The 72,089-nt window shown below is 47.6% G+C and overlaps 1 protein-coding gene across 1 annotated transcript; it reads left to right on the top strand.

The window, feature by feature from the left end:
• Window positions 1-39,174: 39,174 nt before the first annotated feature.
• Window positions 39,175-57,077, top strand: LOC119378072 (uncharacterized; the record flags this gene model as incomplete). The annotated part of the gene is made up of 3 exons (XM_037647316.2): window positions 39,175-39,371; window positions 52,017-52,142; window positions 56,966-57,077. Coding segments are annotated over exons 1-3 (354 nt in total), but the record flags the coding sequence as incomplete, so codon positions are not given.
• Between the last annotated feature and the right edge of the window lie 15,012 nt (window positions 57,078-72,089).

Here is a 72,089-nt window from a genome sequence, read left to right as displayed (position 1 = left end):
AAGATTACCTCGAGTTGCACGTCCGTACACACACAGGTCAGAGGCCGTACATATGCCACTTGTGTCCTGCTACATTCCCGCTTGGGTACACTCAAAACGCACGTTTTAGCTCACACTGGCAAGCGACCCCATGTGTGCGACACATGCGGTATGAGTTTCACCAGAAGATACGACCTTTTGCAGCATAAGTTTGTTCACTCAGGCGAGAGGAATTTCGAGTGTCAGTTGTGTAGCCGGAAATTCCGTCATAAAGATACACTAAGGAAGCACATCCGAATCCATAGAGGCTAAAAGCCATATCGCTGCCACCCTGCTGCATTCGCGTAAAAGGGCACGAGAAAACTGCATGTTTTCACATTGGTGAAAACATGCCGTCTGTGCAACATATGCGAGAGGGCTTTTACTGAAAGGGGGGAACCTTTTGCGCGATAATCGTATTCATGCAATTGTAAGTCAGCTTGACTGCCAGTTCCGTAGTAGGACCTTTCATTGTAGGGGAGAATTCGAAGCCCACATTTGCACGAGCACTGTTAAGTCATACTAAAGTCACTGAAGCCGCGTGCAGTCAGTTCTAAGGGAACCAGAGGCTGACCCCGTTTACCTGCTATGCCAATTAAACATCATCACCCCAAATATGCCTGTTAGCAGTGTTAAAGTGCGGACTGTCAAGTCGTATTGCTTGGTCCCCAGTTGATCACCGAACATATGGTAGAATATTTGCAAATAGCATGTCACCAGACACCAGATTTCGACCTTGACAACTGTAAAACCAGGCCAATACTTTTACACCCCGTGCATTTTTGCGAAGTTCACCACTTCACCCACACTGGTGAAAACCGCAAGGGTGCAGCGTATGCGGATGCCTTTCCACCACAAGTACACTTCAAGACAAGATGCTGGCTCACTTAGGGGAGAAGCGTTTTAGCATCCTGCGTGAAGCTGTGAACTGCTATAGGTCCGCATTCTTAAGTCTAACACTTCGAGCCGCTGCACCACCACTTTTGACCAAGTAAACTTGCACACAAGAAAACATTAGGAAAACCCTGTTGATTTCAGCTTACTGCCGACCGCGGACGTGGTATCTGCTTTGCACATGAATTTCGCAAAAAAATGTTCCGGTGGCTTCAAGCTCGGCTTCAGCTAAAGAAAAACTGTCTCCTATCCAATTATGTCTAACATTTTTAATAGACAGAGCCGTGTTTATATTTACATAAGTAAATACTGGAAAAACTGCAGCATGGGTTTAATGAAGGCCAGGTAGAGCTTTGCGCAGCACCCTTTTCATAGAACACACACTAATGTCGTACTCACCGAAAGATCCAGCATGCGCCAGCCGTGCATGCATGACGTTCATTACATAGTTTCGGCCGTTATATCACATGTTAAGTAAATGGACATGTGGGCCAGCTAAGTAGGCATGTGCCTTGGCATCTCAATATCTTTTCACTTTAGACTGTACAAACATTCTCCTCCTGACGATGATTTCCTGACTGTGTCTCTAGTTTCAGATGAACTGTTTAGGTCTTTGGAGGACATAACAGTCTGTGTTGCAGCGCGTGACCATTTTTTTACATGTCGCCCTTCGTGTTCTGTAGAGAATAAAACATATTTGAATAAAACATCCTTCATTTCGGATGTATTTCTTCGCACGCGGTGCCAGTATTTGTCGACTTCTAGGCGCACGTAATGCTAAGAGAAATTAAGTGAGAAATTAACTTTATTTTTGACCAGGCTCCTCGTACTTAATTCAGCCCTAAAGTCAGTGGGCTACTCAATCCAGGTAGCCATGTGCGCTGCCGCCGCCTGAACCCAGTACACCAACCGTAGCTGGCTTTCAGGGTCCTGCATCATAATAAGGGCAAGGGATTAGCCAGAAAATATTTTTCGAAATACGCAAATTATCTGCCCAGCACATCCACGAGACTATTTGCTCCACGACACAATGCGACAAGATCTAGGACGCAATCCCATTTTAGGTGACCCAAAGTAGCTGAGGCCTTCGTTTGAAAAGGTTATATGTTGTGTGCGACATACTTATGCGAATATACATATTCTGAACACTGCCAACTATTTTTACCGCTCAACGTGCTATACTTTGTATCTTCACCGTATTACAGAGAACCAAGGTCCCGGCACTGAGCTCGTAGTCGCCGGCTATATACGTTTTTTTTTTTTTTTTTGTGAATGACACAGCACAACCTTATCAGGAAAAAAATTCCCGAAATACATGTCGGTAACGCAGCGGGCATCACAAAATTATGACCTGCATTTACTATCGTACAAAAGTGCACAGTTCTTGAATATGCTAATCATACAATATAGAAAGCATGACTTCAATATTCATTAGAAAAGCTAAGGACCGCGCAACAGAGCGAAAACAATGTAGGTACAAATGTAAAGGGCTCTGAAGAGGCACTGACGAAATATGCAAACCGTGTGAGGTTGTAGCGGCAGCTTTCTTGTATTTAAATACAACTAGCTTGTGATTTAAACGTATTCGAAGCCGTTTCGATGTTCGTGCATTAGTGTTACAGAAAGAAGGCCGAAGGCAGCTTCTACGGCAGATGTAGCTGGAGCGCTAGTCGCAGTGATTCCACTCCCGCGCCAACTGCGCCAAAGTGCGCTAAACTAGATTTACTGCGCCATCCCGATAATATCGACGGAAATTGCGCCAAACTACGCCAGAGTCTCGGGTTTGGGGGCGTCTATCACCGGCAATCGCACCGCCGGCTCGTCAAAACATGTGCAGCTTCGTCTTGGGGCCGCCAAAGCCACAACAAAGGACCAGGAATTATTCCGCTGAATAAACAGCGCTCGCGCGTGCGTCTCGAATAAGCCGCCATGCAATGCACGGTGCTGACGCAGCTTCTAGCTGTTGCGCAAGTCGTCTTGACGGCAAAACGCGCTCTCTGCAGAGGCTCGTGACGTCGTGGCCAATCGGTACCGACCATGGTACCGACAGTGTAGCGGAGGTTTATCGGCAGACGTCGTCTGTTCCAGAAACCCGGCTGCTTGCTCGTTTCAAGCGTGGCATGGCACGTAATTAAAGGAGTACTGACACGATTTTGAGATCGCAAAAGGGACATTTTCCGTTTCCTTGATATGCAGTGTCAACGATGTCCACACACTGGTGTCGGAGAACACGTACAAATTATTTTAATTTGACTTTGAAGTTTTCGTCGCTGAGCATCTGCAAGCCAGCCCCACTGCAATGGACATTATCCCGACGAGTCAAGACAGTTCCCCCGAGTTTGCGAGTTCTGCATCCTGCATGCAGCCTAAATCGTAGAAATCACTGTCGGGTTCACTGGACGACAGTTCACTCATCGTTTATGTGCACCACGAGCAGATGACGGATTTGCCGCTAGTACGTCGCGAGTTTCTGTATCCCCGTGACGTCATACTGACATGAAACGTCACTGAGAAGCCGCGCCGCCCCCTCGATATGGAAACTGAAAGTGTCTTTTTAAGGTAGCGCTAGTTAAAATATATACGATGCATTCCCAGGCACCACATTTACTCGTTTTAGGTTTCTCGACAGCAGTATTTTTTTTAGAGCGACAATTCGAAAATTTTTAAAATTCGTGTCAGTACTCCTTCAAAGCAAATGTTCACAAATAAATACACGCGTGCCGCTAAAATGTCTGTCACTACTATTTTGGAAATTGCGGAATGAAATCTGGGAACGCTAGCAACAGATATAAGTAGAGTGTACCGGGAACGCTTCTAGTGCACTCTAATGTAAGGAACAATATGGAATTGTCCGTGCTTCGCGTCCATAGAAGAGCACGTGAACGCTGACACTTTTTCTCAAATATGCCTTATCCATGGATCTTCATCCAGAAGAGCTTTTTCGTAATTCATTCCACCAGCACATCCGGGTTTGTAATCGCTCTTGCGGTAAGTACCCCCTAAAAGGCCCTGCCCTTTCGAGCTCGTGAGTGTTAGGGTGCCAATTCGAATGTTTTGCTTGCTTTTAAAAAAAAATGTCATCTCATTCATAAAGGAACTCCTCCTGGTCGGATCAGCCGCAGTTCGGTTTTAATATGCGTAACTGTCAGAAGCGGTCCCGCGGCTGACGGCCCTAGCGTCGGAAGGCCCACTGTGAAGCGGCTGCGCCATGTTACGCGTCCGCAGCTCGCCTTGCAGGGTCAATAGCTGATGCTTAAAAAGAAGTCACAATTTCGCTTAAGGGCGAAGCAATGAATGTGATACCAACAAATTCTGTTGTTATAGATAAGGCTAGCAGTTAACTCTTTTGGATCCGTTCTCGCGTAACTCAACCAAACGCTGGTTTAAGGAAATATGGCCGCTCCAGGGACTGAAGCAGTTTTCGTGTTAGATCTCTAAATGCGAAGTAAGCGTTGAGAGTATAGCAAGTTAACGAGCCGTCTCCTGATGCCTCGAGATACGACTGCGCCCTTCGAGTGACGCAACCCCCTCCTCTCCCCTGGCATCCCTTCATGCGCTCCTTACGAAAGACGGGCGGGGCCTTTCCTCTCTGATGAGCAATCATCGGCAGGCCTCGCACGCGGGGATGTCATCGCATGCGTCCTCCGTGCGACGGAGACGGCCGGCTCGTTTCATCTCCGCTTCAGCCGCGCGTTCGTCACCTGCGCTCGCGAGCTTTTACTCACTGGTAGAACAAGGGACGCGCGGGGATGTTATCAATTTGGACTTTATATGGCAAATGACGGAAACTGCTACGGCGACGCCAACGGTTATGGCAAAAACTCGTCGACTGTGTCCATATAATTGCTATCTCAATAAAAGAAAAAGAATGGTGTAGCCATTCTACTCTGTGAGGTGCATGGTCAGCGAAGATGTTTAGCGCACGGCGCATAGGTGACATGGTGGAAGGCAGTTTGGTATGTAAGGCCAGGTTGTTAACGGTCAGACTGTTAACGTTCAATACGCAATAATAATGCGAAAGCCTTGATGCCTCATCAACCGCGAAAATTGACCGTCGGCGGAGTCAACACAAGTGATGCAAAAAATTATCACGTGATGAAGTCATCATATATCTTGTTCCAAAGAGTGTTCCACACTCGCCGCCATGGCTGCGATTGGCGCTGACTAACACTCCAAGGTTTAAATGCACATATATACCCTATAAAGTGGACGGGAGGATGACCGCCGCCGTAGCTCAGTGGTAGAGCATCGGACGCGTTATTCGAAGGTCGCAGGTTCGGTCGCTGCCGCCGGCAAGTTATCTTTTCGTCCACTTTACTTTCTTCACATTTATATTCTAAATACTACAGATAACACCCCTATACTTTCCTTGGCGTTATTGTCTGTTAGTTCTCATTAATATTTTGTCTAACAAAGAAAAACGAGCCCGTAAGAGTCATCTTCTTTCCTTCATTCATAGCAAGGGTCTCGTTCTGGCAGACTTGATGCCTTCAGGTAGTATGCGAGGATTATTGGTCAGCTGCCAGCTCGTAAAAAGATCACGTGCTACGTGACGCCAGAAAGGCAGAAAAGAGTGTTCCACACTCGCCGCCATGGCTGCGATTGGCGCTGACTAACACTCCAAGGTTTAAATGCACATATATACCCTACAAAGTGGACGGGAGGATGACCGCCGCCGTAGCTCAGTGGTAGAGCATCGGACGCGTTATTCGAAGGTCGCAGGTTCGGTCCCTGCCGGCGGCAAGTTATCTTTTCGTCCACTTTACTTAAATACTACAGATAACACCCCTATACTTTCCTTGACGTTATTGTCTGTTAGTTCTCATTAATATTCATGTGTTATAATTTTGTGTAGCGGCTGTTGTATGCGGGCAGCATGTGTGTACGCCATTTGCAATTATTATTAAATGAAATGCGTCAGTAATTAAGAAAGGCCGTAGCGTCTCTCCCTTCCCGGCCCCAGCACTAGTCCCTGTGTGTAGAAAGTGGTCGAGACGAGTAGCCAATAAAGAACCAGGGAAATGGATTGAGTGGCCTTCCCTCACTTTGGCAGCAGCCGAGTAGCGGAGGGACGTCTCAAATCTACGCAGCAGCTCACTTTCTTCATGTTTTTGCTGCTGATGATGACTAAATACGTCTGAGCGCTTTGTAATGGGTGGGACTTTCAAAACACCCACTCGTTGCGCGATTCCCGTGCTTTGACGCCTGGCGCGATTCTACGCTTCTGCCACGCAATATCACTTTCGTTAAGGAGACTCCTCCCGCTGCATGACATTGATATAGTTTTTTTTTTCCGAGGCAGTTTCTAGCAATGGCGTGGCTCTGTGATAGAACACCTGCTTGCCGCGCAGAAGGCCTGGGTTCAATTCTCATTCGAACCGAAGGTTTCAAATTCGAAGCATTTCTTAGCGAACCTCGGGCACTTTGAGCGTTTCTATCTATCTATCTATCTATCTATCTATCTATCTATCTATCTATCTATCTATCTATCTATCTATCTATCTATCTATCTATCTATCTATCTATCTATCTATCTATCTATCTATCTATCTATCTAGCCGCCTAAGTCTGGGCGCTCTCCCGGTCGTCTACATAGGTTGTAATATACCAACATTTGCATAGCATAGGATAGTGTATGACGAACACGATTCACTGGTCATGACAAGAATAACGCAAAATAGCTGTCGCGTACGTCATGAAACCCTTTCTCTCAGTCACGTGTGGCACATACCCGCATATCAGAGTTCATGTTATGGGTATGTGCCACAGGTGATAACAGAGTCTCAATCAACGCAGTAACCGCGAACATACACGTTGACAGGGAAGTAAAATGATAATAATAGTAATTGTTGGGGTTTTACGTCCCAAACCACGATATGATTATGAGAGACGCCGTAGTGAAGGGCTCCGGAAATTTTGACCTTCTGGTATTCTTTAACGTACGTACGTGCACTGACTTCGTACAGTACACGGGCCTCTAGCATTTCGCCTCCATCAAAATGCGACTGCCGGGATCGAACCCGCGACTTCGGGTCAGCAGCCGAGCACTGTAACCACTACGCCACAGCGGCCGACGCAAGGAAAGTTATGGAGCTGAAGACAGAGCACCCCTGGAAGACGCTGAGCTACCATCCACTCGTACACGTGGTCCGCAACGTCGATCACGTGAATTACGCAAAAACCTGGGTGAATGCTTCCTACAATAACTCTGCCGAGAGGACCATGTCCCGTATGATTACCGTGACTTCAGCATTGATTTATCAAACACAACAACGCCTGGTTCTTAGACGGCATGAAAGACGGCTTGGATGTGTACAGGGCATCACAAGACCTTGGTGCCACGTGTAGGACAGGAGGCGTCGTAGATCATTTCTTTGTAAAAGCCATCTGCGGTTTCCACCAGCTCGACTATACCTCGCATTCACTACACTTAGACCGTTCGTAGCCGCGATCACGAACGGATCCGATAACAAGTCATGTCCAGCTGCTGGTGCTTACTGATCACGGTGATGATTCAAGAACTTCCAAGAACGCCTTCCACACATTCACACGGGTTCGTAAAACGTGCGTACGTTATCCGTCATAACGGATAATTATAAGCATAACAACTGTAATGCAACTCTAACAACTGCAACTGTGACTGTTACGTACGTGCAGTGCGGCTGCGCGTGCCACTCGGCTGTGTATATATTGTCACGTGGTCGTGACGTCGACGAAGACAACAGTCAGCACGTCCGATATGAAACTGTTTCTTTGGCCGAACTTGTCGCCGAGAAACTGAATAGCAATACACTGATAACGGCGAATAGAGCGCCGACCGTCGATCAACTGACTAGCGGTGAAGCGCGTCGGCATTTAAACATGTGCCGTCGAATATTCCAGCGTTATCGCTGGCTGTCGTGCAAATTCTAGAATAAGCTCGAGTGTGCGCGTCTTGCGCGCAATCTTAACAAAACGATCTACAATGATCGCGAAGGTTCTCGAACATAATAATATATAATAATAATATGTGGGGTTTAACGTCCCAAAACCACGATATGATTATGAGAGACGCCGTAGTGGAGGGCTCCGGAAATTTTGACCACCTGGGGTTCTTTAACGTGCACCTAAATCTAAGTACACGGGCCTCAAACATTTTCGCCTCCATCGAAAATGCAGCCGCCGCGGCCGGGATTTGATCCCGCGACCTTCGGTCAGCAGTCGAGTGCCATAACCACTAGACCACCGTGGCGGGGCGGTTCTCGAACAATGAGGCGGTTCGCGCTGAGCGTTGCTGACAGTCTTTGTGGTCGAAAACCGAATACACCAAAAGTGATAAAGAAACGCACGTGGCAATGCCCCCCTCTGAGAAAAGCATCGTCCCGATGCTTAAAACAGAACAGGCCAATGAATGCAACAATAAATAACAATAATAAAGCAACAAAGTACATAAACAATAAGCACAGAAAGAAAGGACAATAATAAAGCAAAATGACAGTCCTCAGATTCGCTAACGCGCGTAATATGGTTTGAGGCGCACGACATGGACGACTTCAGGTCGTGCACGGCGCTGCTGAGAGTTCGTAATGCCGCCAGGGACAACCTCGTAGTCGAGTGCGCCGAGGCGTCGAAGTACCCTGTACGGTCCGAAGTATCGTCGAAGAAGCTTCTCACTGAGTCCCCGTCGGCGTATTGGCGTCCATACCCATACACGGTCACCGGGTTGGTATTCCATGTGGCGTCGTCGAAGGTTGTAGCGGCGGCTGTCAGTCGTCTGCTGGTTCTTGATCCGTAGGCGGGCGAGCTGTCGTGCTTCTTCGGCGCGCTGTAAGCGGCGGCGTCGAGATTTTCTCGTCGGTGACTTTGGGTAGCATGGCGTCGAGCATCGTCGCCGGGCTTCTTCCGTAGAACAACTTGTACGGCGTCATCTGCGTCGTTTCTTGGACGGCCGTGTTGTAAGCGAAGGTCACGTACGGAAGGACGGCGTCCCACGTCTTGTGCTCAACGTCGACGTACATGGCCAGCATGTCGGCGATGGTCTTATTTAGACGCTCGGTGAGGCCATTGGTCTGTCGGTGGTAGGCTGGTGCGGCGGGGCTCGTCTCGCTGTATTTGAAGATCGCCTGAGTTAGGTCCGCAGTAAAGGCGGTACCTCTGTCTGTTATGAGAACCTCTGGGGCGCCATGACGCAAGACGATGTGCTCCACGAAGAACTTGGCTACCTCGGCGGCACTGCCTTTGGGCAAGGCCTTTGTCTCGGCGTAACGGGTGAGGTAGTCAGTTGCTACGACGATCCACTTGTTGCCGGAAGTCGACGTCGGGAACGGCGCCCCAGTAGGTCCATCCCGATTTGCTGGAACGGCCGGTGAGGTAGTTCGATTGGCTGCAGAAGTCCCGCTGACCTAGTCGGCGGTGTCTTCCGTCGCTGGCAATCTCGGCAAGTCTTTACGTAGTGGGCGACGTCGGCAGGAAGGCGTGGCCAGTAGTATTTTTCCTGTATCCTCGCGAGCGTGCGGGAAAAGCCGAGGTGGCCAGCCGTCGGGTCGTCGTGCAGGGCCTGCAGAACCTCTGGTCGCAGTGCCGAAGGTACAACGATGAGGTAGTCGGCCCGGGCCGGAGAGAAGTTCTTCTTTACGAGGACGTCGTTTTTCAAGAGAAATGACGCCAATCCCCGCCTGAATACTTTTGGAACAACGGCGGTCCTGCCCTTGAGGTATTCCACAAGGCCCCTGAGTTCCGGGTCGGCTTGCTGTCGTTCAGCGAAGTCGTCGGCACTTATGGTTCCCAAGAAGCAGTCATCATCGTGGTCGTCCTGCGGCGGTGCGTCGACGGGGCACGAGACAAGCAGTCGGCATCGGAGTGTTTTCTTCCGGACTTGTAAAGACGGTAATGTCGAATTCTTGAAGTCTTAGGCTCCACCGTGCGAGGCGACCTGAAGGGTCCTTCAAGTTGGCTAGGCAACACAGGGCGTGGTGGTCGCTCACAACTTTGAAGGGCCGGCCGTAGATGTAGGGCGAAACTTCGATGTAGCCCAGATGATGGCCTGACACTCCTTTTCTGTTGTGGAATAGTTGATTTCTGCCTTTGATAGCGACCGGATAGCATAACTGATGACCCTTTCCAATCCGTCGGTCTTCTGCACAAGGACGGCGCCGAGTCCTAGGCTGCTTGCGTCGGTGTGGATTTCCGTATCGGCGTGCTCGTCGAAATGCGCAACTATCGGAGGCGTCTGCAGGCGTCGTTTTAATTCTTGAAGTGCCTGAACTTGCGACGTTTGCCACCTGAATTCGACGTCGGCCTTGTTGAGTTGCGTCAGTGGCTCGGCGATCCGTGAAAATTCCTTGACGAAACGTCTGTAATAGGCGCCAAGCCGAGAAAACGGCGTACGGCCTTCTTGTCGGTGGGCGTCGGGAAGTCAGCGATGGCAGCTGTTTTCCGCGGGTCCGGGCGAACACCATTCTTGCTGATCACATGACCCAAGAACAAGAGCTCCTCGTACGCGAACCGGCACTTTTCAGGCTTCAAAGTGAGTCCGGAGGTCTTGATTGCTTGAAGTACAGCTTCAAGGCGCCGAAGGTGTTCGTCAAAGTTTGAGGAAAACACAACGACGTCGTCCAAGTACACGAGGCACGTCTGCCACTTCAAGCCGGCCAGTACTGTATCCATAACCCGTTGAAAAGTCGCAGGTGCCGAGCAAAGACCAAAAGGCATGACCTTGAACTCAAACAGGCCGTCTGGTGTTATAAGGCAGTCTTTTCTCGGTCTCTCTCGTCGACTTCTATTTGCCAGTAACCGGTCTTGAGGTCCATCGACGAAAAGTTCTTTGCGTTGTGTAATCGATCCAGGGTGTCGTCTATCCGTGGGAAAGGGTACACGTCCTTCTCTGTGATTTGTTCAGGCGACGATAATCGACGCAGAAACGTAGGGTCCCATCCTTCTTCTTCACTCACCACGGGAGACGCCCACGGGCTGTTGGACGGCTGGATGATGTCGTCGCGTAGCATTTCGTCGGCTTGTTTCTTTACGGCCTCCCGTTCCCGCGTCGAAACCCGGTAGGGACTCTGACGGAGTGGTCGAGCATTTCTTCTGTTATAATGCGATGCTTAGCAAGGGGCGTTTGTCGGACCCGCGATGACGACGAGAAACAGTCCTTGTTTTCTGCAGAAGGCATCGAAGCTGTTGCTGTTGGCGAGCGGGAAGACTTGGGTTTACGTCGAAGGGTGGTTCAGGTATTGGGGTAGTCGTCGTAGCTTCGTCAGAATCTGAAAAGGCAAACGCATCGCTGACGGCCAAGATTTCTTCGATGTATGCAATCGTCGTGCCCCTGCTCAGGTGTCTGTATTCTTGGCTGAAGTTCGTTAGCATCACGCTTCCTTTTCCTTCATGCAACCGAGCAATGCCCCTTGCAACGCAAATGCCACGGTCTAGTAGCAAACGCTGATCGCTCTCGATGACACCTTCGATGTCTTCAGCTTTTTCGGTGCCGACGGGAATTATGACGCTGGAGCGAGGCGGGATGGTAACCTGATCCTCGAGCACGTTCAGGGCATGGTGACATGGATTCGTATCCGGCGGTGTCGTTTTGTCCGACGATAGGGTTATCGACTTGGTTCTTAAGTCGATGACGGCGCCATGATGGTTTAAGAAATCCATGCCAAGTATGACGTCCCTGGAGCAGTGTTGCAAGATTACGAAACCCGCAGGATACGTGCGATTATTGATTGTTACTCTTGCTGTGCAGACTCCAGACGGCGTTATTAGATGGCCTCCAGCGGTACGGAATTCGGGGCCTTCCCAAGCAGTCTTAACTTTCTTCAACTTCGTGGCGAAAGGCCCACTGATGACGCAATAGTCGGCTCCAGTGTCGACGAGAGCGGTGACGTTGTGGCCGTCAATGAGAACGTCGAGGTCGCTAGTTCGTCGTCTTGCGTTGCGGTTGGGTCGCGGCGTCGGGTCACGGCTGCGTCGGTTTGTTCCGCGGCTTCGACGTCGCGTCGTCAGTTCTTCCTCAGGCCGTGAGGTTTCGATGTCAGGGCTTCGTTCGGCTTGCGGCGTGTTCTTTAGATTTCGTTGCGGCGTTGTCGTCGGCGGCGGAGGATCTTCGGTAGTTCGTCGTACAGCAACCGCACCTCCATCGGTTGCTGCCCTTAGTTTTCCGGATAAGGGTGACCGGCCCCGGTTTGGGCCAGTGTACTGCCGGCGATGCGGTGACATGTAGCGGCCGGGCGAAGGCGAGCGGGAAGGTCGTCGTTCTTGCCAGTGTGTTCCGGTGAGGTAGTCGTCGATGTCGCGAGGCCGTTCGCCTGGCTACGGGCGCGGCGCGTTAACGGCGAATCCGCGTGGCCCCATCTGTCGGTACTGGCATCGGCGGTACGTGTGGCCGGCCTCCCCGCAGTGGTAGCAGAGCGGGCGGTTGTCAGGGGCGCGCCAAACGTCGGTCTTCCTCGGCGTGTATCGCTGGCCGGCTGGCGGGCGGTATGACGTCGGTGGTGGCGGCGGTGGTGCCTCGCGGTGGAACTGCTGGGACGGCGGGGCGTCTTGACGTGGTCGAAGAGGGGGGGGGGGCGTTGCGTCGGGCTGCAGCTGCATAGCTCATTGCTTGCAGCTGCGGCTGCGCTGACTCAGGGACGCCCAGAGACAGCTGGATTTCCTGTCGGACGATGTGTGCGATCGAGGCATCTTGAGCCTGGCACGACGGGAACATTCGACGAAGTTCTTCGCGCACTACGGCCCTTATGGTCTTCGCGCAGATCGTCGGAGCCGTTAGCTTGAACCGCTGCGCTGTCTTGGATCACGCGGCGGTTGTATTGCCGGGTGCGCATTTCCAACGTGCTCTCGATTGTTGTGGCCTCGGAGACAAATTCCTGGACTGTCTTGGGTGGGTTCCGCATGAGCCCAGCGAAGAGCTCTTGCCTTATCCTCGCATGAGGAAACGGACCTTCTTCTCCTCGGTCATGTTAGGGTCGGTGTGGCGGAAGAGTCTGGCCATTTCTTCCGCGAAGATTGTCACTTTTTCATTCGGGAGCTGGACCCGTGTCTCCAGTAAAGCGGCGGCCCTTTCTTTTCGCTCGACGTTTGTGAATGCTGCGAGGAAGCTGGTCCGGAAGATGTCCCACGTTGTCAGCATAGACTCCCTGTTCTCGAAACACGTCCTTGCGCTGTCTTCCCAAGCGAAGTACACGTAGCGTAACTTGTCGCTGAGGTCCTAGTTGTTGAAGGCCGCAGACCTCTCGTACGTGTCGAGCCACGTTTCTGGGTCCTCACATGATGATCCCCGAAAGATCGGCGGCTCCCTTGGCTGCTGCATCACGATCGCGGGCGGTGGCGCAGTGTCTGTCATCGTTGCCGCGGTCGTGGTCCTGGCCTTCGTGTTCCGAGTCTTGTCGGGTAGAGGCCCATACTCCGGTGCTTGCTGCCTACGGCTAGCTTGCTGGTCGTGGTTGGCGTCGATGTCTTCTCCGCGCTGTGGGCTGGGTTCACGGCTTGACGGGGGCGTCCGGAACATGAACGAACAGCACCTCCACCAGATGTCACGTGGTCGTGACGTCGACGAAGACAACAGTCAGCACGTCCGAGATGAAACTGTTTATTTGGCCGAACTTGTGGCCGAGAAACTGAATAGCAATACACTGATAGCGGCGAATAGAGCGCCGACCGTCGATCAACTGACTAGCGGTGAAGCGCGTCGGCATTTAAACATGTGCCATCGAATATTCCAGCGTTATCGCTGGCTGTCGTGCAAATTCTAGAATAAGCTCGAGTGTGCGCGTCTTGCGCGCAATCTTAACAAAACGATCTACAATGATCGCGAAGGTTCTCGAACAATGAGGCGCGGTTCGCGCTGAGCGTTGCTGACAGTCTTTGTGGCCGAAAACCGAATACACCAAAAGTGATAAAGAAACGCACGTGGCAATATCTAGGGAAACGTTACTGAATAAAACTTAGTTGCGAGTAGCGCCTGTCCTGTGCATCTGTGTTCCTTCATTGTCCTATTCGAATTCGCGCTGTCCAGTATCGAAGAATATAAGCACTACATATCAGCTTACTGCGCCTGGTGTTAGTAACACCTGTGTTGCTGTTGGCATCGTTAAGCAACTGTAAACAACTGGTTATATAATAGATGTGCGACTCTTCAAAATATGTGTGTGCGTATACCATTTGCACATTTCTCTGGCGTCATTCCGTAACGTTTCGCTCAATGTGAAAAATTGCGACCCAGTCGCCTTCCTCCGCATGCTTCGCATAACATCGATTCCCACGGTGCGTTAGATCTGTCGAATATTTTATTATTTACTTTATTTGCATCTTTCTCGATTTTTTGTTCACGGGCAACGCAGATTTTTTTGCCCTCAACCAACGACACCGACAGCGGAATATCTGCAAAGCGATCTACTAAACGCTAGCGTGAACACTGATGGGTGATAGAACGAGCACAGAGAGAAGAAAGAAAGAGGAAGAGAGAAATTCTTGGCGAATAAAAAATGTTCACGTGGCGGGATTCGAACCCGCGTACCCGAGATGCGAGGGCGAGCGTCCTAACCACACAGATATCCAGGCATGCCATGAGAGCATAGCATAAAACTGCATAATATAGAACAGCAAGGAGGTGGAAAAGGGAAGTGATCGTGAGTAGGAGAGATGTGATGGTGCGGAGGAGGGGAGAGTGACGCATAGCCTAGAAAGAATGACAAAGAGAGAAATAGAGAGAAAAAAATGCAGAAAGATAGACAGAGATGGAGAGAGAATGAATGAAAGAGGGAGAAAAGTAGAGATAAAGAAAGAGAGAGAAATAAATAAATGGAAATGAACAGAAAAAAGACGGAAAAAAAAAACAGAAACGGAGAAAGAAAGAATAGAGGAGAAAGAAAAGAGACAAAATTTGCAAAACAAAGCAATAAATTGGGGGATGCATAAACTGCGCCTTGAAGAGTTGAACGCCACAGCGATATCCGGCCTCATCCTCATGGCGTTGTGTTTCGCTTGTCGTTGTGTTCAAGGTTCAGTCGCGCAGCCAGCCACACACACACTCGCACACGACATACCTATAGTAGAGGTAACGATTTCCACCCTCTTTAATAGTACTTTTATGACAACAGTGTACCCTCTACGTGTGTTTAACAGAATGCCGTACGAATGTGCGTATCCTTTGTAATTAATTGGTGGCGTGCTTTAAATCAGCAGCTGTGGCGATGCACGAAGTTGCAATGCACGCACTACGTGTTCGTAAGGGAATACGCAGAGTGGTGGTGTGTGTGCCTTTTGTAATGGGTGCCCGGCTTAAAACCGCCAACTCGTTATGCAATTCTGATGGTATGACGCCCCGATGGCAATGTACGCTTGTACCACATTTTACCGCGATATTATCACATACTGTGACGCCTGTACAGCGGACGCGTATGTTTGTGAAGCATGAAAGTTTCTTCAGTGCACTTCTAAGCATTGTCGTGGCTCTGTGGTAAAACACTTGCTAGCCCCAGGGGCGTAGCCAAAGGGGGGGTTGGGAGGGTTCAAACCCCCCGAAATTTTTCAGTTTTGCTTGCGTATAATACACACGCACACATACAAACGCACGCACGAACATACATAAAGTATTGTTGAACCCCCCCCCCCCCTGAAAAAAATTTCTGGCTACGCCCCTGCTAGCCACGCCGAAGGAACTGGTTCGTTTCCTTCTCGGGAACATCATTTTCTATTATTTGCATCCATGGCGCTTTTTCGGTCACGCGCAATGCTAATGCTGATTTTTCGCTCACAACCAACGACGCCGACACCGGAATTTTTGCGACACGGGCACTTTAACGCTATCGCGTAAAAACGGCAAAAGCCGGGACTACATAGGTGCCATCAGCACCGCTGTCTCTTCAGCATTGCGCCTCCAGTGCAACGTATGCTAGCTTTTTTTTTTCTCTCTTTTAGATGCGGAACATCTTCTGGCGGAGTTCAAACCGATGGTGTGCGGCGTGACCACCCTTACTGCGCATGCGCAAACCCTCTCCACATACCTCCTCTCCACTCTGCCTCTGAAACGCGGGATCGACATGCCGAAACGCTGCTTCGCATCTCCTCATGGTCCCCTTTAGCGGGAGATGGTGTGAATTTTAATACTACGACAACTGACCACTGTAACCTTCATGTCATTTATTTGCTGCGATCTCATCTATGAGCACACGGTGATGGCCATTATCCTGCCTTTATTACTGTATCATTCTTACTGTCATAAACAAAGACTTCATTCCCATAATTAGCTTATTGAAGTTCGCTCTCAATGAACCATCACGGTTGCGTGAAAACCCAGCCAACTTTTTGCGATCAGTTCTAACATTTCTTGAATAATATCGGCTAACAGAGAAATCAGTTTCTTTCAGCTTTGGAGCAGCCGCAAGTACTCGTTGTTTATCCTTGAACGACAAGAATTGACAATCGGTGGCTGTGCTGTTGTTGCTGTGTACCGACCGATTCGCTGCGCTCTTTGAATACATGTTGCACTATGCGAAATGCTTAGTTTATGAGAAATAAATGCAAGAATTTTCTCTTCAGATTCCGCCCTTGTTCATAGGAGTATCCGGTAGTCATAGATCGTCAAGTTGTTCCTTCGTGACCGGTTACCTAGGTCATATTGGCAATCGTGCTGAGCCTCAAGTGACAAAATTACTATTTCCACACTTCTAGAAACTCTTTCTACTGCGTTCCTTAAGGGCGGCACAGACGACGCACAGCCTTCTTTACGTTACTCCGGTGCGCCAGGCCAGTCACCCTTAAGTCAATCGCCCGCTGGTCAGACCGGAGCGAGCGAATTTCGTTCCGGATGTCTTCCTGCGTTTGAAACAACGATTGTATTTGCCTGATAGCCTCAAATATCCTCTGTTCGTGCTCAGCTGAAAGAGGTCCGAAGAGGTCACATTGAGGTATTCCTCGACATCACCACAGCGAATTAAACACATTTTGACAATACCAGCAGTCCCTTCGAAATAATACCAAAAGAACTGATCAAGTCAAGAGCGAATGCATACATTCGCAGAGCGAGATCTTGCGCCAGTTTAACATGTAGAGCCAATCTGCAAAAATGCAGTGTGTAAGCGTCTGGCGTCCACTGCGGCACCAGATCGCCTTGTGTGTTGATATTCAATAGAATTTGTGTACAGATTTCCCTAACCCCCTTCCCTCCTCCCGCAATGCCTGCAAAGGTTACGCACGTACCCATAAATTACAGCGGATGCTACGTATACATTCTTGCCTCAGCCCTTTGTTAATATCAACGCTCTCTTTGCTACTCCTTCCCATTCTACACATACTGTATTATATCGGTATATCTCCCTCAAAAGCTGTGTACAGTCGTCGCCTGTGCCCACTTCGTTAAATATGTCTCATAAGATTTCCTGATTAACCTTATCGTACGCCCAGTGATGTCTAGAAAAGCTACGTATATGGGTGTATTTTCTATTTTATATATTTCTATATATGGAAAGGAAAATGATAGGTGTAACCTTAAGAGACAGGGAAGAGAGCAGAGTGGGTCAGGGAACAAACATCATAGTTGAAATCAAGAAGAAGAAATGGTTATGGGCCGGGCACGTAGCACGTCGGCAGGATAACCGGTGGTCTTGAAGGGTAACTGACCGGATTCCAAGAGATGGCAAACGCGTGAGGGGGAGACAGAAAATTAGGTGGATAGATGAGATTAAGAAGTTTGCAGGTATAACGCGGCAGCAGAAAGCACAGGACCGGGTTGATTGGCGGAACATGGGAGAGGCCTTTGCCCTGCAGTGGGCGTAAACAGGCTGATGATGATGATGATTTTCTATACACCGCGTAAGAACAAATAGGTCACGGTCTATTAGCCCCGAGAACGAACACTGGCGGCGCGGCAGTCGCGGCGATGTGACGTCACGGCAAGGACTCGCTTGCTCCGCGGTCGAGCATCGCCTTTTTCTGCGCCCGCCGCGTACCTGCTCTTTCGCGATACGGTGGTGATTACTGCTCATTCTTGCTATGCAAATCTCCCCAAGGTAGAAAGGTAGAACTTCACACTACTAGCGAAAGTTTAGTAAGGTGTGTAGAAAGTTTGGATAATATAGCTTATATGGGCCAATTCCCGCCCGAACGGAAGCTTCACCGTGAAAATGGTGATGCACGAGAGCAAGACATTCGTTGTTTTCCCCGCGTACTCCAAGACATCGGTGCTAAAAAATTCACGCTAGTGGTTCTAACTTCATTAGAACTTGGCGTAGACTCCACGGTTAGAACACGCGTCCCGAAGATTACAAATTAAATTAGGACGTTTTCAATTCACTAACTACATTGCGGCTTATCGTACAAGTTATGTCTGCCTTTGCAGATTATAGGTGATTTGACAGAATTGCGCTTTCTGCTACAGAAGACTTTAGATGAATCTGTCTATCGTAAAGAATCACTTAATACATCCGGGAAATTAAACAAAACAATACTGCCACGCACACAATGGTTTCGGAAATTCTGAGGTGTTAGTATACTTGGATTATGTAAACATTTCTTCTCAACACTCGTCTGGGATTATGTGGCCGTGTACCCTGATTTGCATGAATTGCTGGTCCGATCAACCGCCGGGTCACAAGCGGCAATGTCGAATTCTCGTGGGAGCACTGCTCATAAGAATCGTCTGCAAACAAACACCTGAAAGTCGAAATGAGCGTTTTGAACTGTTTCGATGGCAAACTCAGTGACGTGGCCCACGTATTAATTGAACGTCCTTCGCCTTAATAAGTCAATTAATGGTCTCGCACGTCATGTCCACATAAAGGTTCATGATGCTCAGGGGTATATAAAATGCAAAAAAAAATTATCAGCTGGCTATCTACTAGTACTTATACAAGTGTAACAGCGCCGTTGCTGCGATGCTGCATGAAGACACAATCTGACAGCAATGAGAAATTTCCGCAATTAACCTCAGCTTGTTTCTGTAGTAAATGAAGCCCCGAAATTATTGCGAGGAAAACGCCGAAATAAACAACATGATGACTGAGCGAGTACACAAGAAAACAAACACAACAACTGCGGCAGTATATTCTCGGGCGAGCGCTTTCGAGATATTTGCGAAGCTCAATACTGCATGCGCTTTCGTAATCGTGCGCGGGGCTTGGCCATGGGCGTCCGGAGGGGGGTGCAAGGGGGGGCAGCTGCCCCCCCTTGGAATTGCGGATAATATTTGTCGATGCAGTTGCGATAAGCTACACAGCTTGATTAGCACGCTCAGGTCCTGGCCTTCAGGTTTTCCATTCAATTTCGCGCGTTACAAACTACTGACTAATCTTGCCTACATGTCATGTTACGGGAGTGAAAGAAAGGCTGCCAGTGCTGAATGCACCCCCCCCCTTGCGTATGCACCCCCCTGCAAAAAGTTCTGCGGACGCCCTTGGGCTTGGCACACCGACAAGAACGCTTTCCGCCGATCGCGGATGCGTCCGATGCAAAAATACTTGTGGAGGCGAAGCCATCATATTTTTAAAGGAATCGCCCGTGAGCAACGAACCTAATAATGTGCATAAGGTGTCTTGCGTCTCAAGGCCACGACTGATGTGAGACACGCTGCAGATTAATTTTGACCGCATCGAATTCTTTAACATGCTCCTGTATCTAAGCAGAGGAATGTTGCTTTTCACACCCGTGGGAATGCGGCGGTTGTGGTCGGGAATCAGACCCATCTCCGAAGTTAGCAGCGCGACACAACAACAAAATCTGATCACCCCTTTCAAGTGTGCACGACGGCGCGCGGGCACCGTTGGGGACTGTGAAGAAAAAATGCATATAACTTTCTGTCGTTTACTAGGAAAATTATCGATGCTGTTTTCTTCATTCATCTGAAGCTTGAGACAGGCAAAAAGCGAACGTAAACAGCGGAACAGCGCACGAAGCAAGCGCGTGATATGCCGACGCATCACGGCGAGCGTCGAAGAGTCCTTGCCGTGACGTCATCCACGCCTCCCGGCGGCGCCACCCCAACTTCTGGGGCTAATAGCCTCCAACCGATTCGAAATTCATTCCAGAGTTCTCCCCGAATTGTCGTTATGTTCTGGCCATGTCTCTCTTTAAGCGAAGATCTTATATAACGCTTAGATTTAGGGGTGGCGTCGTACGCGAAAACCACGGCGCCGGAGAGCGTACAGAAATGGGGCCCTCGAACATGCGCCGGTCACGCGCGTATGCGCATGCGCCGTTTCTTCAATAATTGATGGTCTCTAGTTCGTGGGCTTTTCGGCAATCAGCCGTTTCCGACACGGCAATCTGATCTTTCGTCGAGGATATCGACGTGACTTGCGATTTCACGTTGTCACGTCTTATTGTTGCCTGGGCGTGAACACACGACCGTAGCTGTTGCCTGTACAGACTGAAGTGTTACCCTACTAAGCACGTGGATGGCGGTCCCATTCCCGGCATGGAGGAAGGAAACAGTTAGGAGGGAGCATTGCGCGATCCGATAGAAAGAGAGAAAAGGAGTTCGTCAGGCAACTCGCCACGCTTCGCTTGCGCCCATTTTCCTGTGGTGGAATGGCTCCGGCTTTGTGTGTGTGTGTCGATCCCGCAGAGCAAGCGATACATGTGGCTGCGCGTGCGCGGCGAGCAAACATCGTCTCCAGGGGGTGAGTGAAAGAGTTGATAGAGTGCAGTCGAGTGCGAGAGCGAGATCAGTGACCGGTTTTAGCAGGAGAGGCGGCCGAACCCGCGCGCCGCCCGGCCGAGCTTGGGAGGCCGTGCAGCGTCAGGTCCTTGTTTTGTTAACAGCCAGTGTGCAGCGCGCAGCGCACGTCTCGCCACGAAACTCGTTTCCGCCGCGTCCCATTCTCCCCTCGCGGCAGGAGCGAACCAGTTCGTTTCAACTTAACGAAGTTGGGCACTCGGGGAAGCCTTCCGCAAATCTGCTATGATAATATCTTTATTTCCTATATCTGTGTGCGGCATGGGCCCAGTTAAAAAAAAAAAAATTAGTGAGCCATGCCACGCTGTGAATGTGGGGGACCAGGAAGCTGTGTACCACAGGGGGACAGAGGTGACACGGAATTTTGACGAAAGGTGCAGCACAAGAGAGTCCATTTCAAACCTTGCGTTTGCTCTTTTGCGACATGCGTCGTATTGGCTTACCGCGTCTGCTTGGCGTTTCCTGCAGGAGCTTGAGGAGCCATTTGGGCAGCATGCTTCTTTGTGTCCCCGTTTCGCGACAATTAAGGGGGCCAACGGTGACTAGTGGGGTTTGCGCAATTTCAGTGGCACACGTTTTGCGCGCAGTCGACTTCTTTATTCTTAGTGGACAAGTGCTGGGTACTGGGGCTTGTTCAATTTCTATGACACATGCCTGGGCTAGGAGTTTGCCGCGTACGGACGGATATTTCGTCTAGGTATATGCATGTTCGCAGTAATATTAGATACGCCGTTGGATGGCCGGGGACACTGCTACTTCTGTTGCCACAAATCTGTTCTACATTCCTTTGGTGCGTGAGTGTTGCATACCTCCCGAATTGCCCGGGAGTCTCCCGATTCTGACCAGTCCTCCCGATTGTACGGGCGTGGCCATAAATATTCCTATAAACAGCCACAAATAACAAATAACGACAAATGACGACGGTCCTAAATACTTTGTGGCCTTGAGGAGCCAGGAGACATGCGTTTCGACGGAGTCTCGGCTCTCTCGCGAAAATAGATGACGTCACTGCTACGTCACTCACGTGTGACGTCACTTGAAGACTTTTTCCCCTAAGTTAGTTTTGACTTTTCCCGTGTCGCCACGGAGTGCCTAGAATGTCACGTGCTTGATGGAGTTCCTCCCTAGTGTCATCTTCACCTCCGCCGGCGTAGTATGTACCTGTCTAGGGCAGGGAGTACCCCCTAAGTGCACGTCATATCCGGTTTCGAGCCAAAGCGGGGAGAGCCAGACTCCGGCGATACGCTTTCGCCAGAAGAACCTGCCGCGGTACCCCCCTGAAACAGCCACACTGCAGCTGAAACATGCAGTGTGGCGGAGGTGAGGAATCCCGAGAAAGATAACAGAGAGACGAGGAGGAATTAAATAAGACGCTCGATCTCGTAAGCACGGCATCTTTTCTCGATTTGTCGGTTAGATATTGTGGAAGCCCTACATAATACTATAATTGCGGACTGACGCGATCTTTTCTTTGAGGTCACCCGTGCAGAGATTAGACAGAAACATACTGGCCTCAAACAGACCATCGATACAGGCAACTGCGGGAAATAGAGTGACATGAGTTTCTGCCTCCGGCTAGAATAAATAGCAGCAGCGCCAGTATACTCCGCAGGTTTCATCTGATCGTTGCCTTAACACGGCCCCACTCGCACCTTTTCACTGGTGCGTACAGCCTGAACTGTGAGCGCTATCTAGTGATCAGACATTACAACATAAATTTCGCGACTGCCTTCTTTCTTGTCGCTGCAGAGAGGGGGCCTCTAGCTGAGAGCTGTATTTTCCCTAAATATGCGACCATACAGTAATACTAAATGCTGCAAGGTCACTTCTTCCACAGTAATGCACTCGATGCTAGACGTTCGGTAAGCCGACGCGTTAAATTGCGGATTACAGCAGCGCTTGTTTCTGAGCTGTTTCTGAGACATACACGGGCTGGTGCCCGTGTATGTCTGTTCGTGTCTTCGTTTCCCCGTCTTCTTTGCGTCATTACATTTTTTCCTCATGCGGATTACACAAAGGGTCTATAAGGCCCTTTTCACATTCGCGAGTGCGCATTCCTGCGCTACATTTTCTCTCAACTAATGGCAGCAAATTTCGTGCTTCAAGTGGAGACGAGGTCGTAGTTGCACGTGCTGTCTGTTATACGTGTTCGTGTCAAGAGAACCGAGTCTATATTTTCCGCGCCCCAGCGCAAGCAAACCGCGCTTGAACACTCTGTTTGAAGAAGTGACTAGCTGTCATTAATTGGGCTAACTGCATCTCAGGAAAGCTAGGTGAACAATTATGAAAATGGTATATACCCAATAAGACGGACAGTTGGGCTAGTTGGTATACAGCAATAAAAGATGGTTGCTAGCGTCCTTGTTTTTACGCTAGCAAACATGTCTTAATATGTATATACGGATTACCTAATTCTCCCCATCATCGTGCTTCATCACTCTTTTTCCCCCGTTGCGTTTAACCCGGTGCAGAGCAGCAGGCGGGGGCGTGCTAGCTCAGATCACCCTCTCTGCCTTATAATATTTTCTCTCTCTCTTTCATTGGTAAAGGCTATTTTATTTGCTAAAGAGTAAAACGGAACGACACTAAGAGCCAGTCAGGAAATAAGCAGCGCATATTACAATGCCGCACTTACAGAAGAAACGAGTAAAATCTGAGGGTTGAATAAAATACAAAGAAAGTTGCGATTGACACTACAGGCGACGAAAACTACTGTTTATCAAATGTAAGGAGAGAGCGTTTATGCGGCAACACGATGAAACAGCGCGGAAAAACACGAACACGAACAAAATAAGCAACAAGACGATGCGCTGGCACGTCTCAGGCAGTAGCAGCAGTAGACTGTGAGACGGAAAGAAGTGGGCAAGTTCATTTCTGCCTCGATGGGGTGGAGCCGCCTCCTGCCCGGGCTTGAAGCATTGGGGAGTGCTTGGAGTTGGACGCCGTACGCGACGGAGATAGGGCGAGTTCATATCTTTCTCTATGGGGTATGGCCGCCGCCAGATCCGGGCTCGTTCTGCTAGCGCAGAAATATGCGCTGTAGTGAAGCAGTCAAAGAAAGGCGATGTACACGGCATCTGCGCCCCAGGATAACGCGGCTCGCAGTCATGCGCTCAGGCCAAGGGCGAGGTTGGTAGCGGGAGTGGGGGGAGCCGTAATCGATAAATCGGATAGTTTTAATCGATTAATCGATATAATCGAAAGCCGAAAGTAGATGACGATTAATCGATTAATTGTGGACCTTAGTCGATTAATTGATAAATCGTTCATCGATTTTACCATCCCTAATCAGAGTTGACGCATCCCTAATTCAGAGTTGAAATAAAACCGTGTACGTTTTCTTTCTTTTTTTTTACCTTCGAGGTCCCTAGGCTAACAGGTATCGTGTTGCTCACTCGTCTCGATGTAGCTCAAATGCATGGACATCATCAAGCAGCAGTCCTTTCCAAGGTGTCCTGACCACCCCCCATGCTTAATGACAAAACACACATTGCGAAAAACACGCGCTGCCATGCACGTATCCAAGATTTTTTGTTTTGTTTTGGAGGGGGTGGGTGGAGGGGTGTCCCCTTACTAGTACAAACGACAACAGTGCTCAACATTCGCCGTGACGGCGCCTGTAGCATCTCCTTTACTTGGAAAACCAGGAACGCCACTAAACGTACTCGCGCAGCAAGGACACTGCCAAGAACTCGTAAACAGCAAGCGAAAGTGTAAATAAGGTTTTTGATAGCGTCTGTTTGAATTAGCTTTGGAAGACTTATAGGAAGATATATTTTAGCAGGAATCAATTTTTTTCCGATGCCCCGTTTACTTTTCAGCCGAATTATGTGCCAGAACTGACTCGTATTATTATTTGAGAAGTTGCGTAACGATGCGAGGCCGCCAGTTCCGTTCAACAGCGTAGAGTGCAGAACGCTGCGTTCCTAGACGTGCACTCTCCGCGGAAGGCTAAAAAAAAAAAGAAGTGTATTCGCAGTGCCTGAGTAATGTAGTTAGTTGACTTCTGCTGCGCATGAGTGTTCTGTTCACTGTTTATGTGTCGTAACACTGTTGTTCAAGTGCTCTATAAGTTGTCTGATTAAGTGCTGTGACATTGTACAACTTCTTATTTTTTGTTGCCCCTCCTGCTTGGGCCTAAGTATAGGCCTGCAGAACCTGTTAATAAATAAATAAATAAATAAATAAATAATAAATAAATAAATAAATAAATAAATAAATAAATAAATAAGTAATAAATAAATAAATAAATAAATAAAAAGACAAACGCCTACGTACGGGCGGTAAAGAAGTGCCTTCGTGTGGTCACTGACTGGACTATCAGCTGTAGAAGCGTCATTCAAAGCACACGGAACCATTATCCACCTCCGTTTTCTCTACTTCCTTTCTAAATAGAAAGATTTTGGTGCTCCACGAGTGAGTCAGATCACGGCATTTTAAGAACCGAGATGACATGCAATATATGTAAATAAATAAAAGAATGAAATATGACCAGTGTCGGCGCTTACTTTTTTGCTGCATGATCGAGTAGCTTGCTATTTGCAGAGAGACAGCTTGTTTCCTAGCCGTTCTTGGCCTCATCCTTGTCCAGACTGTTTATAAAGCTAATAGAATTAACACTACCTTAGAATTCAATCGACCCAAAGCAGGATTTCCGTACAGGCTACTCGACAATAGACCATATTCAAACTATCAGTTAGGTGATAGAGAAATGCGCGGAACATAACCAACCCCTATATACAGGTTTTGGCGAGGCATAGGGTACAGAAAACTCGCGAAGGTTTTGAAGTTGACAAATAATCTGGGTGAAAAGTGTGTTAGCGCACCCTCTATTGCGCTTACAAACCGAGAATTCAATCACCTAGCTGGGCTTTAGGGCCTAAGTGGTTGTACGCACGAAACATGTCAGGTGATGTGGCAATGATGTGAGCACGTTTTGTTTCCTTTTCTTGTCTCGTGCCCTCTCCATCGCCGTGTATATATGCACTTTTTTTATGGAGATAAAACTAGTTGTAAGCCAGCGCTCTTTGTCTCTCTTTGTCCCGTCCCATTCCAAACGTTCTATGCGCTGTTAACATTTTGCAATGGGATCTGTAGACGTAGCGGGCATCGTTTGCGAGATAATTTGCGTCTTCACAAGTACATACAATGAAGACACGTCTACAATACGAACTGGCATATTTTAAACAAAAATCGTTGCGAAGCGAACGACGAAGCAGCGACGAGGCGACTGACGAAACTCGGGCACGGCTGCTGGGACGCACGTGCATGGCGCGTAAACAGAGACGATCCGGCAAGGTCAGAGATGCGCCGGCTGTAGCTCGGGTTCATCGGCCGCGTTCGGCGCCCGCACAGGAAACACTTCACTGCGTCAACGTAGAAGTTGAACTTTGACTACGTTCCCTCTGCGCTACGTCCTCCCCCCCTTGCTAGTGAAGAAGCCAGGGCTTAAAGTCTCTCTTCATCGAAGGGGGAGCCCTCATAGGGCAGCGACCTATATATATATATATATATATATATATATATATATATATATATATATATATATATATATATATATATATATATATATATATATATATATATATATATATATATATATATATGTGGGTAATTCCATGCCAATTGTCCCAAACGTGGCGCTCTCACATCCCAAATTTTGCTCATAAAATTTATACCTTTTTCCTATACCCAATGGAGTATTGTGGCAAAACACGAGGGAAAAAGATTTTCAAGACCGTAGCGCCCCCTCAAAGTTCGCTTGCTTTTGTTACTGTGCGTAATAAAAAAATGTATATAAAATCTATTTTTGTGCGTTCAACTTCGAAGCAGCGCTTTCGCTACTACAGATGTTCTGTTTAGCTGTGCTATTAACAATTCCGAAATTTTTGTGTTTACCGGCCAGCTACGTGTCCTCAAAAACAATGACAAGCTTCAAAGTCCGCGAGTTTTTCTTAAGCTGACTCAAACTCTCTCCCGAAGCAATCTTAATATTGGTGCGGTTTGCAGGAAAGTTTGTTTTCGTACAAAAAAGTTTAGCGGTGAAATAGACTTCAAATCTTCGGAAAAAAAAATCACAGCATATCCACGGATGAATTATGATGAGTGGGCGAAGCTGCGGAGGTTCATCGGTAAACCGTGAATCTTCCGTGAATTCTGCCCAGTACATCATCACCGACGTGAGATCGTGCGCGTTTATCCCTTTCAGCCCTGGATTTTTCATTTTGGCCGGATACATTTTTTGTGCGTGTTTTCCTAATAGTTAGGACCTCAGAAGACCAAAAACGAAAAATTGAGCCAGTGGTGCAAGTATTTATGGATTAATTAGCATGGAATCAAATTAGGTCATCAGGGTTCAGTGGTTGTGAAATTAGGAAAATGGCTTCTTTATTTCTGCTACTCGCTAGAGTACAGAAAATGTGAACCACCTCTGATTTTTCAGTGTGATACTCCTTGAAACAGCTTCTCTATGACGTCACCAAAAGAGCGCTTAGCCGCCTCACCTGACCCGCCTCGGCGTCACCCATGACTTCGGTCAAGCTTTTTGTTCTTTGTGGCTCCCAGCTCCGCGCTAATGCCGCAACTTTGGTGTTAATCACAGTGAGGATCATTGAAGAAGTATTTCCCCAAGAATAAGCAGTTTTGGTTTCATTTCCGAGGTGCTAGGGGAACTTTTGTGCGGTGTCGTCAATTGACGACGCCAGGGCCGAAAGGGTTATACTAAAGGTTCGATGAGTTATGACGACTTGCAGCTCACTTTAATTTTACATGTACGCTGTAAATTTTCATTGTTTAGAAAACCAAATTGCTTTAGAGAACATCTGGCGTCTTTTCGTTTTGCTTTAGAAACATCTGGCGTTCTTTCGTTTTGCTTTTAGAAAACATCTGGTGTCTTTCGTTGGTTTATTTCATCAATAAACGGCGTTTTGAACAAAATTTTTATTGTTTAATCACGCACAGGAGAAATCTCACCAGGCACTACCTTGGAGGTAAACAATGACTGCTAATGGGAATGAGAGACAGAAGAAGTCGGCTTTTAGCTAACACTTACACTTCTACTTCTACTAACGTTTCCTACTGGAACATGCCAATCGCTGCTAATGGGGAATGAGAGACAGAAGAATTCGGCTTTTAGTTAACGCGCACGCTGCAAATTTTTTATTGTTCAACAACGCACAGGAAAAATCTCCCACCGGCACCACCTTGGAGGTCAAGATCTGGTACTAGCGTTACGACTGGTTACGCACTACGACGAGGACGAACGGGTGCCGCCTTAAGGAGCTTCGCCCCTAAAAAATGTGAAATCAGAGAAAATGTACGATTTATTGCACATTTGACCGTATTTTTGTATTGATGCGGTCCAAGTAAAAATCCTCAGGATACGGCGCTTGATAGAAGACTTCATTGCTAATTAATGAATAAGGTCTAATCAAATCTTTTTTGTTTTAAGGAAGAAAATAATTTTTGAATTTGACCTTCTGAACGCACCCTGCATTTCTTTCTGTTGCCACTTCACCGCAATGCACGGGATCGCCCTTGCACCTGACACTCGTCACAGGAGGTGTCAAGTTGCGAGATGTGTGCCAGCGGCTCGTGAGCGCCCAAAAATCTTGTCGCCTTGATGTCAAGGCTACGAGTAATGAATTCGCTTTACATTGTTAGTTCGCTTGGCGGGCCCAATAGGAAGTATACTGTACACCGGACAGCAGATTACGGTATCGTTGGCGCATTGTGCTACAGGGTCGTCTGCACAACTATTATGCACGAGAAAAAGTGTATACATTGTGCGTTATTTCTTCTTTCGTTATGTGCATAATAGTTGTGCAGACGACCCTGTGCATCCAGCAGCACGATGACACTTCTTTCTTTCTTTCCTTCTTTCTTTCTATCTTTCTTTCTTTCTTCTCTCTCTCTCTTTCTTTCTTCTTTCTTTCTTTCTTGTTTTGCTGATGCCCCATCAACCTTTTTCAAGCAATCCCAGAGCGCCCCGCGGGCACGCGGAGCACTATGGGAAAAGTGTGTACGCCGAGCGAGCCGGCTGTTCGCTCGCCTGCTACTCGTTGGCGCCGTGATATCGGTGGGACTAGGAAACGAAAAGAACCCGTCGCCGCTTCTTGACTATTCTTACGCCATAAATACTGCACACATCCGGACGCATGTGCATGTATCTCTACGCATGAAATGCGAAAGGATTAACACAGTGCAGTGTCGGTATTACCGAGCGGATATGCATGGGATGTACCAGTTAAGCAGCATGCGTACTATCGCGTGTTGATATCATCAAGATGTATTAAATATGAGCTGGAACACCGAATTCATTCTAAAAGACAGGGCGTGCAAACACGGCCATAAGGAAGAAGTCAAGACACCACAGACGCCGACTAACAATTGACTGCAAAGGCTCACAACAGCGAAAAAAAAAGAAATACGAAACGAAATCTTATCTATTGCTGGAGTTTTACGTCTCGAACCCACCATATGATTATCAGGCACGCCGTAGTGTGGGACTGATTAATTTCGATGAACTGGGGTTATTTAACGTGCACCTGAACATAAGCACATGGGTGTTCCTTGCCTTTCGGCCCCATTGAAATGTGGCCGCCGTGGCCGCATTTTAACGTTAAATTGCATCATTATTGCACATATCTGAAAAATAAGTCAATGACTTCTCTCAGTTAAGCCGCAAACGCAAATGCCGCACATGCGTTTGTGACGCCATTCTCGTTCTTGTAGCCGTTTTTATCAACGCTGCTATCGCGTGCTTCGCACTGTCTTTCTGTCATGACCGCCGTAATACGAGCTCGGAGCAAACTCGTGAGCCCGAGAAGATCGGGCCATCCTTCATAGCACCCCAGATCCGTCGCCGGTGCTACGGAGGATGGAACAATGCTACTCAGAATGGAAGGGGGAAGTTTCAAACTCGTTCGGCTTCGCCGCTGCGATCTGTAGCGATTGACGAATTTGAAGTCTTCCAATAAATTGCGCATTTCACGAAGACAGCTAAAATAGGTCCGCAAATAATGCTTACGACTTGATTCGCCAGATCAATGCATTTGTACACAATCGTCAAAACTTTGACAGGCAACATTGCGCAATCGTGTTTGTACAGCCGCCTCCCACACATATAGGAGCTCATTTTCATATTCTGATACTTACTCATGATAATGCGACTTCTCCACACTCACAAGTATTTACTTTCCTTTGTACTAACTTCTACTGAAGTCGTTTGTCACTCGCTCGCAATCACGCCATTGAAATTATCGTCAGTGATTCTATGCAAATGTGATAATGCCTGCCTATTCTATAAGTGTTTCGTTTAATTCTTCAACAGGAACACCCATGAAATAGCTGTACTGCATCATGCACTGTTATGCAGATCTCGTATAGGCCAATATATACGCGAAAGCATAAACTGTCAATCGAAAAGTGCGCAATTAGCAGGAACCATGGTAATTCTGCTAAGGGTATGTTACCTTCGATAATTCTTATCACGTTGCCCCGCCACGGTGGTCTAGTGGTCATGGCGCTCGACTGCTGACCCGCAGGTCGCGGGATCGAATCCCGGCCGCGGCGGCTGCATTTTCGATAGAGGCGAAAATGTTTGAGGCCCGTGTAGTTAGATTTAGGTGCACGTTAAAAAACCCCAGGTGGTCGAAATTTCCGGAGCCCTCCACTACGGCGACTCTCATAATCATCTCGTGGATTTGTGACGTTTAACCCCATATATTATTGTTATCACGTTCCCCAATGCATCCAGCGACACGGGCATTCAAACGTTTTAGGTCTTCGCAGTGAGTTATACTCACGGGCAACTTTTCTTGGCAATGACGGGAAAGCTACGGGGGTGGAGCGTCTGCACATGTACTGCTACGCGAAATAGTCCGGTTTGGCGCGCGTCTCGTAACGCCGTGGAAAGTGATGGCTAGCGTTGCATTTCGACACAAACGCTGCCTAGCGTCTAAGGTACGGGTAAAAGGCGCGACTTTTTCACGCACGCAAAAACGCAAAGTGACAACGTATAAAGTAAAAGAACCATAGGCGGAGAGTTTTCATTTTACCGGAGGGGGCGGGGCCCGACTTGCTCTTCCACATTTCTCTCTCACTCTCCCTATATATATATATATATATATATATATATATATATATATATATATATATATATATATATATATACATATATATATATATATATATATATATATAGAGAGAGAGAGAGAGAGAGAGTGAGAGAGGAGTCCAACTTCCAAACTAAAGAATTTAATGTAACTTTACTCTCTTAGGTGCCCGCGATATCATAATGAAGATCTGTAAGTGGAAGACCCTAGATTTATTTTTCAATTTACACAAAGACATCGATCCACCTCGTAACTCTTGGCTCGAAGCGAAAAAGGTCGCCTTCGTTGACTGCGTCGCGTAAAATCGATTCACGCAATGCGTGGGGTTAGGCTTTACTTTGTTAAAACATGCGCCGCACAGGAGACAGTAGGCTAACGCTATCACGGGAAGCTTTAATTATATGCCAGTGAGTTCAATTCAAGATGGCGGAAAGTAATTCTGAGATGGTAGCAAATACCATTTGCTACCACTACGCCTTGTGCGAAGCTGCGGTTATGAATCTGGACGAGTAATGGAGTTGCTCATTGGTGGCCGAACATTTAGTAAAACCCTTCACTGTTAAATCAAAAGTGCGTACAATCTTTTCTCGGCACTTTTATAAGCAGGCATGTCGAAGGGTACCAATATGTAGGCAACCAAGAAATTACCCGTTTTTTTTTTTTTTTATTGGCGAGTAAGCTTGTGCCAAAGCGTTCACTGACTGGCTGTGTCGTGATTGCTTTGTATTCTCAGTATCATTTTTGTGTTCTCAGAACCATTCACTACGAGGTTCAAGACAATTAGAGCGCAGCTCTTAGGCGTCCGTTCCTGCGTTGAGCGTCATCGCCGTTGGCGTCGGCGGCGTAACCGATAGCGCGAACGACGACGAAAGAGAGCGAACGCGGAGTTTGTCGATATCACGGGATACTGGCCTCTGTCCTTGCTTTCTTCCTCTGTCGCGCGCGCTGGCCCCTCGGTCGGAGCTCGTGCGCATGCAGGGCTGGCACGTGCACTGCGGCTGGCTTCGCCTGTCGTAACGGGGTTGTGGGCGTTTCACTTGTTTCGCGACAGCTGCAATGCATAGAGTATATAGTGTGCATAGCACTCGAGCGCTGGCAGTTTCTGTGGCAATATGTAACGAATGTTGTAACGAACTGCGGATAGTCAAAACTTCAAACAAATCTGGTGTTGCCCGAACACGAGGCTGCGCTCAGCGAATTAAGCACTAACGTAATCGCCGGCGAATTTTTTAATTTGTCGTAGGTTAAATCGTCGCTTCAGTTGTTCATTAGCACAACATATTCTGCACGTAAAAATCCGTTTGAGGGGCATTTTTCCACTGAATGTTTGACTTGTCACTGGCCCATGTGCCGAACTTTAAATGGCTGAAATGAAAAAGAAGCGGGCATAAACAGCCTCCTGTGAAATAGCTGCCAGACAGGACGACCCGGGGACCTAAGCCAAGCTCTTAAAAAATACCCTGGGCGGGCGCCAGGGGGGGCTCAGGCCCCCCATGAGGCAGTCCGGGGGGGGGGGGGGGCAAGCCCCCCAGCCCCCCCGTGCTCTCCGCCTATGAAAAGAACGACAAATATCTCGCTTGTGTGCGCTGCGTTCCGTCTCAAAAAGCTACATGTAGAAAAGGAAGGAGTATCTTATATATCTCACGCACAAAATACGTACGCAATTGTGAGACTACATTCATTAGCGGTAGGATACGTGCACTGTGCCTCTGTAGGCTTCGCTTCATTGCCAAGAAAGTTGTCCGCGCGCATAGTACGACACCGAAATATCCAAGCGTAAACCGTTGCTAATAAGAGCAGTCCCATAGCTCTCTCATGTTTAACTTTTGCGGCGCACAGTGTGTTTTTCGATCCTTGGCGGGAAAAACATCCAGCCATTTCAATAATTATTGTGTCGCTCGAGTAATTCATACCCTAAGCATGCACGGTCCAGTGTAGGGGGGATAAAGCGCATGGCTGTCTTCACTTCTTGCGCCACAGACACTACGTTAAAGATGCTGGCGGCGGGGCACCTCACAGACCAGCGCTATCGGTGCGGTAGTGTGTTGTACTACCCCCCATCTCAGAATGGTATCGCCCGAGCCGCAAGGGGCACGGGGCCCCCAGCTCCAAGTCAGACGAGCGCATCGGGCATCGAATACAAGCCATTCTGGAGCGCGCCTGAGCGCGCTTCTCGCCGAAGAGCAGTGTCTGGGCATGGCCTCCGAGATAACGGGCGCCGCGCGTCCGCCATCTCGGAGGCCATGGTCTGGGCTTCGCTGAGGCACTTTCCCGCGCGTCCCATTCTCCTCTCGCAGCAAGTGCGGCAGCAATCAGCCAGTTCAGCAGTTGAACTACACTCAACGGGGCACTCGTGCGAGCCTTTTTCACCAAGCCGGTATGACATCGATTTTTATTTCGCAATCAGTCGCGGTAGCCCAGCTAAGTATTTAGAAGCTGCTGAAAACGAAGTGCGCTGCGGCTTTCCTTGCCATGAAGCTGTCGTATATCTTTTCTTTTCTTTTTTTTTTGTTACCGCAGCTGGTTCAATGTTTCTTACTGCTGTCAATGCCACTCAAATACATTGTCCTTTTTGAAGCACCCGTTCCTTCCGTTAAAGGTGTCTTTTTTCGAATTCTGTTCAGAGACGTAGCAACTGAAAACGTTGCTGAGGCTGCATGCATCGAATTCGACCACTAGATTCAACCTTTCTATATACCAACTCTCCCCCCCCCCCCCCCCCGCTCCTCAAAGGCAGTATGGAATAAATGAGCCTCGTGGCACCGGAGTTCTCGTCCGTTCGCTTTGGCTGCAATATGCTATCGTGCGTTCACACAAGCGAATTGCTGCTAGATTGGGAGCTCTGATAACCCTTTTCGGAACTTTCTTCACAGCATATATGTACCCTGAGGAATATTAATCACAACCAGAAAGTGATGGTATTGAGTTCTCAAATGCGCATGCCAGCATAAGACTTATACTATTACCCAAAAAAATATGAAATGCGCACTTCTGTCGATGGTGACAGTCATTAACGTGCGTGTCAACAGTCATTTTGAATTACACGCGTGCTTTATTTTTTATTTGTTTTCATGTCAGGCGCCCTTACGGCTGCGTTAATTTTTCGCGGCCACAGGGTCTCACCCAGCCCCTTACACACGCTAGCGCGTGCCAGCAGACGTGGTTTTGCCTGCGTTACGCCAAGCTAGGACAACATACGGCAGCCCGGGCCCCTAAAGTGCTCGGCACGTATCTCGTCCAAGGCGGTCGAAGAACAAGACGAAGAAGACTTCTTGGCGCGAGCGCGCGCTCTGCACGTATCATCATCAGGCGGTCGAAGAACAAACGAAGAAGACTTCTTCTTGGCGCGAGCGCGCGCTCAATATGTTACAGATGGCTATGGTAGGTTTTAGAAAGCGGACGGACGCCAATGGAACTACGGACAAAGCCAGCGCAAAAGCTGCTTCGCATCTAAAAATGGTGCCAACAGCAGCGCAGGCATGCGCGAGTAGCCGCGATGCAGCTTTGAAGCTCGTGTGCGAAGCCGGTTTTTGTGTGCCTGCAAGCACACGGTGAGAAAACTGTCTGGTTCCTGCATGACACTAAAGAGTGTTCTCTGATGGGTACCGATGCTGTCACATATCGCATCCATTAAGAACGGCAAACGTAAACACGGCGTTAGTCGTAAGCAGTAGCCGGAGCAGCGGAACGATCTGCCGCTTCTCGTCGGTCGCGAGGAAATGTAATGTGGAGGTTAGTTGCCTGTAAACTAGTGATGCAGAACTATCGGTAAATTGACTATCGATAGCCTCGCTAGTTTTTTTTTTGAAACTATCGATAGGGTAAACAGACTATCGATAGTACTACTATCGACAAACTATGGATAGTGCAACTGGTAGAAGCATAGATTATATTGCTAGTGATATTACTGCCAGGCGTGTTATTGCTTTGTTTTGATTTATTGGTGTTTCACCCACAAAGACTGTTAGCAGCGTTTGACGCAGACCGCGCCGAAATGAAGCTTCACGATTGTTTGAGATCATACTGTTAGCAGTACGCGCCGCACGCGAATAGTCAAATTTATTCCAGAGCTTACGCGAGCACCAGCGATAACGCTAGAAAGTTCGATGATGATGTATAAAAGACGACGCGTTCCACCGATGATCAGGTTAATCGACGGCGGAAGACTGTTCTCGCCGCTATCAGTGCGCAGCGTGTATCGCTTGCATTTTTAGTTTTAATTTTCTGGGCACAAGTTGCCCACATCGTATTTCCCAGTCTTGCTACAGCATTCTTCACTGTCACAACCACGTGACAATACTATCGATAGTGCTGTGAATAATAATGATGTTGCTGGACCGCGATATTGCCAAAATTTTTGCGATGGCCTAATAGCCTACTATCAGCTTCGGTTAATTAATGAGCAATTTTCGGCGAGAGAAATAATTTTTTTCAGCAGTAAAAAATGGCGGAAGGTGTCATCAATCAATTCATATTCAAAGCAACCAGATACACCTTATAATTAAAAACTTAGTTCCTAATATTTTTATTATTTTGAAATCATAAATGCAATTTACGCTTGAAGCCGCACAGGTCCACCACATGCAACGGCTTCCTTTCCGCTACAGCTGAGCATTTGACTTTATGAATCATGTGTCAGCGAGGCTGGTATGGACAAAAGCATGTCAATTTTCTTGACCTTCAGCCTGCTCCTCCGGCTTTACTGTGTACCACAGCGCGCGCGGAACCAACTTTATGCTGCAATGAGTTCGCGCTGTTGATTTTATACTATCGATAGTATACCATCAAGTTTACTATCGATAGCGCTATCGGTAGTATTGTTTACCATGGATAGTTCGATAGTGACTCAGCTATCGATAGTATCGATAGCACCATCGATAGTTCTGCATCACTACTGTGGACCTTTTTTCAGCTCCCTAATGTCCTAAATCTGAGCAACTCAGCGCGCGAAAATATGTCGGCATTGCCGTTGTCAGGGAAATAATGGAAGGAAAGAATACAAATTTAAGATTTTAAAAGCAAACTGTATTAAAACAAAGGTTACATGTCGTTCTCTTCTGGCTGCCCCCGCGGTCCGTCCCAGTTCGTGCCTCGAAGCTCACTGCCTTGCCAGGAGGCTCCGGCCTGGCTCCTCCGTCGAGATGAGCCTTTGGTCACCACGGGGACCACACCCCTGCAGCCAGCGCGTACACAGAATTCGCGGAATACGCTCGTAAAAAGCCGTGAGTTCGAACGTCTCAAGTTTCGGTGGCGCGTCGCACAGGAAACAAACACTGCCCCACGCAGGGCACAAAAAACGAAAGGAGGTACACACACGGAGCGGCGGTGCTCCGACACTGACACACGGCAGTGCTCCGACACTGACACCGTTCCTATCAGCAGCCACACGCCGATACGTACGCTCCCTGTGTGCACAGGCGGAACGCACTTAGCCTTCAACATGGCGGAAGCGCACGGCGGCCGCTAGATGGCAGCAGATTTTGCATAAGGTCTATAGCACTGTTTATAAATCGGGGAAGGGCTGACAAACGCGCTCTTTACTTCGATTTCGCTGCAGTATAATAATTGTTGGAGTTTTACGTCCCAAAACCACGATATCATTATAAGCGGCGCCGGAGTGGCTGGCTCCGCAAATTTTCACCATGTTGTGTTCTTTAACATGGACATAAATCTAAGCACATGTGCCTTATTTCCCTGGATCTATATGCATTTACAGTAATCAGGTAATTGCGACTCTGCTGCGACCCTTTGAGGCCATCTACATGAACACTTTCGTGCCTCGTCAAAAGAAAAAAAAAACCTGGTCGGGAATCGGTGTAACACGAAAGTAAAGTGTGTCCGTTTAGAAGCAGTGAATTTTTGCTGTATTGATAAGAGAGCTTGCACAATGTCTATTGATGCTTGGTAGTATAGCACCGCTTAACGTGGAAGCACCCCCCTTGACGCTTGGTGGCACATCTCCATCCCGTCGAGACTAACGTCCATGATCAATGATTAACAAACTTTGTGGTAACTGTAATGGTTGACGGTGAGATCGTAATCAGAGAAAGCGGTGAGACAGCCACAGGGCGTCGCTGATTAGACGCACAACTTGGGCTGAGGTCGCCGTCCCGCGGCCTGTTAAGAAGTAAACAGAACACCACGGCTGGTGTAGCGGGAAACGCAACGCGCGTCGTGTCTCCCCTGCAGCCCAGCCGCGATTTTCGGGGAACGCGGTGTTACGGCCAGGGGACGCAGGCGTGCGCCGCAGAGCGATTTTTAATATGGATGGATGTATAGTGTACTATAATAATTTCCTAGTGACGCGTCCAGGAGGCAGGGACCATAGAGTTTCCTAAAATGACCTAGAGGGAACTCTGGCGCTGCGATCGTTCAGCCACCATGGGAATGATGGGTAGTACACGGATTTGCCTAGTCTTCATGCTTGTGGGCTTCGAACGCACTTGTGGCTTTGTTTATTGCTATGTTTGGTTTTCTTTCAGATAAAAGAATGGATCGTTGTGAACTTCGTGACCAGATTTGAATCGGTGAGCCTAAAGAAGTTAAAGTGGTGAAGTGAAACTGCTGATTTTTGCTGAACTTCGTTTTGCGACAAGCGGATGCAGGCGACGCGGCAGCCAAACGGAGGCCGAAAGAACGAAGTTTAGACAAATCCGTGTACTACCCATGATTCCCATGCTGGCTGAAGCGCGATGCATTGCAGCTCCCATAGACACTAGCGCCAGAGTTCCCTCTAGTAAGTATTATAGGAAACTCTATGGCAGGGACAATAGGCCGGTTATAGTGTACTAGTACACTATAGGCCGGTTGAAGCAAACGCCAGTAGACGCCACTGGTTGGCGTGCTGCGCTTTTTTCTAGTCGCGGAGCCAGTTCGCGCCGGTTTTGGCCGGTTCAGACGAGCTTTGCAGCTGCTTGCCTCGTGCGCGTCCCCTGCGACGCTACGTTCAACGTCGTAGTTCTTGTGAAAAAAAAAATGGTGGATGACTTTTTTTTTTCTTCCGGACGCTTACATGTGGGATGCTTCCATGTAGTACGTCTCACTGCACGCCGTAAAATGAGGTAAGGAAACGCCGGAATAATCTTGTTTAGCTGCGTTTCTGTAACCGAGAATAAATCACGAAAAGTTTTACCCATCAATATGCGTCCTTCGAGGCCGTTATTTCATCGTACGCCTTCTGGCATAGCAACGCAGCGTAGACGTTTGCTGAGCACTTTGGTGTAGTTTGCGATGAGCATGCGATTTAAATGTTGTGCTAGATATTGCACAATAGAAGCAAAACATGCAGAGTTACCGTATGATGGGTTTGTGCAAATGGATGATAAAAAAATGCGAACAGATACTGCGGCAGGCGATGTCCCGAACTGCAATGAATCCGCCGGTCTGGGGCATTTAGGCTAGCAGACGACGTTGTCGATACTAGTATGTTGCTGTGGTTTTCACAAAATTTCTGTACACTATACTATAGTAAATGCAGTCTTTTTGCGCAGCAATCAAAGAGGTCCGGTGCTTAAGGAACGCCTACAAGCGCGGAGAAAGAAGAGCGTTAGACGCAGCGGGGGAGAGAGCGACCGGTCTACTCATGGAGGAAGAAAAAAAATGGATCTACTAGAAAAAAGGCGAAGTGGCGGCGCCTGGGGCGTCTACACAAAACGGGCACGCGCGCTCCTTCTCAGAACGCGTCACTAGGAAATTAGATGGATGCTATGAGTGAGCCCGAGGCTTGGGCTAAGGTCGCCACCTCGCATCGTGTTAGGGCGTTGACAAAATGGCACTTATATGATCAGAAACGCGCCGAATGGGACGGACGCGTGGGAATGACGTGTTGCAGGAGCTAATCACTGTGACCACGGTCCTGATGCATTACTCCCCCAACCAAGAGCACTGTGAGAGGAAAGTTTGATGTATAAAAGGCGCGTTTGTAAAACCTCCACGCTATGTCACGGTGGCGCAGTGGATTGCGTGCCCGGCATCTGTTGTCGTGGGTCGTGGGCTCGATTCCCCTTGACGAAACTTTTTCAATTTTTTCTTTGCTATGTGATCGTGTGCATTTTTAGAAGTCATTTCCGTGACGGAAATACGTCACACAAATCTTTGGTGGACCCCGACATAAAACACCGTGTTAAAATCCGACGGTTCTTCGTTCCTCTTGATAATTATTAGACAGTGTCAGTTATTATGTATATTATTTTCACTGCACGAGCCACAACATCGAAAGTATTAGTAAAAGCGGCTGTCGTTATCAGTCGAGGTTTTCCCTACTTTAAAAATTTCCCACGTCTGTCGTATTCATGTTATGTGGTAGTCGCGGTATAATGATGAAGGCTGGAGCAGCATACCTGTGGTGAATTGCATACCGCACTGCAATTACTTTCGCTTCTGCGGCGAATTGTTCAAGCGCCTAATCAACGTTGACTATGCTTTAATATTGCTGACGTATTTAATTTTTATTGAGCACAGTCACGATGCAGAAGGTGCGGCGGCATACTTTTGCAATTTTTTTTCTGTATCGTGTCTTAGCTTGCTAATTTTTAGCTACAATAGTTCATTTCTGTTCTAACTTATTTCAGGCATCCAACTATGACGAAAGACAAAAGGCGGACCTGTCAGAAAGAATCCAGCCCTGTCCACCGCTCTCCAAGTAAAAGCGGCGTGAAAAGAAAACAACGTTCTGCCGCTTCCACTGCACACAAAAAGTTAGTATTCTGTCTGGATCTAACACTTTTTCACTGGCGTAGGAAACTTCCCACATTGCATGCCATTCGACCCAGAATCATTTTTTGTTGCATACTGACAAAAAGTAAACATTGCAATTTAGTAATTTCATACCGTTACATAATACTGAATGCAGAACATTGTAAAATATTCCGCAGGCATTTCTTGTTTTATTTGAGACAGTATTAAGCTGAGCTCTGCAGAAGCTGCCGGCTGTGCACCGTGTAGGATTGCGTACTGGGTGCAGACCGGAACGCGTGCCCGTACCATAGTTTCCGCCGCAACTGAACCTGAGCCAGCATTGGGGAAACGTGTTTAAACTCAACCGAACATCAACCGAAAACAATATTAATGGGCGCTGGTTCAGTACAGAAAACTTAATGTGAGGAGATGACTGAACCAATAAGGATAACGGAATTAGCGATTTTTTGTTCGCGACACCCAATAACAGATCAAGACGGCGCACGAGCGGCGTTGTATATGAGAATGAGGATGCACGGCAGTTTTATGTTCGAAGCTATACAGATATCTACTCTTACGCGATTGCACGTGCGAAATCGGTCATTGCACTTGTTTTTCGCTGCTCAAACATTTGTTCAAGGAGCTCTGCATAATATAGAAGTTCAAAGTTTGCCATTTATGTGATGTAGGTGCTACTGCTAGGAAAATCGTAAGATGAGCGTGACATATTCTACGGGGAGCAATAATTCGTATCTTTTCAAATTTAAATTAGTAATACGAACAATTTAACTGTAGCACGGCTCCCTGTAACTATAACACTACAGCACATTTTAAAGCGATTGTGTTAAGGAGCTCGTTTCGCAGAAATTCCGGTGTCGGCATCGGTGTCGGCGTTGTTGGTTGTGCAAATAAAATATAAAGGCAAATAAAATAGAAATTTTCGGTTCAACTAAGAATCGAACCCAGGCCTTCTGCGTGCCAAACAGGCGTTCTACCTGGGAACCATCGTTAAAGGCGCAACACCACACAACAAACGAGAAGACCAGACGAGCACAGGCGCAAACTAACAACTGATTTATTGAAGGCAGATCTCCAGGCATATATACCAACAGCTGCGCAGCGCAACGTCACAACAATCCTCGGAAAACATCAAAAATATCGCGAAAGAAAATCAATTTCAGCTTTGTAAAGCGCAATGGAAGTGTCGCTGACACACGCCTCACCTGCTTTCCTGATTAGAAACGCTTCTAACGTTTCACGAGCCGTTTTTTGTCTGCTTCTACCTACAATTTTTGCGCATCGGAAACGTGGTTCACAATTCGGGCATGTCATGCAATGGTCGACAAGATGGCTTCGCTCTTTGTTAATTAGATTTCTTGCGTGTTCCCATCTTGTCGACCATTGCATGACATGCCCGAATTGTGAACCACGTTTCCGATGCGCAAAAATTGTAGGTAGAAGCAGACAAAAAACGGCTCGTGAAACGTTAGAAGCGTTTCTAATCAGGAAAGCAGGTGAGGCGTGTGTCAGCGACACTTCCATTGCGCTTTACAAAGCTGAAATTGATTTTCTTTCGCGATATTTTTGATGTTTTCCGAGGATTGTTGTGACGTTGCGCCTGCGCAGCCTGTTGGTATATATGCCTGGAGATCTGCCTTCAATAAATCAGTTGTTAGTTTGCGCCTGTGCTCGTCTGGTCTTCTCTTGTGTTGTGTGGTGTTGCGCCTTTAACGATGGTTCCCATGTCTGAACACCAACTAGCCCAACAGTCAACTCTCTTAAAGTAACGTTCTACCACAGAGCGAGCTCATTTCTTTTATTACAGGAAAGGAAACCGTTGCACTTAGAGTGATATTAAACGAATAGTAATCAGGCATATGTAAACACAAATCAAACACAGAAAACGAGTCTAGAGCGTCACTAGAACGTCCATATATCCCGCGTATTTTAATCACTTGTTCCTGGAATATGTTTTTGTTGATCGCGCAGGCTCGGCATTTCTGTCAATCAGTCTTGCTCTCCAGAGACTATGCAGACCAGTGAGAAAGATTAGGTCATAGGGTATTATCCTGACCTATGTCACATCAAGGTGCCTAATGTTTACAGGGTTGATTTAAAAGTTTTGAGTTAACAAAATGTGCGTGTTTCCGGGAACAAAGACTTTCTTTTTTAAAATGCACGCAGCTACTCTTCCTGTGAAGACTTGGCAAAGCACTAAAGGACTTTGTGTTCCCTGGGATGTAAATTGCAGATTGTGCAAAAAGCCGGAGACTATTGATCATTGTTTTATTGTTTGTTGTGATGCAGTCTTATTTTGGGATGTTCTGCAGCGAACACAGAGCCACGCCATTTCTTGACACAGCTTCGAAAAAAAAAAACACTATATGAATGTCTTGTAGTAGGAGGAGTCTCGCTAACATATGTTATATTGCGTGGGAGAAGCGTAGAATCGTGTCAGGCGTCCAAACATGTGAATTTCGCAACGATTGTGTTTTAAAGGCCCACCCATTACAAAGCGCTCAAACATATTTAATCATCATCAGCAGCAAAAGCATCAACACAGTAATCAGCTGCGTATCTTTGCGAGTTGCCTTACGGACACGCAGTAGGCCGTTCGCTGATTTTCGCAAAAGGAGGAATTATGGTGTAGTGGGCACGGCGCAACTGTACTTGCAGTAAGCATTCTAGGATAGTTTGTAACGGCGAATGTTACGCGCACATATGTTCGTTTCCTTGCTGCGCGGTTGAGGCATGTACCGAGAACCGAAGCAGGCTAGCAGTTGAGAAGGCGATGCGCACGGGGTCCGATTACGCAATCGCGTTCTACTCTTAAAGGCGAAGCCCTGTCACATGGGCTCCTGCGAACTCTGTTTTATTCCCTCGCTTCTACGTCAAGGAAGATGCGGTCCGTATTACACGATCTCCCTTACGCCATGGAGGTTAAAGGCTGCGTTTAATCATGTCATCGTGCCAACTCGCCCAACAAGACACTGCTCTGAAGTTAAACGGAGCGCTTAAAGGGAGTTCGGCAATCTCCAATAGCAGCAGAATGGAGCACTCTCGTCCCCAGTAACCTGTACGTACTGGAAAAGCTGCAACACACACCAGCCGCAGTGAACACAATAACGAATTTTATTAATGTTAAAAGTTCTTTAAAAGCATACTCCATTCATAACCTGCATTTAAAAAAAAATCATGACCGATCTCTCTGTCACAGGAATCGGTATAACACGAAAGTGAAAAGTGTCTTCACAGACGTATTTCAGCGTCTGTTGTGCATTCTTTCGGGCGAAGGAATGAATGCTATAGCAACAAATTGTAATGTCACGCGCATAACGGCAAGCAGCTCGAAACTTGCAACGTACTGCTCAAGCAGAAAGGACGCACGGAACGAACATACACAGGATGAGCTCGAACTAAGTGTCACACTTGTAACTTATTTATGTGTGCGCAGCGCGCTCCTTTCGCTAAGCGGCCGCTGCAGTGAGCGAAGTGACCTTCGTGCTATCAACGCAAACTTGCGGTGAGAGCACAAGACGTACAAATCACCGCCATCACGAGAAAAGCGCGCGTGCACTAGCGACCACGTCAGAGAACATCTATAGGCTTCCCAAGCAACGCTTAGCGGCGCTGCTGCTCTTGACAGGCAGCGCCATCTCTGGCAGAAAAGAGAAACTGGGGTGTCAGTAGCGAGCGTTTTCCCTTCTCTCCACCGCGTTGCCGCTCGCTTCCGTGCACGTGCAGAGCTCTCGCGGTGCACTTGCGGCGTCTCACAATGTACCGCGTGCAGTGCGGCTTCAAAAGGATCTTCAAGCTTGACTGGCACTTCCGAAAAGCGAACTTGATAAAAGGAGAAAGGCTCGTCAATAACCTTAACGGTGAAGAGCACGATCGACGACAACGACGCCTGACTCAAAGCGAAATGCATTTCCCAAGTCGCGATTACACCGTGTAGGACTTATACCTCGAGGTAAGTCTCATTCTGTCATGTTAAAGATGAATAATGGTTCACATGCACCCCGAAATGAAGCCGTACACGCTATCGATGTTCTGCGGTGTGAACTACGAATCATATGATTGTTGTTTTGATATGGCATGCTTTACAGTAGCAGCCGTGTACTTTCGTGAAGAAACGTTTGCGGCGTGCGAAAAAAAGAAATTACACGGCCATGGCCCTGTTTCCTGAGAAGGTTAGAGTCAAATCCTCCGTGCCGCTGGAGAATCACCCGCCGATTAAGACGCGAGGCAGCTAGCTGAGCTTTAACCACTGTGAAGCAAGATGAACTGCTCGCCTCGTTTTTTCGGCTCTCGTGTCATGCTTGCAGTCTCTTTTTATGATATCGACTTGACAGGCGTATAAAACCTGTTGCGTTAACGCGGCTAGAAAATCGCACAAAATCAGAAGGTGGTTACTTCAAGGTTGCAATTGCAAAGCATGTTTATTAAGTGCCAGTTATTTAGCGGCTTAAATATATATCACACTAATAAAGTGACAAAAACAAAGCGAACCTGCAGAACGATGTCAAAGCTTGCTGAAAATGCACAGACGTCCGTTCCGGCGTGATAAAGCAGCCTTCCCGACGCGTGAATTGTAGGCGCCGAACTTCTGACAATGTGCCGAGTTCAGTTGAATTCAACCAACCGCGCAACGCTAACGGTATAACGCGAGTGTGAACGTTCAACAACGACGGGTAGGTCTCACGAACACGGTGAATCAAAACACAAAGTTGTTTCACCTACAACCGTAACTGGACTTTCACAATGCGAGAAGACAGCGTGTAATCATTACTGTAGTCGCTGCGTGCATGCGCCGCGTTACTTACCGATTCAGGTAGTCGAAACGAACGAAAGCGATGAACTCAGACAACCAAAATAGAAGGCGAGACAGCGCTGTCAGCTATCCACGCTTGCCGCCTGTATTTCTCGTGCGACACGAAACAATACAGTTTCACACGTAAATCGCGTGCCTTGGTGTTGTCTGCACTGTTGTGGCTGGCCGCTAAACCGCAATACTTCGGACCACGCTTGCGCTTCCGCGGGGTGGCTTCTGCCATCGCGGAAATGCGCAGCTTCGCACAGCAAGCCTCTCAATTCAACGTACCCAGCTGACGGCCCCACAATTACCCGCACCGAGAGAAGAACGCGAGCGCACGTGCGCTACCGCTACCGTGAAAGGGGCTGAGCCGGCCGCGCGAAGGTTCAGAGTTTTCCGACAGAGCCGCAGCGCGGCTGGCGCGGCGCTGTCGTCGCGCCGCAAACTTGAGCTTGGGTATTGGGTTCCCTATAGGCGATGCGCAAAGCGCCGACCACGCCATCTGCTGCCATGGCTCGGAAGCGCTTGCGGGGCCCGGCGAACAGTGTTTCAGCGTCTACGCGAGTGCACGGATGGATGTGTTTTTCAACGTGATTTAACGACTCTCTCGGGCTTCAGCGATGTCGAAATATAACTTCTGCGTTGTCGGCTGCTCAAACACATACAAAAACTCGCCAGGAACGCACTTTTACAAGTTTCCGGTGCTATTTCATGAGCGAGAGCGACGGCGACGGTGGATTGCGGCTGTCCGACGCAAAAGGTAAGCAATCGCGCTTTGTTTAGGCAGTGTTAGAACGATTACCGTGTTTTTATTCTCCATTTATGTCGCTACGTCTTCAGCTAACGCTACTACGTTTACATTTGGTCGCCTCGCCTGCATTCTATATGCTACAATGCACATGAGGTTGTTATCACTGATAAGACGCTGCCTAGGCTCTCTTGAAAAACGAATGGCGCGAAGCGCTATGCCAGAGAATGTGGGGCAGGTGGCGGCTCCTTTACAAAAGCGCCGTGGAACCACACGTGTGCTGCACGAAATGGGCTGCATTCTACCTAATGATGGCACTGGAATGCGATCACCGGTGCGGAATGTTCGCTGTGCGCTCGCCTCAACTGTATGCATATTGGCTGTAAAACATATGGCACCTGTTCGCACTGAAGGCTTTTGACAGGACATTCAACCGATCCAACCTCCCTTTGAATGCCTCGTAACATGACTTCATGCTAATAAAAACACCCTTGATGTATCCCACTAATACTCATTCGCTTTACACGCTGTGTTATGAGTGGAGCCATAGGCGTGCTCACGGGGCGTGGGGGCTTTCCTATTTGCCTAAGAGGGGGGGGGGGGGGGGCGCAAAATCGCCCCTTGCATTAACTTAGTGGGGCCTGGGGGCGCTGAGATTATCCTTTGCCCCCCCCCCCCCTTTGATGGGGAACCCTGCGCACGCCTGAGTGGAGCCGATTATGGAACTTACGTGTTTTCTTTCATTTTTACTGGTTGCTGTTTTCTTTAGCATGTAATTGGTGAGTATATGTTGGTGCTGCTTAATTGTAGTTATATCACACCTGAAAAAATTTTGCATGCCCAATGCGTGGGGTCGATCCTCAAAGTTTCGTGTGTGTGTTTTTTTTATTCTTGCTAGTGGTGCTAGCTACTGGTTGCTTTGTGTGTGTGTGTGTGTGTGTGTGTAAAATTGCATGGACTTCAGTAAGCACTTGGTTTTCAAGCAATATATATGACCACTTTTAGCATTTGCTTTCAAACTGTGAATATTGCAAATATGTATACTTTTAATTAATTCCTTGCTTCTTCCACTTTTCTGTAACCTTATGAACATTTCAGAGAGGATGGGAGCCCCTGGGAACCCACAAAGAACTCCAGGATCTGCAGTCAGCATCTTATCAACGGCGAAAGTGACAGGCGCAGTGTGAGAAGGCGAAGAGCTGCGCGCGCGCCGGCGCCAGTGTCTGGCGAGGCCCGACGCCACTCCTCCCGAACGTGCAGACCAGCAGCGGCGAGCCGCGCGCGACAGTGGCGGAGTCTGCGCGCGCGCCGGCGCCAGTCTGTCTGGCGCGGCTAAGACGCCACTCCTCCTGAAGGCGCACGCCAGAAGAAGCCTCATCCATCAGAGAAACCGACATTTTGTGTCAGAACTGTTTCAACCGCTTCAAACAGATCGCCGTAGAGTCTCTGGATGCTCATCATTCTGACGAAAATTTTGTTCCCGAACAAATTGCTGTCGAAGAGCTAAACGTATTCGTGAAGACAAGAAAATTATTTTTTTTTCAGCGAAATTACAAGGGTCGACGGACATGCACCGACGTTCTTCTCTGAAGACACCCAGCAAATACGTAGCCAAGCTATTATGACAAGCTAGCTGTTACATCGGACACTGTCCACTATTAAAAGCGCGGCTCCTTTGCGCACACTATCGCCGCAAAAGTAATTATCAGGGACGCGCACAAGCGGCAAATCGCACGCGCGCACTTCCGTCATGCTTGCAGTGAAAGGAGGCGTCCGCTACGCGACCCGCATGCGGTTCCAACGGGCGCCGCTACGCAGCTTTCAGTGGCGCCCTATAGGCGCTGCGCATCGCGGATACCGATTTAGAGAACGGAAACTGTAGCTTTGGCTGTAGTACAGAAGTAAGGGTAGCGGCGGCGTACTGAACTGCATGGCGCTGCAAGTACTATCATCATCATTAGGCAAACGCGTTTTTGCGGCTGGTTCGCCCTGGTCCCGCTGCTGCGCTTCTTGCTCACTGTGGTATTTTGTTTTTTGTCGTTGCTAAATCGCGGCTCGCTTGTGTAGTAGCTATCGCCAGGTGACCAAACTGGCCTCGACTGGCAAAAACAACGTCAATCAAATAAGGTTTGGGTCGTTTATTAATGTGCCCAAGCTCGTACATGCAATGCATACAGTCAGGTCCAAGCAAAACAAGTCACTCATACACATCGAAAGCTTTCAACCGTATGTGTGTAATGAGTCTCAAGCTGACAAATATATGAATATACTGAACACCGAGATCGCTGAAATAACGTTGCTCTCATTGTGCTGCGGCGTCCGAGTTTAACAGCATAGCTTTAGGACAAGGGTCTTATCCTGCCGTTAGTTATGAGGCGCTTGCCAGGTTTGTTGATCTTTAAGTGAGTGCATTGTGATGGAGTCTGAAACGAAACATGCGCTACGCCGAGAGATAGCTAGCGCAGTGAGAGCTATGTAATTTTGATAAATTTGTTACGTAAACAATCGCGCATGCGTCCTGTTCTGCATCGTTCTCGCTCTGCGATATCACCTTGAATGCGTTACAAATGAGCAATATCGCGTTCTGTCTACAGGGTAGGCACGAATTTCTCGGCGAAATTCTCGGCCGTGAAGCCATAGGTATTATGTATGCAGGTAATAGGTGGAAGAAAAAAATTGAGGCTCGTTTTGTTCCTCGTTATAGTTCAGTTACACAGTTTCTAGAGCTAGAATTTCTTGGCGCTAGTAGTAATCGGACTGCTGAGTGTGCAGTGAAGATGAATGCTAAAGAAACAGAGATACAAGGTGAGTGCTTACAGATTCCAGAAGCACAATTCTAAGAAAATAAGCTTTGAGCGTCCATTGTACATCTTTGTTGGTGTTCGCACAGAACACTAAACAACTGCTCAGCCGTAAGCACAATCTGTATCGATCGAACTTTAGCACTTTATTGCAAGCCAACACTAACGAAATCAACTGATAGGTCATGATATGAACCTGTGCCAGTGCTGGATAATAAAGGTCATATATATATTGCATACTTGTTATTGTGGTATTTACTTTTTCAATATATTCCTGCTTGGAAGCTCAAGTATGTATTCTCCCTGCTACTTTTAGAAGCTCTGGCTTGAAATACGTAAAATCTTGTAGTGTGGCTGTGGATAAGCCAAGTTCATGTATGTTTGAAATTACCTCTTCGATTTGCTATGTTTCTTTCGTGAGAGTAATTCACAGACTTTCACGTCATAGTGGCAGTTGCTATAACTGTGACATGTTACTTGAATCAAACAGCAGAAGTAGGTGTGCTCAAACTAATTTGGGACGTTTCTCTGCTATATGAAAAGAAAACGCTACCATATTCATTGAACACAATATCACTCATCGCGACAACGTAAACGTGCTCGGTGTAGCTGTGCTGCAAGAAGTGGTTGTCACATTTACAATTTGTTCATTAGATCTAAATAATTTGAAGGAGCTCATTGAACATATGTGCAAAGGCTAATGTAATTGAGCACAGCCTTGTAGAGCTTTGGCATATCTTTTGTAAAATTCTATGATCTAACCACGGTCACAAGGCACAACTAAATATCGGAAAGACTTAATTCCTCTCACTGTCGTGATGTTGGTTTTGCAACGTAGTTTATAATTTAAAAAAGACTGACCCTACGTTTCGAGAACCGTTCGGTCTTTTAGTTTTTTAAATAAAAAACTAAACGTGGTTGGAGAGTCTTTTTATGCTTATAATCTATAATGGGTGGGCCTTTAAAACACCCCCTGTTGCGCAATTCACATGTTTTGACGCCTACAATATTACATGCGTTAAGGAGTCTGTTCCACTACGTGACATTCATATACTGTTTTTTTTCGGAAGCAGTTTCAAACAGTAGCCTGGTTGTGTGGCTTAACACCTGCATGCCACGCAGACGGCCTGGCTTTGATTTTCACTCGAACCTAGGATTTTTATCATCTATTTTATTTGCATCTTTCTCGATTTTTAGGTCACGGGCAAGACCATGATCTTTCTGTCACAACTAACGACACCGACGCCGACACCGGAATTTCTGAGAAACGAGCTCTTTGACGCTATCGCGTTAAAAAAGTGTTCATGACGCGCGCTGACGAAGGGACGCATTGCCGTGCCCCGGGTCATGCCCCTCCCTGCGTGGCTTTCAGCGTGCTCGCTGGTACGAAAGGAGAGAGAAACTGGTTAAAGCGTGCATCAAATCCCTGTAACTCCGCTCGTACTTGACGGATTGTAACAATTTTTTGCGGCAGTCGATTGGCAAGGTAATAAGCTCTTTCATGAAGCCGTTAGACGATTACTTGGAAAAGTGTTGCAGGGCCCCTTTAAAGGGACACTAAAGAGCAAAACGATTTTTCTCGCATTAGTGAAGTTGTCTTCCACGATACCGAAAACCACGCTTTCTGCGCGAACGCATAATAAGCGAGAAAACGCGCAAAAAGAAAATACAGGTGGCGACGCCACCTTGGAATTTTCGCACCGTTTGCCATGACGTCACATATTTTTGACGGCGCCTGCTTGAGCCTACGTAGTTCCTAATCGGTTAAATCGAAGTACATTGTCCTCTGAGGGGGCCAGAGACTTGACATAAGGAGTTTGTGGAAATTTCGTCGAGCCAGTGGCGCCAAAATACGTTAAATGCTCTTTGAAGTGTTTTACGTCACGAATTACAAAGTTCGGCGCCAAATTTAAAAATGAAACTTTGAACTTGGTTTTCTCTCTAATATTAAACCTATGGTGGTGAAATAAACTACACAAGAGTTCTCCAAGCACACTTTATCAATCTAAACCAATTCATTGTTTCTCTTTAGTGTCCCTTTAAATGGCGCTGTACGTGAACTTGTAAAGATCATGTGGGCATTGAGGAATTGTGAAAGGGATATGCAGGGATGTTCGCCAACTTATAATTCAGCTTTTGTGGTACGGAGGAGTGAATACTTCTTTTCTGAACTATTTTGCAACGTAATATAGAGGTAAGTGATATGCAATATAGCGTTACCGCGCTCTTTAGCCTATCGCGTCAGCGCTCCTAATGCAATAAAATTGTCCGAGGTGATCAAGCTTTTTTTTTTATGACAGTGTTCTCGGGTTAATGGTTTAAATATATGACGCACCCATCTATACGCAAGGAAATCTGATATGCCCGTCCACCTCTTCTAAAATAGTATTTAGCTCCTCCCAGCGTGCTCCCAACTGCACTTTTGCTGCACCGAGGAGCGCTCGTAGGCACAGTGTTTACCCCTGGAGTGGTAACTGCTCGAACATTTGCACTTACTAACGAGGCACGCATTTTGTTCAGTGCTGCTACCGCATTCTGCTTTCCGAGCACAAAAGATGTCAGGGGTCTGGATCTTGCGCTGCGCTTTCCATGTGTGTTTGCCGATTTTTAATCGATTGTAGTAAATAACGTTTATGCTAACGACCATGTGGCTGCCGTGGTAAATCTAACATTCACATTTCTTATTCTAACCTAGAGACCGCCGCACTGCATTCCTGAATTGGCAAAATTGCCTCTACTAACACAACAAAGCAGGTGCACGGTAAAGAACCCCAGGAGGTTGAAATTTCCGGAGCCCTCCACTACGGTGTCTCTCATAATCATATTGTGGTTTTGGGACGTTAAACTCCAGATATAATATTACTTTTAACACAAAATGCAAGATTAAAAACGATACCTTTGAAGAGCTAAGCAGAGACTAAAAGAACGAGAAGATACTTCAAGGACCAGAAAAGGCAATCTTGCCAGGCTCTGACAAGTAGGTAATAAGCTAAAACTCTCAAAGAGGAGTTAATGTTAGAAGTTAAAACATAGTAAATAAATTGCTGGGTAGTTGTCGTGGATGCTGAGCGCCGGATAACCTACTCCCAAAATCCAAAGGGAAACTCAGATATATTGGCAAGCAAACTGAAAAAAATTCACCCACGATTACGATACTGCCTAATGCGAATTCTGAACACAGCTTCGTGTTGGGGCAGCGCCAGCTGTGTTTGAACTTGTGGCTTTCGGCATTCGTAGCAATGGAACATTCGTTACATATTGCCACAGAAACTGCCAGCGCTTGAGTGCCACGCACACTACTCTGTGCGTTGCATGCGTCGCGAACGAAGCGAAACGCCGACAGCCCTGTAACGACAAGCGAAGGCGGCCGCAGTGCTCGTGTCAGCCCGGCATGCGCACTAGCTCCGACCGAGGGGCCAGCGCGCGTGACGGAGGAAGAAAGCGTTGAGGCCAGTTGCTCGTGATATCGAGACTCCGCGTTCGCCCTTTTTTGTCCTCATTCGCTACATCCGTTACGCCGACGCCAACGGAGACGCTGCTCAACGGAGCAAAGGGTGCACCTAAGAGCTGCACTCTAAAACGCCAGGCTTGCGCGGAACGTGCAGCTCAGCCCCGGCGAAAGCTGGAAGAGCGGCCTTTCTAGAGCTCGTTCTAAACTTTCTTGGGGCAACTAATATAAGTACACATGCAAAGTATCCCCTATGCCATAAATCAAAATTTTTGTGAAGTAGGGAAGTACCCACTACGCTATCATTCGTCTTTCTGCGGATAAGCGAGGTACCCGCTACACATATGTACGGTTGTCTGTGCACTCTGTTGATGCTGTATGTGGTTGATCACGATGAAGAATTTTGGCTGAGCACTTTGCAGTGGTCAGGAAGCTTTAAAGCACATACCCATTGCGCAATTATCATTGTGTGATGCTTGGTTGTTATTTTACTCTTCTGCCGTGCTATATTACATAGGTTAACGCGATTCCTTGCCCGAATTGACGCCTGTATAGGGTCTTTTTGCAAATGTGTTTCAAGCACCAGCGTGGTTCCGTGGAGGAATGCTCGACTGCCCATTCGATCCTTGGTATCTTTTTTATTTTATTTGTTCAAGTCTGCCGGTTCGCCGACGCCGATGGCGACGCTGTTCAACTCAGGAACGGGCGTCTAAGAGCGGCGCTCTAAAAGACTCCCGCAAATATTACCTTTCCTCAGTCACTAGTCACACAGTTGCAAAATTGGTTTCCTTACTTTGAGTTTTATATTTATAATGTCGATCCTTGATAGAGCACTTCTTTACTTCTTTATTGTAGGCATCCAGCTACGACCAAACCAAAAGTAGAGACCTCTCAAAAAGAATCCAGCCCTCACAAAGGCTCTCCAAGAACAAGTGGCGCAAAAAGGAAGCGACGTTCCACCGCATTGACTGCAGATAAAAGGTGAGTAATCCACATGTAACAGACCTTACTGAAACTTTTGAAAGGTCAAAAAGGGAGCCGACAGATGGATATACGGAGTGGGATAGGTTTCAAACAGGAGAAAGTGCCTCAGACAGGCTGACGTTTCGATAGGAGGACCTATCTTTGTCAAAGGCGCCTTGTCTTCCTTGGCGTGTTAGTTTTAAAGGGTTAGTGTTGATGTCATGTCCAGCGGCGGCGCTTGTCGCTGTTGGTAATTGCTGCCTGGAAGAGAAAAAAGAAAGAGGAGTGTAGCCCTTGCCACATCATTTCAAGAAAGTTTGCAACGGCGCTCAGGCCTCTCATCTCAGAGGCAAGGGGAACTGCAAAGAAGAAAAAGAAAGAAACAGGAGCGAAAAAAGGGGAAAAAAAAAGAAAGGGGTGGGGGCGGTCTACCAAAGTGAGAGCCGTCAAAGGCACGACAAAGAAAAGAGTATATGAAAGCTACCTGGAAAGTCACCAGAAGGCGACGCGTCTATTTGGTCTAGCCATCACAAAGGGCTGCAGAAGATGGTGGGGAAGGCAACTACAGGCGGGGAAAGCGGGCGGCGTACTTTTAAAAGTCGACATGTCCAATTTAAGTGATATTGCGAGGGGTGTCTGAAAACACGTGCTTAATGGGTAAAGTCATTGGCAGACATACGCATCAAGTGTCATCGATGGCCTCAAAAGTTGGGCGGCAGTTCAGTAATGAGAAGGGGAAAAAAAAGAGGGGGGGTTGGAGGGAACAATCGGAATAAAGCGCGGAGAACTTCTTGGGAAGGCGAGAACTGTGATAATGCGGGGCAGGAGCGGTCGTAGAAGCGCGGAAAGGGGAAAGGGAACCGTGGTCCGAACGTTCAAGAAAATGAAGGATACTTAAGAGTAATATATGTATATATAACATGTACCCCCATACATACACATTTATATGTAAGATTGAAATATTTATAAAAGAGAACATTGTTAGTGTATTATGGAGGCTAGTAGGCATTTTATGTGCGAATAGAATATTGATCAAGGTTATTGAAGGCTGAGCGTGCTTTATGTCTCCTAATATTACAGAGATCATGCTATGGCTTTTAGTGATTCCAAATTACCACGTGCTAGATTTATTCCTGATGGGTGTAGGGATTGAAATTTGTGTATCAAATACGATTCCATGTATTTCCTCTTACGTGGTGACCGGAAATTTGTAGAATGTAAAGTTTGGCTTGATTGAAATTGTGGTCTTTTTGGTTGAAGTGGCTGGCTACTGCTTTTGGTAAATCGTGCTTTGTGTCTGCGCAGTGGCCGTTCAGTCTTACATGAATTCGTTGTCCAGTTTCGCCTATGTATTGTTTTTTACAGGTGGTACATTCAGTGCAGTAGATCAGGTTGTTTAAGGTACACGTGATGTTCGATGTTACCGTGAATGTAATCCGATGCTGTGCTTTTTACGTTGGTGGCTGGCTGTATATGTTTGCATATTTAGCATCTGGAGCGCCCACAGGCACCAGATGTTGGTGTAGGTCTTGTTGTGAGTTTTGCATGAACATATCTTTAAAATTGGTGTTGCGTCTGTAGGCGACCTTAGGCGGTTCGGGGAAGATATTTTTTAAGTTTCTGGTTGGTTGTTAGAATTGGATAGTATGTTGTGAGGATGGTGTTTATGTTCGGAAGTGCGTTTCAAAATTTTGTAGTGAGTAAGACGTTGTTGTTGTTGTTTTATGGCGTGGTTTGAGTGTCTCAGTGCGCTCTAGTTTTAGTGCGTCCGTGTAAGCCTTATGAAAGAACGCGTTGGGATGGCTTCTGTTTCCTAGTGTTCCTTTTAGGATGGTAAGTCTGTTTACGTAATCCTCATTTCTACGCATATGCGACGTAACTTTGTTGCCTGGCTCTTGAATATGCCTGTTTACAATGTTTCGGGTGGTGGCTTGTGTAATCTAGGTATTGTTGCTTGTGAAATGGTTTTTCATGCAGCGTTGTCTTTATTATGCCATTCTCAAAATATGGTTTTCAAGAACGTTGATGCGCTCAGCTGAGGTCTCGGACGTGAACATTACTGTTGGATGAAAGGAGTTTTGGAATGATGTAAATTTAGTTAGATTGTCCCTGCCATGACCCCATATTAAGTATGTTATCAATGTACCGAAGGTATGTGTGTGGTTTATCCGCGCAGCGAGGCAGGGAGTCTGTCGCCAAGGGACTAGGACGATACAGGACGAGACGAACGAGGACGAGACAGGAAGTCTGTCACAGCGCGAGGAACGAGGACGACATTGAGAGACACACACGCGTTAGAACACAGCGCTGTGTGTCTCATGTTTCAGAGCTGCGTGTGTCTCTGAATGTCGTCCTCGTTCCTTGCGCACTGATTATGCTGCAGCAACTTGCCCAACGCTAGAATGTATTCAGTCATTGAAACGCTTTATCTACCACCGCATGGAGCCGTTGCTTTAGTTCCGTGCATCGTGTCGCTTGCTCATATACCGTCACTGCGGGAGCACTCCTGTGTAACAGAGCGCACTTGCTTTCCGCCGGAGGGGGCTTCGTACCAGCTCCATGATCGTGTTCCACAAGTGCAGCGAGTATTTTTTTTTTTTTTTTGGTGAACACGGCGAGGCGCGGTGCTTTCAATTCTGCGAGCGACGCGTCTCCTAGGCGTATTTCCCGGTCCCGCACAAGGAAGAACGCAGCAGATTACGGCGGCGGTTGCGCTTAAACTATCGCTTAATATAATCGTTAGTACACTTAGAACAGCCATGCGCCACACCCGCTGTCGAGCAGATAGGTTCGTCAGCGGCAGTCCTCACGCATTCTGTGCTTTGCGGGGCTTATCTGCAACATCGCCGCAGGCACTTAAGCCCATGACGGAATTATTGAAAAGCCTATCTCTGTGCATTCCGAAAGGACGGAAAGCTATTGTGGCATCGGCCACACCGCTATATCACGTGCACAGTTAACGCTCATGCGATAAACCGTGGTCGCGGTACGCGTATATCGCTGGACATAGGACGATCCACTACGACAGCAGCGAATATCAGGCTGTATGCAGTCTTTGTTGGTGAATCGGCGCGATTACGTTTGGACTATGGATCATTAAAAACTGGCATGGATTAGCGATGTTTGTAAAAAGATGGTTGATCCCTCTGTCATAGGATCGGTATAACACGAAAGTGAAACGTGTCGTCACAGAAGTAGTTGATTGCTTTAGTGCTTAGGTATATCAGCTTGTATTATGTCTATTGTTTGGCAGGTGTAGCACCGTCTGATGTGGACGCACTCACGTTGACGCCTAGGGGCACATCTCCGTACCGACGACTAACGCCCAACGCCCATCATCATGATTTAGCCCTTGCGGCAGGGGCGTAGCCAGAAAGTTTTTCGGAGGGGGGCGGTTGTTCAACCATACTTCATGTATGTCGTGCGTGTGTTTGTATGTGTGCGTGTAATATACTCAGCAAAATTTAAAGTTTTCGGGGGCTTTGAACACCCCCAACCCCGCCCCCCTTGGCTACGCCTCTTCCTTGCGGTAGCTGAAGTTATTAACATATACTGGACACCGCATATGGTGAATCCCGCGCAAATATGGCTTCAATAAGCACATAATAAACACTGATACTCGATATGCACTCCTCCAAAGCGTCGTGCACGAAGAGAAACGATACGCGCGTCCAGTCTTCCCTCTAGCCTGGCAGTTACTTCTCACAGGGCGAGCGGGAAAGCGGTGCGACAGGCAGGCGAGCGTCGGAGAGCTATTTTTCGATATGGATGGATGCTATGAGCGAGGCTTGGGCTGAAGCCACCACCTCGCGGTGTGGTAAACGAAATTACACTTGTTTTGGAAGCGCGCCGAATGGGACGGCCGCTGCAACGGCGCGTTTTTTGTTTTTTTTTAGCCTGGTGGCACACATGACACCACCCCGTTATAACGGGGACGATCATAACATCCATTCATGCAAGGGCACTGTGAGAGGAAAGTGTGAAAAATAATATGGGCGTTCATGGAGCCTCCGTTCTGTGTTTGGCGGTAGCTCAGTGGGCTAAACGCCCGCCAGCCATCGTCGCGGACCGACTGGTCATGGGTTCGACTCCTGTCAGTGGAACTTTTTCTTAGCTTTCTTTTGCCATTTGATGGCATTCATTTTGGTGGCGTATTTCCGTGACGGAAATACATCATCAAAATCTTGGTGGACCCCGGCATAAAACAAATTCGTGGTAAAAAAAGTATGCGTAGCGCTCGTATTTCGTTACTTATTCGAATTGCTCCGAGCATTCGCAATTTTAACCACATATTCGGCCGCGGCCGAGTAATAGGATACATCGAATCACCATCTTTAGAATGCAACTTGCTGCCAATAGGAAATGTTAATTCGTATTGGGAATTTCGGATATGGGCAGTCTATCCTATCGGATGAGGCGATGAACGACGGGTTGTGCATTCAGTGGATATCTACAAATTTAACGGTCACTAACCGGGCCAGATTCAGAGTATGACGCGCTCTTTTCGATGTGGCATGGTATTCACATATTCACATCTCGAAGCTCGCCTTATGAAGCTAGCAATCGTGTTACCGTATAGCCTTGTATTCTATACGATTATATCCCTTAACTTTCACGTTGAGCAGCTTATCGGCACAAAACATTTCGGAAACAGTTTGGCCAACTCTGAAATGAAATAATTTATTTCATTTGTAAAGCTAAATAATTTATTTCATTTGTAAAGCTAATTCTAGTGTAGATAGCTATTTCTGCAGAGGTGTAATTTTTTATAGATGCGCGAGAAAGCTCCAGTCATTCATCACATTTTTACAAAGCCTAATGTATATTCCTTTCGATTGCAGGACCCCTGACAAGGTAAAGGTGCCCCCTGCAGAAAAAGACTGCAAACATTTGGCCAAGACGTCCTCAAAGTATGGCCTGGGGCTGCGAGCACACTTGCTGACTGACGGAGGTGTAAAACGTTACGCTTGTAATGCGTGCGGCAGGAAATATGCGTACAAATGTAACCTCGCGATTCACAATCGTACGCACACAGACAAAAGGCCTTACGAATGCTCGTCGTGCCCTGCCACCTTCACGATAAGTCGATCTCTAAAGAGACATATGTTGACCCACACTGGCGAACGGCCGCATGTGTGCGATGAGTGCGGACAGAGATTTTCCCAGAAATCAGCCCTTGTTCGTCACACCGTGACTCATTCGGGGAAGAAAAAGTTTGCCTGCGATGTGTGCGGCCGAAAGTTTTCCCAGAAATATAACCTCCAGCGCCATATCCGTACGCACACTGGTGAGAAGCCCTACGTGTGCCACCTGTGTCCTGCTACATTCACGAGCATGAAGCAGTTAAAGGTTCACTGTCTGACGCACGCTGGTGAGCGACCTTATAAATGCGACACATGTGGGAAGAGTTTCACAGCAACATGGAGCCTTTCGATCATAAGCTTATGCACTCGGGTAGAAGAGTTCGTTTGAAGTTCTGCAGCCGCAAATTATTCGTAAAGCGAATCTTACACGGAACACCAGCGCATACAGGCGAGAAGCCCTATATGTGCCCACCTATGGTCCTGCTGCATTCGCAGCATGTTCACGCTGAAAGCGCATGTTTTAAATCACCACTGGGAGCGGCCGCATAGGTGCAACACACGCGGGAAGGGCTTCAGTGCAAGGGGGAACCTCTTGCGCCACAAGCGTATCACGCATTGACTATGTAATATGGAATATCAATTCTGCGCCAGCATATATGTTGTTTCAAATATTTTTCCCACATTACGTGTGCACTGTTGAGAAGCGATACAGTGTTTTTCCGGCGGTACTCACGTCCAAACACTGTTGGAAAAGCACGCGCCTGCCACACCGATCTACAATGTCAATAATCGTATCACGAACACTAACATGTTATCAGTGGTAAGTGTCGCTGTCATTAACGTATCAGTTTCCCTGTGGAAGCCAAGACGTTAATTTTCGAGGACCATTTGGTCGGCCTTCCGTTTCCTCCCATAATGCTGCCGCTGTGAATTTGCACTTCTTTCGTCACACGTTCCTCACTCAGATTTTGAGCGCCAACAGATGAGGATGATGATGTGTGGTGCTTAATGGCGCAACAGCCAGCTATGGCATAGAGCGCCATGTCGTTGTATAACGAATTTCCTGTAATACGTATGAAATTATAAAACGAGGTGTAATGGCGGATGTTACGTGGCTGTATAAGGGCCTAAAACCGGTCGCTGGAAAAAGGTGGTAGAAATTTGGGATAAGAAGAGGGGACCAGGTCTGACATGATATGCGCAGGATGTTCCGCCAGATCTAGGCTTCGATATCACCTGTAGACTTATACAGGAAAGAAATGGCCTTGTGACCTGTGTGCGGCCGTTAATTTTTATCACAAACCGATGTGACCCACTACGTAAGCCTGTTGTTTCAAGCGGACGCAAGCACAAGTTTTCACTAGCTCCTAGTTGCTCAGACCAAGACATTAGGAAAGCAGGCGTTCATATCCACTTGTTACCGGCCGTGGATGCGCTATCTGCTGCCAAGAATTCTCACTGAAAGGTTCGCATGGCGCGAATCTCTTGCCATCACATTAGTCAAACATTTGCAGAGAGGACCATCCCATATTCAGGCGTGAACACTCCAAAGACACAACGTGAGCATTTGCACGCTACGAGATGTTCGCGCGTTGCTTTCTCAAGAAGCGCTTATTAATATTAGAGTATTTTAGTTTGACGTTTTTACGGTCCGCTCCGCCCGAGTGGCCCGCTAAGCCGTAGCGAGCGGCAGACGATTTTTTCGTTTTAGTTATCTGTTTCCGCGCCGAGCGGACCTTTCGAAGTTGTAGCGCCCTCATGGCCAAGTTCAGCCTCGTTAAATAGAATGAAAAAACAGTTTTGTCACTTTTACCAAGTAAGACAAATATGTATAACTCACTTGTTCACGCAGTACCACACGTGCGCTTCAATGCGTCACCAGTCCATTTGATCGAGAAAAAAGTCGTGCCGTCTATTTACTTTGCGTCACTTTCCTTAATTACGAGACTCGAACTTAGCCACAGTGGTCGTATATGAATGACGCTTTCACGGCTTGCGCTGCACACACGAACATGAAGCCGCCAGCACGGGGAGGCCAAATTGTATTTACTGCGCCAACCTGATAATATCGACGAAATTTGCGCCAACTGCGCCAAAGTCTAGGTTTGGGGCGTCTATCACCGGCAATCGCACCGCCGGCGCGTCAGACACATGTGCAGCTCGATTTGGGGCTGCCAATAAGTCGCAATCTGGACCAAGAATTATTCCGCTGAATAAATAGCGCTCCGCGTGCGTTCCGAGTAAGCCACGATGCCATGCACAAGCCGACGCAGCTTCTGTTCTGCAAGACAGCTCGAGCAAAACGCGCTCCGCAGAGGCGCGTGACGTCTAGGCCATCGTAGCGAGAAAGTGCGACGGCGATTCATCGGCGGACGTCGTCTGTCCAGAAACGCGCTGATAGCTCGTTTCAAGCGTCGCACGGCACGTAAGGAAGCAAACTCCATGAGTGCCGCTAAATGTCTGTCACTTCTGGTCGGACATCGCGGAATGAAATCTGGATCGCTCGCAGCAGATATATGGGACAATATCGAATTTTCCTTGCCTCGCGTTTATGGAAGAGCACGCGAACGGTGGAAACGCGTTGACACTTTTCCTCAGATATACTTTATCCATGGATCTTCATCCAGAACAGCTTTTTCGTAATTCCTTCCGCCAGCACGTCGAGTTTGTAATCACTCTGCGGTAAATACCCCATAAAAGGCCCTGCCCTTTCGAGCTCACGTGCTAGGGTTCCAATTCGAATTTTAAAATGCGAAGCATTTCTTAGCGAACTTCTGCGACTTGACCGTATCTCTATCTATCTATCTATCTATTCTATCTATCTATCTATCTATCTATCTAGCTACTATCTATCTATCTATCTATCTATCTATCTATCTATCTATCTATCTATCTATCTAGCCGCCTACGACTTCGTGCTCTCTGGTCGCTTGGTTAATCGAATGTGCACCAAAATGGTATGGCGTAACATCACTGTATGACGAACATAAATGACAAGTCATAACATGAAATCATAACACGAATGTCATGTACAGCATGATTTACATGCTACGCTCATGGGCGCTGGCGGCCGTTTCGCTAGCTTGATATACACCAAAATTGGTATCTGTGACGTGACTGTGTGACGAACAAAATAACACGAGTTAACATGAAAATCATGACACGCATGTCAGGTACAGCATGACTTACGTGCCACGCTCATGGTGCGCTGGCGCCGTTTCGCTAGCTTTATATACACCAAATTGGTATCTTGCGACGTGACCGTGTGACGAACATAAATAACACGAGTTTATCATGAAATCATGACACGCATGTCATGTACAGCATAATACTTACGTGCCACGCTCATGGGGGCTGGCGGCCGTTTCGCTAGATTGATACACACCAAAATTGGTATCTGTGTCGACTTGTGCGTGAGCGAACAAAATAACACGAGTTATCATGAAAATCATGACACGCATGTCATGTACAGCATGACTTACTTGCCACGCTCATGGTGCGCTGGCGGCCGTTTCGCTAGCTTGATATACACCAAGATTGGTCTCTTACGACGTGACCGTGTGACGAACATAAATAACACGAGTTATCATGAAAATCATGACACGCATGTCATGCACAGCATGACTTACGTACCACGCTCATGGGGCGCTGGCGGCCGTTTCGCTAGAATGATACACACCAAAATTGGTATCTTGCGACGTGACCGTGTGACGAACATAAATAACACGAGTTATCATGAAAATCATGACACGCATGTCATGTACAGCATGACTTACGTGCCACGCTCACGGGGCGCTGGCGGCCGTTTCGCTAGCTTGATATACACCAATATTGGTCTCTTACGACGTGGCCGTGTGACGAACATAAATAACACGAGTTATCATGAAATCATGACACGCATGTCATGTACAGCATGACTTACGTGCCACGCTCATGGGGCGCTGGCGGCCGTTTCGCTAGATTGATATACACCAAAATTGGTATCTTGCGACGTGACCGTGTGACGAACATAAATAACACAAGTTATCATGAAAATCATGACACGCATGTCATGTACAGCATGACATACGTGCCACGCTCATGGCGCGCTGGTGGCTGTTTCGCTAGCTTGATCTACCCCGGAATTGGTCTTGCGCGATGTGACTGTGTGACGAACATAAATAATAAGAGTTAACATGAAAACCATGACACGCATTTTCCTCAATGACATACAAGACGATGTATGCAGCTCTTTGCTGGCTGCTTCGCATTACATCGATTCCCACAATGCGTGGGATCTACCGGCTTTTTTTAATTGTTTTTTAAATGTCATCTCATTAGTAAAATCATATCTCCTGGTCGGAGCAGCCGCAAATGCACAGCTGTCAGTAGCGGGCCCGTCGCTGACGGCCCACAGTGAAGCGGCTACGCCATGTTACACGTCCGCCCCTCGCTTTCGGGGGTCAATAATTAACGGTTAAAAAAACTAAGTTTCGCTTAAGAGCGAAGCAATGAATGCGATACCAAAAAATTGTATTGTGAAACGAAGTAAGACTAGCAGCTAACTCTTTTGGATTCGATCTCGCGTAACTCAACAAAACGCTGGTTTAAGGGAATATGGCCCCTCCAGGAACCGAAGCGTTTTCTTGCTCTGAGTTTTCTAAACGCGAAGTAAGTGTTGAGAGCACAGCAAGTTTACGAGCCGTCTCCTAGTGCCTCGAGATAGCGCGCGCGCAAGCGACTGCGCCCTTCGAAAGATGCGCCCCCCCCTTCAGCTCCCCTGGCGTCCCTTCATGCTCCTTACGAAAGACGGGGGGCGTTTCCTCTTGTTTGATTAGCAATCGACGGCAGGCCCGCACGCAGGAAGATGTTATCTCATGCGCTGTCCGTGCGGCGGAGACAGACGGCCGACTAGTTAATCTCCGCTTCAGCCGCGTTCGTCGCCAGCGCTCGCAAACTTTTACCCGCGGCTAGAATGCGCGTGGTGATGTTATTACTTTGGACTTATACGGAAAATTACGGCAACGGCGACGGCAAAAATCCACCGAGAGTGTCCGTATAATTGCTACCGCAAGGGTCAACGTACGGGGCAGATTTTGCGCCCCTCTGCCCCCCTGTGCGCACGCCTATGCTCCTGAGATGATTTTTTCCATAAGATTTGCAATGAATCGAAATATTTCTAGCCTTCATAAGAGCCCCATAATAATACTCAGGTTCTTGAATGTTAATGCAATATGCTTCTGTATTGCACTCCAGGATAACGGTGATCGTGCTTAGAATTGCGACATGTTCTGGGCCCATGGCAAAGTAGCACCTGTGCGCTACGTGCCACGAAAGCGCTGTTGAATTTCTTGCGTACCACGAGCCTGAACCAACTTTGTAAACTTGTGTGACTGTATGTGTTATGTGGTTATCACTGTATATATCATAATCGTCACCCAGCACCTGGAGTAGCATGTCAGGCGAACAGCCAGGCAAACATCTCCAGCTTCATTAAAAGGTTATCTCTCTCTCTCCAGGATATAAAATTCGCTGCTCCAAAGTGCTCCCAGATGCAAAATTATCTGCTCCAAAGTGCTCCCACATGAAACTTTTGCTGCTCCAAAGTGCTCCAAAACGGAAGGTTGCTGCTCCAAAAATTGCTCCAAATCAGAAGTCCTCGGTAGCATCACTGTAAAATGGAAAGAGCACGTAGGCAACTGCAGGAGAAAGTTCTTGTTTGCAACTACTTTTTTGTATTTTTAACACGTAAGTGTTTTATACCGGGGTCCACCAAGACTTCAGTGACGTATTTCCGTCACGGCAATGACGTCCAGAAAATGAGAACGACCAGACGGTAAGAAAAAAGTTCGGTCAACGGTAGTGGCACCCACGACCTCGCGGTCCGCGACAGCAGATGCCTGGCGCTCTATCTACTGCGCCACCGCCACACTCTCTGGATGCTTTAAGGACGAACATTTTATCTCACACTTTCCTCTCACAGTGCTCTTGGTCGACGTGGTGGTGTCGCCCTGTGAGAGCGGTAATGTGAAGTAAGGCATCATGACCATGGCCTGCGCGATTAGCTCCGCTGCTACGCGTCCGTCCAATTCGGTGCGGTTCCAATCGGAGAAGTGCCGTTTTGTCAATGCCCTAACACACCGCGAGGTGGTGACTTTAGCCCAAGCGTCGGCCTCCGCTCATGGCATTCATTCATACCAAAAACGGCTCTGCCACGCGCGCCTGCTTCGCCTGGCTGCAACACCGCGTTCCCCGCTTACGCTCGCCCCGAGAATGAATCAGTGAATAAAGCATTTATTGCAGAAAATGGTATACTGGAATCAGTTCTAGAGCGGATTGGGCGGGTCTCTATTCCGGGACTCTGTTGGAGTGAGCTGTAACCCCGCCCGCTCAAAAAGAGACCGCTGATGCTCGAGAGGTGGGCTGTACAAAGCCTCCTCCCTCTCCTGCCTCGTCATCTGCGTAATTTTTGCTATGCTTCTATTAGACTGGCAGTGCCAAACCATGCAAAAGCGGTCAGCGCGGCTGCTACAGAATTTATACATTGCGCTAATTTTTTCTGGGTCTATTTTGGCCATCCTAGCCAGGCTGCTGTACGACATGGTTTGGAGCCTGCGCAGACGGGTCTCCTTTGGTTTGGTAAGTCCCTTAGCAGGATGAGGGAAAGTTCATTTTTGCAGGCGATATAGCTGCAGTATATCATATGTTTAGTCGGTGTTGGTGGCTGAATGCCGGGGAAGGAATGCTCGGACCGAGTTGTGTGCTCACTGGTTTCAGGCTAGCCCCTGATGACCCTGCATCAGATGAGCTGTTTTCTAATGGCTCGTGTTCGCGCCTGCCATAGGGTGGCGTGAGCTGGAGGTGAAATATGGCCTTTCATGTAGTTCGTGTAGGCTACCTTAGAGTCTCTAAGTATATATTCCGCAGTGGAGTGCGTTACTGACAGGTCGATTTCGCTTTCCTCTACAATGGATTCATCAGAGCATTTAGTGATAGGCCGTTAACTATTTGACTTTGGGGGATTACTGCTATTGTAGAAATTCCTCCCACGGCGCCCGGAGCGTCAACGAAGTAGGCTGCCTCTGCATTAAAATAACGCTCATTCAGGGCTTCAGCTCGAGCTGCTCTTCTTCCGTGGTGTGGTAGTCTGGATACATGCTGCGGAGTAAGGTCTTTGTCAGGAAACAGCTCCGCCATTCACGGGGTATGTGTTGCCTGCCCGACGCTGTAGGGGGAATAGAGATGTGGCGGTGGTCCAGAATCTTTCGCCGGTTTTGATAGTAGCCAGGCGCAAAATTTTTGTTCGAAAGATGAGCCTCAATAAGCTTTTCGGTCCGTTTGAATGGATGCCTAATTTCAGAAGCCGTGAGCTGGATGTCTTCTCTGGTAAATTTAGTGCCGTTTTGTAGACGTTACGAATGAGGCATCTGATTTGCGTATGTGACATTTCCGCAAGTGAAGGTAAGGGGTACCGTAAGTTATCCTACATATCACGAAAGCCTGTATTAGCCGTAGGATGCAGAGTTACTGCAAGCCTCGTTCCTATTGGCAATTCTAGAGATCATTCGCGGGATTTGGTCGCATGTGCATTGTAGCTTAGTCAGTAATCTAGGGAATATTTCCCTTGGAGGTGGTTTCGCTAGGTGGTGGGATGAAATTTTTACTTTATTTTCTATTTTCTCTTTTTTAATCGAAATTTTAGTACATTTTGTTCTTTTATCTAATTTATCGATTTTGGCCTGCGATACTTAGGTGGTGCAGGCAGGGCATAGTTCTTTTAATTTACATTTATTTATTTTCGCCCAACTACACTTTAATGTAATGTAGTTTAGTCAGTACGGCTGCGTTGGCACTCGCCCCGAGAAAAATCGCGGGCGGGCTACAAGGGAGACACGACGCGCGTAAAGTTTGCCTCTAGCCCGGCCGTGGTGCCCAATAACTCTTTGAAGGGTCCCCCCGACGTTTTTGCGACAGCCTTATTTAGCGCTGAAATGCGTGTACTAATGAATGCCGATACGAACGCAAAAAGAATTACGAAAATTGTTGCACGAAAAGTCATGTTATTAGTCTTCGAAGTTCCAAACTAGAGCAGACGACGACAAGAAACATGCCCTTTCGCGTGTCACTCTCCAGCGACGCCAAAGACCGTTTCCAATCGCCGCGAGCCCCTTATAGAGATACACCGGAAGTCTTCCCTCATGGTGGCCTTCACACAGTGTCTTGACATCGCTCTTTTTGACGGCTTCGCAACCATGACTACGGCGAACCACGTGCGTCGCCTAGCAGGCGGTACTATTGTTTGTCGTGCATTGTACACAATGAGCCTGAATGACCTAACAACCTTGAGCGCGTGCTCTTGAGACGTAGCAATGCCCTGCACGTATTGCCGTCTCCGGACACGCCATTGCAATTGAAAGTGCGTCGCTGAGCCAGTGCAACGCGAGGATGGCTCTGAGGGCCCCGGACGAAACGCTACCGCCCGATGACGCGGAAGGCGTCGGTTTTAGAATTTTCGCTTTTTCCGCTGACAGCATTGTGTTGAATTGAGCGTTGCGTGTTTCGCAGATGCCGGTGTGGCCAATGTCGCCCGAACCCGCAAAAGCAAAACGCGGAAGTGTATCTTTTATTACCATTCCCACCAGTTCCACAGTGCACCTAGCGTCGTCGTGCCCATCGTTGTGGAAATACATCAGTTAGAAACAGAATTTATATGATTCTGAAAAAGCATAAAAAGGGGGTATTATTCTTTTTAGGGCTCAGTAATATGGCCTAGCTACCACTATAGGAACATTACATGGTACTTGTCGCGTCAAGCCAATCAAAACGCACGGCTTTTGTCGTCACTGCCACGTGACGAAACGTCACTACTCATAACAAAATATTTCGATGTGTTCCGCTGTTGACCGAAATCATGGTAGTTTATCCGGTGAAATAAAACTATAACCGCTTCGTTTTTGGCATTATCACTTGCGCAACGATGTCGGCGCATTCCACAGTACCTGAACAAGCGTTGAAAAACGACATGCTTTATTTGTGTCGCAGGGCCCCTTTAACATCCCGCGGAATGGCGACTTTAGCCCAAGTTCTGCGTCCAATCAGCGACGCTCTTCTGGCGGTTCCACCACTTTTCTGATTACGCTCTCACCGTTAACTACTACAGCTGCCACAAGTTTGTTTAATCATTGATCATGCAAGCCAGTCATCAGGATAAAGATGTACCACCAAGCTTTAACGTGGGTTCAGGCACGTTAAACGGTGCGATAGCTGCCAAACACCAATAGACCTTGTGCAACATTCAACTACTTCTGTAAGGCACATGTTTTACTTTCGTGTTATTGACGTTGGACCAGAGAAAAGCGCGGTCATCGCTGTCGCGTAGGCGGAGAGCGCTGAGTGTCACCCGCAAGAATCTAGTCAGCTGCAACACCGCGCACATTCATTCGTTTACCGAAGATGGTGTGACCATCGACGGCACCACGTCGACTCCCTTACGAGCTGGCATGATCCGTATGGCAGAATATTGTGATTTCTTTTTTGCTAGTTTTAAATGGGAAGCATTTCTTAGCGAACCTTTGGCCTTTTGAGCGTTTCTATCTATCTATCTACTATCTATCTATCTATCTATCTATCTATCTATCTATCTATCTATCTATCTATCTATCTATCTATCTATCTATCTATCTATCTATCTATCTATCTATCTATCTATCTATCTATCTATCTATCTATCTATCTATCTATCTATCTATCTATCTATCTATCTATCTATCTATCTATCTATCTATCTATCTATCTATCTATCTATCTGTCGTCTGTCTGTCTGTCTGTCTGTCTGTCTGTCTGTCTGTCTGTCTGTCTGTCTGTCTGTCTGTCTGTCTATCTATCTATCTATCTATCTATCTATCTATCTATCTATCTATCTATCTATCTATCTATCTATCTATCTATCTATCTATCTATCTATCTATCTATCTATCTATCTATCTATCTATCTATCTATCTAGCCGCCTACGTCTGGGTGCTCTTATGGTCACCTCCTTAACTTGTTGTAGACCAAAATTGGCATGGGAGGGTAAGATGATTTACCGAGTATGACTGTCGGGGTCATGGCATGAATAGCGTGAAATACTTTCGCGTTACGTCGTCAACCCTTTCCTCCAGACACCTGTGACACATACCCGTTTACCACCGGCCCGCGGTGTACAGGTATGCGCCACAACTAGGTGATTGACAGTTTACATCTACCCTGGAACGGCGAGAACAGACGTTTGTAATTTACATGCGAGAGCGTTAACAAATACCCACATCGGCAGCGTTGACCCGACGAAGGCAACTAATAAAGACAAAAATCCAGCAGGAATAGAACCCAAGCATTCTGCGTGGCTGTCAGGTATTCTACTAGAGAGCCGCGCCAGGTCTTCAAACTGCTTTGGAAAAAGGCCGTATGCAGGCGTAATGTCGCTCAAACGTCAGTCGTTGGTTCTGGTGGTGGCTATCTAATTTTATAACAAACAATAAATGTTACATATTACTTCTACAATATAGGCGTGATGTCAGGTCAACGTCAGTGCTTCCAGTGTGGGCTCCGCTTCATAGCAGTCTAATAAACGTTACATTTGTATTCCTATGATTCAGCAAGCCATATTCAAGCGCTGATCGACCCCGGAGAAATACGCTAGCGAAAGTTACGTATGATATTCTCACCGTCGCACCGTGAAGTGGGACTTTATTTCAATAATACTGACGTCTGTGCTCTAACGGGAGTACTGTTGTTACGTCCGACCATAAGTTACCCTTTAAACGCCAGTGTAGTTGACGTTCCTGGTAAGCCCACGACGTGCCCACAACTACTACACTTACAAAAACACGTCGATCCACCTCGTAATGCTTAACTCGAAGCCAAAAAATAGAGTACAGACAATTCCTTGCTCGCTGCTTCGCATAAACCGAGTCCCACGGAGCGTGGGCTCTGCTGAATTTTTTAATTATGGCAGAGTACATATCACTGTACTAGTGTGCGCTGCGTTCCATTGAAGCTAAGAAGTGGGAGCACAATTTTGCTAATGTTTTTATTTCTATATTTTGGTCTATATTGCTGACTTATTTTATTAACATACCGCATTGTCATTATTTGTCTTTGTATTTCATAGGTTGCTTTGTGTTCTTTATTATCGCGCCAATGTATGCTTACTTTAGTTCACCGTGCATCTCTTCCCATTGCCCTTGTTCTAATGTTCTAATTAAACGCTTGTTTGTTTCTGGAACACGAAGTGCCTCTCTGGCAAAACACTGAGTCTTCCAATTATCGTCTTTTTTGTGAATAACATTGATTTCACCAGTCAAGTACGCTTTCACTGCCGATGGAATGTGGAGTCGTACACGCGACCGCCCCCGATCCCGCAGAGCTCGTAGCAGCTGCCTCAGAAGCGCAACGGCACCGAGAGCGACACTGACAGCATGAACTATTATGTTAGCAGTGAAGAATCTGGCGACGACATCTTCGAGCTGGGTAGGAGGGAAAGGCAAATAAGCGACGGTTTCGAGCACGGCATGCGATTCGAGTGCGTCCACCATAAGATCTTCGCGGAAGTATCGAGGCATTCACCGTCCTCTACATACCAGTTCTTGCCACTGGACACCTCGAGACGCCTGGACAGGCAAGCCATATATGTACAGCTAGAGGCGCTGTTGCCAAACGAAATCAAAGACGTCAGAGTGAACACGCGCTTGAACGTTTTACCTATTGACGCCAACCACGCGGCTGCGCTGAATACATTGTCGCAAGGTTACGGAGCTGAATGGAATAGAAGTACCGCTCTCATATACCGCTGGGCAACGAAGTGAGCACCGCAATAATATATGCTGTTGATGCGGCCATTGCCAACGCCGACTGGCCAGTCTGATCAAGCCAGCTACAGAAGGCACCATCATCACAAGTACTTTTCGTCTGGGCACGTCACGTTGCGGTGAAGATTATATTCAGGGTGAATCCCTCCCATCACACGTGAAGGTGGCACCACTTTCGGCACGATGTTTGTCCCCTTCGTAGCGAGACCGCTTCAGTGCTGGAAGTGCATGAAGTTGGGTCACTGTGAGCAGTGTGTGCAAGACAACTACCGTTTGTGGCCGATGCACTGGACCCCACGCCACTAACAGGCCAGTATGCTGAAGTGTTCGAATTGTGACGGGCCTCATGATGCCTCTTCGAGGGATTGTGTTATTATTCGAAGGGAAATGGCAGGGGCTGAAAAAAAAATGGTTTCGAGATCACTCACCTCACCGGCAAGGACGCCGCGTCCATAGACGACAACGATCCCGTCGCCGACAGTGCTCCAAGACCTCCAGGCCTCGCTGAACGGGAACCGTGCCCAAGGCCCTCTTCCCCTTCTGCCACCCACGAAAAAACGCAGTCGGGTCAAAGGCATAGCTCGGCATACCCGCTCATGAGTACACTCTACACTCACTTGAACGGCGTGAGTGTCAGTATGAATGCGTACGAGGTGGTGTGAGTAGGCGTGAGTATGCACGTGAGCGAGTTCTCATGAGTGTGCGTAGGTCTGAGTATGAACGTGCGTGAGTACTCATGAGTGTAAGTAGGCGTGAGTATGAACGTGAGTGAGTACTCATGATTGAAGCATATGTATGAACATGAGTGATTACTCATGAGTGTGAGTAGGCATGAGTATGAACTAGTGAGTGTACTCGAAAGTATGAACGTGAGTACTCAGGTGTGAGCGTTAGTCAGCGTTAGTCAGTACACATCCAGTATTAGTAGAGATCAGTAGTAACATGAGTGAGTACACAGGAATGTGAGTTGGCGTGAGTGTGACTCAGTGAGTACCGATAAGTGTAAGCGTGAGTATGAACGTTGAGTGAAGTACTCACGAATGTGAATGTGGGCATGAGTAATAAAGTGAGTGAGTTCCGACGAGTGTGAGCAGGCGGGAGTGTGTACGTGAACGTGAGTGAGTGCTTCGAGTGGTGAGTGGATGTGAGTATGATCTTGAGTGCCTATGGATGAACAGGGAATGTGAAAGTGAGTGAGTGTGTAGGGGTTGTGAGTAGGTGTGGTTAATAATGTTCCTGAGTGTGAGTAAACAAGAGTATGAACATCAGTACTTATGAGTGTGAGTTAGAGCGAATATGAGCCTTAGTGGGTACGTATGGGTTCGAATAATGTCGTTTTCGAGCTGAAGATTTTAACAGTCCGGCAGATTCCATGCGTCCATGGAATGCGATGCAGTCTGCGAGGAGCTGCAATACACCGCACTGTTTTGGAGCTGAGGACAATCAAGGATCATATCATGTTCATTATCGCACGTTTGTCATGTATGCATGTATCTACAATCTGGTAAAGCGGTCGAAATTATCCGGCGCCCTTCACTATGGCATCTCTCATAGCCTGAGGTCATATTGGGAGGTTAAACCCCGTACACTAACCGACATCACTGTACAGGAGGCACGCACATGTGCGGCACGAATACGGGGATTTGAAGATATAGTATAGTCTCGTGTTTCTGCGCTGTTCCTGCTATGAAGCCAAGGCAACAAGCTCAAGTTACACCCTTTTAAAGATCCTCGTTAACATAAAATAACTCCGATGTCTTTGGCGCCCCGTTTCTTATGGAATGTGATGATCAACCTATATCGCACCCGCCACGGTGGTTTTGTGGTTATGGTGCTCGACTGCTGGCCCAAACGTCTCTGGATCGAATTCCGGCCGAAAATGCCTGAGGCCCGTGTACTTAAATTTAGGTTGCACGTTAAGGAAACCCAGGTGGTCGAAATTTCCGGAGCCCTCCACTACGGCGTCTCTCATAGTCATATCGAGGTTTTGGGACTCAAAAACCCTAGCAATTGCGAAACAGTATGGTGCAGTTTGTAATAGGTCGTAGAAGAAAAGGTTATGAAGTCCAACTAAATGCTCCACAAGATTCCGCCTTAGCCGAGGCCGACGTCCGTTCCGGGATATGCCACTGTGCAAACGAAACACACAGGCCATTCTAATAGCGGATCCATTTAAGCTTGGAGTAGCGCCGTAGTCGTCCGCGCAAACGTCGGGGGTATGTGCCACAGAAAGTCGTTATCTGACAGCAGTTGCTGCCATAGCATTGCCATGAATAGTATAGTATAGTATAGATAGTATAGCAGGGGAGTAGGAAAGGCTAGTGAGGATGAGGAGGAGTGACGTAAGGATGATGAGGGATGAAAGAAGGGGCGAGGGTTTCCGGCCATTTTTCCTGCAAAAAAGTTATTGTCACGTGCATGTGGTGGTGTTGGTTGTGGCGGTACGCAATAAGGAACGGGTTCAGAGCACGTTTTGGCTTAACACAGGGGTCATGAGCCGTGGTCACAATGTACACGATGTCGCGAATGTCGACAATTGCAGCCTTTACACTGCTCTTCTGCAAAATGAGTACTTGATTTACGTATTCTTCAAGAAAACGAAAATGCACTGATGTAATAGACATTTGTTTGTTGTTTTCTTGATAACTTAGGTAATTCGGTATTAGGTTAATTCACGAATTTTTCCCGGTCCCGCGATATCCAAAATAGCGAGCTTTTACTGTTTATCTAACGCACCGAGCAACACGGCCGTTGAAAGGTTTTAGATCTTTGCAGTACAATATCGAAATACCCGTGCGTAAACCGTAGGTAATAAGAGCAGTGAAACAGCGCTCTCATGTTGCCCTTAAGTTGAGCGGCGCAGCGTCGTTATTTCGATCCTTGGCCCAAAAAACAACATTCCACCATTCAAACAGTGATCGAGCCGCTGCAGTAGTGCGCAAGCCTAGCATTACACTGCAAAGGGAACGGCTGAATAAAGCGGGCAACCCTGCTCACTGTGCTGCCACATATTTACGTAAAACATACCAGCAGTGGGAAGCCGCACTGTACCATC

Source organism: Rhipicephalus sanguineus, unplaced genomic scaffold (assembly GCF_013339695.2).
Source record: "Rhipicephalus sanguineus isolate Rsan-2018 unplaced genomic scaffold, BIME_Rsan_1.4 Seq673, whole genome shotgun sequence".
Classification (NCBI taxonomy): Eukaryota; Metazoa; Arthropoda; class Arachnida; order Ixodida; family Ixodidae; genus Rhipicephalus; species Rhipicephalus sanguineus.
The sequence above is the reverse complement of the archived record's forward strand: the minus strand, read 5'-3'. Positions and strand labels throughout refer to the sequence as shown.